We start from the raw sequence: 72,089 nt of genomic DNA on the forward strand, positions 1-72,089 counted from the left end.
GCAGAGAAATAAAGGTTTAATTCAACCACCAATAAAATCCTTACATTTTGTTCCCTCTCCTTCATTGCCGTTTCCACAGATCTAGAAGCCAAGAAGCCTCTTTCTGATACAAACTCAACCTCTCTGGAGTTTTTTTGCCTGTGAAGTTAGACAATTAGACTAATTGAACTGGAAGAAACCTTCCAGCTTAAAATTAATAGACACATCCTTAACAAAATGAATTCCAACAATGTCTGATTAAGAATAATAATATATAATAGAATATCATTTTTGGACTGCCTCTATGTACCAGGCACTACATAGTCTATATAATCTCAATAGCCATTAGCTTCTATTGTGTGATCACTACGTCAAAGCACTTTTTATTCATTATCTCACTTGGCCCTTCAACAGCATTGTGAGGCATGTACTATCATTATCCCCTTTTTTGCGAATGAGGGAACCAAGGCACAGAGAGATTTTAAAACTTGCTGAAGGTCACACAGCTAGTAAGTAATAGAGACAGAATATGAGCCCAGTCGGTCTGACTCCAGTATGCAAAGTCTTAATCACTGCACTCTACTCAGAACAAAACTGTGAAGATGGTATTACTACCACCGTCTTGTAAGTGAATAAACATTCACATCCTGAATTACCTCCCAGGAACTATCATCAAGTCATTAACTGAGACCATGCATAAGTTCTCACCATGGTTGGAGAGTGTAGTGTTCATGTATGAATTTATAGCTAAATGGAAATGTTAGCTAAAAAAATGGAGTTGCCACAAAAAATTAGCCGGGCGCAGTGGCGGGCGCCTGTAGTCCCAGCTACTCGGGAGGCTGAGGCAGGAGAATGGCGTGAACCCGGGAGGCGGAGCTTGCAGTGAGCCGAGATTGCACCACTGCACTCCAGCCTGGGCGACAGAGCGAGACTCCGTCTCAAAAAAAAAAAAAAAAAAAAAAAAATGGAGTTGCCTTAACCAAATATTGTATCAACAGAATGTTTCACACAGATTAAGACCTTATAATGGAAATGGTATAAAAAATGTGTCAGTTATGACATTCAGTGTAAAATGGTCATTAGAATATTATTATATTTCTTACTTCTAGAAATTCTTTTTACCAATCTGCTTACTCTTTAGTAATATTTTATTTCATCTTATAAAAGATATTATTCTGTATTCTGTGGTGGATCTTTCCAAAATCTGAAGGTTTTTTAAAGGTCTTGCTGTGCTATCTGTTGTTTCTGCTGGCTCTTGCTAATGTCTTCTTTGTAAACTTTACTTAATGATTTTTGACTGTAAACAGCTAATTACTCTCAGAATTTTACCTGTGAAAAAATTTTGAGCCCTAGAATTAAGATGAAATTTTCAAATAATGATTTATATTTGTTCTCTCAGTGAATGGAAACATTACCACTACTGGAAATTTTTTTTTTTAATTTCATCAGCTTGAGAGTTTTTAGGCCACTGAGGTGATATCAATTTGATCTGTAAAGCTTCATGAGAAATGGCTTATGGTTATCGATTTTCAAGGAAATTTTTTCCCTTATTAGTTCAGTGCCAAGGTTTGTGACAGTTTGTTTTGAGGTCCCCTGAATGACCTGAGAGGTTGTTTTATTTTTAATGCATCTTGGCACTGAGAGTATAGTCTCACGGAGCCCCAGCTTTCCAGAGGGTCTTCTATTAGATTCCTACTTCTAGTTGGTCGTGAGCTTTGTCTTCCAAATCTTATTAAGCCCCATGAGGCCTCAAAAACTACACTCAGTTTTACCCAGAAAAGTGACCTCATGTCAGTAACTGGACTTTACTACCTCTCTGGGCTCCTATTTTCACCCAATTTTTGGTCTGAGTATTCCTTACTTTCTTGCAAGCTCATGAAAAAATTATAGAAATATTTCTTAAAATTTTATTCTGCATATTTTGTTTTCAGTGGAGGATCAGTTCAGGCATCTTGTCTACCATTTTACCATCTGGAAAAGTTATTGTATGTGATTGAAACACAATTTGCGTATATACATATGATGGATTCAAATTAGTGATACGATTAAGTTCATAGCTTGTTATTAAGATTGAATGAGATTAGCTATATGAAAAGCGCTCTTAACATTGGGTGCTACAAAAACATTAGCCACGCATTTACTCATTCTTCTACTCATTCACAAATGTTTATTAAATGCCTACCATCTGCTCAACACCATCCTAGGTGCAAAGTATACAGCAACGATAGAGAAAAGAAGAGAGGGAAGGATAGGGTGAAGAAAAAGACAGATAGAAAGTAATAGTGTATTTTAATCTTTTAAAGTTTCTGAGGCCCCGCCTGCACAGGGGAAACTAGAGCTATGCATTCTGATTAAACCCCATTGATTTCCCTTGGTCAAACAGGACTTGGGTAGACAGCCTGAGAGCATCTTTGAGGTACAGGATGTTTTATGAATTAGCAAGTCTAAATCCACAGTCAAAGGAACCTCCATAGTAGGGCTGAGGGTGCAGGTGCAGGGTGGGAGATTGTTGCTTTTCATCATAATTCTGAACTCTCTGATTTCTTGCTATGTGTAGATAGTGATTTATGACCATTGGCTAATAAAATCTAATGAGTATGATGCACATTTATAATCAGGAAAGGCCTGGAGCCTGTGTTGGTCACCATCTCCTGAAGATTTCCTAGAACTGGGCATAAACCCTGAAAGCTCCCCACAGATACTTGTGAATGAGTCAGTGGATGAGCAACTTGAGGAATGAATGAAATCAAGTCATGTACAGAACGGCAACATAGGTAATGGTGAAGCCTGAAAATCACATAGTCCACAGGTTGCCTATATGGGAATTACAGAAACACTGTTCCTGTAATAGCAAATATACCTGTGCCAGAGTAGAGACTTGGTGAACTGAGCTTGGGCTGAATTTCAGTTCCCACTAGCCCTCTAAGCTGAACCTCTTTAGGCAGTGAAAAACCTGCTCAACTGTACAAGGCAGCTCTGAGTTAAGAGTGAAGGTTTGAAACCAGATGCATGGGTTCAAATCCTATCTTCTCTTCTTACTAATACTGTGACCTTGGACAAGTAATTAAACATCCAGTTTCCTTGTGAGCAAAGTGAAAATAAATACTTCTCCAATAGACTTGTTATGAAATTCCAATGAGTGAATGCATATAATATGGCACTGAGAACATTGTTTTTAGATAATACTTGGTCAATCAATGTTTGCTATCTTTCGTATTTCTACCTCATTAACTTTGGGTACATTTGCAAAATATATTTCAGTTTGTGCAATGACTTAACTGTAGTATATGCATGGGTTTTGTCTTCCAGTGGATAGAGCATCGAATGTGGAGTCTGAAAACCCCTTTCCCAGTGACACTTCTTTCACACATAAACTCAAAGCTAAGTGACTTGGAGCAGCTCACTCCGCCTCCTTAAGTATCAAGTTTCTTCAGCTCTTAAACTGAAATCATAATGCCTCATAGTCTTGCTCTGCAGTTTAAATGAGATAGTGCATTCAAAAAGTGTTTTCTTTTCATTTTAAAGCCCTATACAATCTGAAGATATTGGAGGTAATTGAAGAGCGTAAAGCATAAATCCATTCCTACTCTTCTCCAGTAGCCATAAACGTGGAAGGCATTCAGTACATATGTCTGAATAAATAAATAAATTAATTAATTAATTAATTTGTCAGTGAATGAGAGTTTAACAGTGTTTTTTCAAAAGGGGATCACCTGCATCAATATTATCTGGAGAACATGTTAAAAAATACCCTTGCGGGAGGGCTAGACCAGAGGTTCTCAATCTTCACTGCACACTGCACTCACTAAGGAGCTTTTAAAAATGGCATGTATCCCAACCCCAGAGACTGGAATGAAATTTGTCTGGGGTGTGGTTCATGCTTTAGGATTTTTAAAGCTCCCTTGGCTGATTCAAATGTGCAGCCAAGGTTGAGAATCGCTGCTCTAGTTTATTGAGCCTGATTGGTAAGGCAGACACTAATATTTGGCAACTCAGAAGTCATTTCCCATTCCTTCTTCCTTACCACTTCCCTCCATGAAGCCTGGAAAGAGAAAGAACTCATTTCCTCAACCTTCACTGAAGGCAGGGTGACTGTGTGCCCAGGTCTGGACTGAGGGTTGGGACCCTCAGTGTGGGAGGTGGAGGCTCCTTCCTGCTTTTACTCTTCTGATCATAGTGCCAATGTGTCTCCTCTCCCTTTACCCACTCCTGCCTTGAACACCACTGTATGGCTGGACCTGCCGCAGACCGTAAGAGAAAGGCCAACCAAGTGGACCTCAGAGATATAATCCTTGACACTGTAGAGGCTCTGAATCAACTTCAGCAGTCACTCACTTCTGACCTTCTTGTTGAGTAAGAAAATCAAACTTCTAATATGTTTAAGCCACTGAAATCCAGCTTTCTGCTGCATGCAACTGAACACAATCCTAACTGACAGGAGAAGATCCTGTCTATTTTCTTTTGCCGCAATCTCCAGAAATGACACCAATATATTAAATACTTCCATGTAAACGTGACTACAAGTTTATTTACAAAGTGAGGAGTTTGCCTGAGAAGGAATTTGAAGAGTAGCTTAGTTGAAGGTGTGGACTCCTGTAATTAAAAACACTCAGAAATTGTCTCAACTGTAGAAATACCCATGACGGAAGAGGGACTTTCATCAAATGATTTCCTGGAAATTTTTCTCTTTTAATTGTTCCTTTACAGAACCGCACAACATTTGGATTAAGGACAAGTACTAGAGAAAAAGTATACTCTCCATTCCCAAGCCACCATCCCTTCCCAAACTTGGGTGGCTACTCAAGGAGCAAAAAAATAGGTATCCCTGGCGGCTCTTTCTGGACTGCTTGAAAGAGCTAGCTAGTCCAGTGGCTCCCCGTGTTCCCAACAGTTTTGTCGTGCCACTAAGTCTCCAGGTGCTATTCACACAGGTGTGTCACTCCTCTAAGCAGCTGATATTAACTCCAAGATGCCCCTAGCACGGCACCTTCAACCATTCTCAGACTCTTGGTGAGGGTCTCTCTACTCCCAAAATCCCTATAAAAAGGGAAAGAAACAAGAGATCAGAGTTCCTCTCCTGGAGCATGACCCATAGAGTGTCCAACTGTGCTCAGTTCCCTGTAGGGCTCTACACAGGATGGGAAAGGAAAGCAACTGTGCTTATTCCATTGTTGACCCTCTGCCTATGAGTTCCATCCTGTGTCTTAGGACATCTGCAGTTCTTTTGTGGGCTCTTCACTCCACAATAAAGCAGATATCTTCGCACACTGATTTGAGGTATCCAAGCCTCTTTCTCCTGCTTCCCGTCCCTTCAGTTGGAGTCTCTATCAGACTAGTCACTCAAACTCTACCGCACAATAATAAATTATCTTGACCTTCCCTTGCTCAAAGTTTAAAGGCACTCTTTTATCTACAAAATTCAAAATTTATGAATTGGCATGGAAGACTTCTCATATTGTAAGCCCTCATAATCCTCCCATGATGATCCCTACGACTCTTGAGTGAAGTCTTCATACCATATTGCTTTACGTCCTGCTTCTCAGACACAATCTGAAAATCTTAATAAGATTCCTGCAGTCAAGATAAAGGGCAGTACTTGGCAAAATTGCTTAACTACCAGAATTACCTGGGCAGTTGTTTAAAATATAATTTCCCGGAATCTGCTTTGAGAAAACTTGATCCTATTGCTCTGGGATAGAGCTGGGGATTTGCCTTTTTGAAAATATAAAATGTCAATTTTAGTGACTCAACAAATTTGAGAAATAATAATGAATAATAAAGAGGAAGAAATGTATTTCTTCTATCTTGATTCTGTTTGAAGCCTACCCCTACCTGTCCTTCAAACTCCAACTCAAACCTCTTGTCTCCAAGGCCTTCAGACAGCTGGATCCATGGGCTTTCACTGACCTTCACAGAGCACCAGGCAGTCTGTCCTATGATCCATGTTGCTATTTAACCTTTCACGTGACTGTGCACCTTATCTCATTCACCCATGGGCCTTAAATAGAGGTGTGCCTCAGAATTACTTGAGAAGTGCTTTCAGAGTAAAGATGTCAGGGAGTCTTTGCTTCTGTTGATTTTATCCAAGGCAGCTATAGTCTGAAAAAAAGCTCTTCAGGTGCTGTGTTTTGGATGTGGCTTGTTTGTCCTCACCAAATCTCATGTCAAAATTTGATCCCCAGAGTGGTGATGTTGAGATGGTGGGATCTAGTGGGGGCCTTTGGGTCATGGGCGTGGATCCCTCTTGAATGAGTTGGGGGGGCTTTCTCACAATAGTGAGTAAGTTCTCATTCTTGTGAGACTGGATGGGTTCTCAGCAAAATAAATTAGTTCCCACAAGAGTGGGTTGTTATAAAGCCAGAACACCCCACGGCTTTTAGTTTCTCTTTCTGAGTACCTGTTTCCCCTTTGACCTTCTCCACCTTATTTTCACATAGCACAGAAGCCCTCACCAGAAGCTGAACAGATGCCAGTGTCATGCTTCTTGTATAGCCTGCAGAACCATGAACTAAATAAACCTCTTTTCTTTATGAATTACCCAGCTGCAGGTATTCTTTTACAGCAACACAAACTAAGACATCTGGTGATTCTAATGAGTGTCCACTGCCTTTTTAATCCCACCTCACACCATACTTGTTTGGGAATTCCTGTACTCATCATATTATGAGGTCCTTGAAGATAAGAACAGTATCTGACACTTGCTTCTAGTATGCACATGGCTTTACATCACCTTGAGTTTTCTGAAATGAGTGTTCTATCAAGATGTGTGGATTGTTTGATTAATTGATTGATTGACTGCAAAGGGTAAGAAATGGCCTCTGCAGTATTCAATAATTAATATTCATTCTGCTTCTATTCCTAGTCCCTATACTCATATATGCCTGTTAGCTACAAATTCTAAAATGTCTCACGAATCCACATGTGAGAATGTAACCACTGATACTCAAAATCAATAAGAGGTGCCATACACATTAGCATAATGGATGACCTCTTGCTTTTCCTAGAGCAGAAAATCAAGGGCACCCTCACCCATCCTAATGTCATATACACTGGAAACCCTGGGGCCAATCCAGGGGCACTGCCAGTATGAACATCCAACCTCCATGGAGGTTTTCAGCTACCTCAAAGGCTGCTCTGATGTTCTTTAAAAATCTTTCCAACAAGGCTGAATTGAAATTGCTTTGACTCTTACATTGAAACAGGTGCCATCTAGCAGGAAACAAAACCAGCAAACAATAGCATGTCACTGAGGTCAATCCTAGCAATTAGGTAAAATAATATGGCAGCCCAGATGGTATACTCTATAATCCTGAAATTGTATAAAGGCTTTTGCATGCTGAAAAATCCCTTTACTCTTGAATTGCCAAGGAATCTGTTGTAGCAGTTCCTTAAAATGTAGTGTGTTGCTAATTAATGGCAACCAGGCATTCACAGTGCATAGTGATTGATTTGTCATATTGGTTTTAGTTACTGATTAGGACTTTGAGGACAAAAAAGTAAGACAGATAAGTTTTGATTACCTGGGAGACACCGGCAAGGGCAATAGGGCTAATTATGCCAGGGAAGGTTCTGGTTGGCTAGGACATGAAAATGCTGAAAACCAGAAAGGGCTAAAAGAAGGAAAGGGAAAGTGCCAAAAAGAAGTGATTTCAGAGCTGAAGGGGACATACACTGACTCTAGGTATCATCGTTCTAAAAAGCACTGGGAACATGGATGTACCATGCTTGGGATTATGAAAGTAATGTTTAGGAAGTTGTATAAATATAATTTCCAGGATCTAAAAGAGACCATCCAATGTAAATCTCCAGAAAGTCACACACACAGACCATCCACTACACACAGACCATCCACTACAGATGGGGGTCACCCAGTGGACATGTCTGCTTCACTCCAAACATCAGCCAGCATTCACTCGTCTGGACCACTGAGACACTCTTAGTGTAATGGGTTCTCTCATAATTAAACTGTTCATTAGTGGACCCATACCAACAGCTCCACCTCTCGTGGGCTGAACTCTCATCGCTGGGGCTGTTTATGCAGGGACAAACTATTTCTTCAGTGTGGAATTTTAAAAACAAGAAATTCTTGAAAGCCCAATGAAATTAAGAAAGCGGGAAAAAGAGAAAGAGAAGAGACAAAACCAGAAACTGGGCAAAAGGAAAGGAAAGACAGTAGGAAGGGAGAGGGAAGAGAGGAAGGAAGGGAGTAGAGAAGGAAGGAAGGGAGGAGGGAAGGAAGGAAGGGTGGAGGGAGGGAGGGAAGGAAGGAAGCAAGGAAGGAGAAGGAGAAGGGGAAGGAGAAGGGAGGGAAGGAGGGAGGGAAGGAAGGAGGGAAGGAAGGAAGGAAGGGGAAGGGAGGGAGGGAAGAAAGGAAGGAAGAAAGGAAGGAAGGAGAAGGGGAAGGGAAGTAGAAAGGAAGGGAAGGAAGGGAAGGAGAGAAGGAAGGAAAGGAGGAGGGAAGGAAGGGAAGAGGCAGGAAGGAAGGAAAGGAGGAGAGGAAGGAAGAGAAGAGGGAAGAAAGGAGAGGAGGAAGGGGAGAAACAAAAGGAAAAAAGAATTCCAATACTTTGGTCATAGTGTTCATATGATCTTGGAAGTCTCCATGGGGGAGGTGTGGCCTGAGTTGAGCAGAAATTGATAGCAAGAGCCAAGAAGCAGAACGACACTGAGGGACACAGTCCTTCTCATGGCCACTCTAAGGCCCTAGCCTTGAATGGCTTCCTCAAATCCAAATCATGTCTCTCCCAGTGTTTATTGGTTTCTTGAGCTGCTGCCAGAGCACTACCTCTGTCTGCAAGGTCTTTAGAGTGGATGTGGTTCAGTCTGCCTGGGGTGCTGAAAATTAACACAATTCTAACAGTAGTCCATGTTTTAACATAAACCAGAATTATCTGTGAATTCTGACTTCCCTGTCAAAGCAGGATCCTGTGTAAAATACTAAATATATGTGGCTATGTCAGATCCCTTCCAAAGAAAGCCAGAGTAAGTGAAGAATGCTGCAAATGTAGAAACATGGAACCTCTAAGGGTCCTTTCTGTGGGGAAAATCTCCTGGGGGATGAGGAAGAACTGAGTCTTTAAAATTACCTTTATTTATGTACATACAAGGAGTTCTAACTGGACTAATCTTTAATTGTATGAATTTCTACAACTCTTGTCCTTAAAATTGTTCCTTCACATTCTACTAGTCATGATCGAGCATATATATTCTAAAGTATGAGGCCTAGAAATTAACAGAAAAATTGAGAAAACGAATTGTGATGCTCATTTTATCTAGAAGCCATCATCCACATGGACACACAATGACGCAGTCCCATGAACAGGCTTTAGGGTCATTAGAGAGTGTCAAAGTCCAGGCTCTATAGTCCACCAGCTGTGTGACAAAGGGAGAGTTCTATAAGATCGCTAAACCTCAGTCCCTCTTCTGTGTGGTGAGAACTACCTTCTAGGGCTGTTCTAGGGATTCAATCATCTAAATGATACTTACTATGATTGCGTGATAGTTAGGTGTAGTGTTTCAACTTGACTGGGCTAAGGGATGCCTAGATAGCTGGTAAAATATTATTTCTAAATATATCTGTGAGGGTGATTGGAAGAAATCAACATTTTAATCAGCAGACAGAGTAAAGAAGATTCCTTTCACCAATATAGGTGGGCATCATCCAATCCAGTGAGGACGTGACTAAACAGGACCTGACTAGTCAGGAGGAAGGGTGAATTTGCTTTCCCTGCTTGAGCTGGGATACCCATCTCCTCCTGCCCTCAGGAATCGGCATTCCTGGTTCTCAGGTTTTTGGGACTCAGCTAAGACTGAATGACACTACCAGCTTTCCTGGTTTTCCAGCTTGCAGACAGCAGATAGTGAGGTTTCTTAGCCTCCATAACTGCATGAGCCAATTCTTATAATAAATCTCTTCTAATATGTATCTCTCTATATCCCATTGATTCTGTTTCTCTGAAGAACACTGACTAATACAGATGGTGACCATGGGGTCTTGCCAGGTGCTGGAAGCCCCTGTGATACACTGAGCCATGAGTCAGACAGCCTAGTTTATGCCCAGCCATGTGGCCTTCATTTTGTCTAGTTCCCCATCTGTGAAATAAAAGTCTTTGACTAGCTGATGCTGTGCTAGCTAACTAGAAACACATTGATTCTTTTGAAAAATAGTTTGTTTTTTTCTTTTTAAGACATTGGGGAAAATAGTGGTAGCTATAGAGAGGTCATGTGAGAGAAGTGACACCTCTTGGAAGCTCAAATAAAGATGATCTTCATGGCCTTCCTCAAGGCAAAATTAGACATGAGTTAGATACTCCTAAACTTTGCTCCCCGAAATAAGCATTTCCAAAATGTTACCCCATGTCCACCTTCTTCTGCTGGGGCCTTGATAAATTTTTCTCTCTTGCATCCCTGCCTCCCCCAGGTTAGCAGCCGCTAAAAATTTTATACACCTCACTTGACCCCTCCATTCCCTCATCCCCATCTCTCAACCCCATCTCAATGAGCCAGGAGCTTCTGCAGAACTGGTTTAGTGAAATTTTTGGGTGGGGAAGTTCATTCCGTCAACACAAAATAGTTCACAGAAACTACTCAAGTCTAGCATTAGGTGGGAGGCAAAAGCTCATAACAAAAGAACGTGATTTGGACCGAATTTCAAGACAGACACAAGCATCATGTTTTTCAATGATGAGAAAGGGATGAAGTCAAAATCCCACTGGGTGGGACAATGTGAGGAGGGAGGAACAGAGCTACTTAGTTCCAAGGCTAAGAGCTCTCAAAAAGCTGATATAAGTGTGTCCTCCTTGAAAGTAAACTCTTTAAACTTGAAGTGTAGATGTTTACCAAGCAAAGATCAGAGCCTGAAGTTAAGGTCTCTCTACAGAAAATTCACAAGGGGGAAATAAGTCAGAGCGACAATTTTTAGAGAGTTCAAAAAAACTGTAATGAAAGTGTCTCTTGATATGTATTCTTGCTGTGTTGTAATCTTCCCAACCATACTCAAAATGACAAATCAAGAACTTTTAACTTGTAACAGAGCTGCAAGTTAATCAGTCCAAAACCCTGCCTCCTTGTAGGCAAAGTTTCCTCCCTTGTTTCCCCCATGAAAAGTTTAGACCCTGAAACATTAAGCTAAAGATGTATGGTCACACCTATAGTTAGCAGTAAACAGCAGAGGGAAGTGAAGTGTATTAGGGTTGATGTCTCATAAGGGCACTTAAGTCCTGATGAGGTCTTGGAATAATTTTTATAATCATCTGAAAGAATTAGTGTCAGTTTAGATCTTCCAGGGACTAGCCTAGATCAGTGCTTCTCAAACTTGAGCATGCATCAGGATCAACTAAAGAATCTGTGAAAACACAGATGGCTGGGCCTCAACCCCAGAGATTCTGACTCAGTAGTTCTGGAGTGGGGCCTGAGAATGCATTCCTAACAAGTCCTGTGATGATGCTGACACTACAGGTCTGGGATTGGCCTAGATAATTTGGCGGGGGGTCTGATTCCCTAGAACATTTCTTGGAGCCTGATTTTTATGACTAGTAGGCAGCCTCTGTCCAGTTTACTCCACTCAACTTCCCACACAGGTCAAGAAAAGTGATTTCAATCTTTGACACAGAATGATGTCCATGGCGTGATGGGGTAAGCAATTCAAACACATGAGTAAAAGCTAGAAAATGATGCATGTGTGTATCTACTTTCAGAACTCCAAAAACTCTACAAATAGGCTTTGCCTCAACTCTGGGTTGAACTCAAGATATGAGGCCTAGAGTAAGTACTATTTATATCTTGGAAATAATACATGGGTTCTGTAAATGCCTGCCTTTTTTCTTCCTTCCTTCCCTCCTTCCTTCCTTCCTTTCTTCTTTACTTTCCTCTTTCCTTCCTTCCTTTTTTCCTTGCTTCTTTCCTTCCTTCCTTTTCTCCTTTCTTTCTCCTTTCCTTTCTTTCCTTCCTTCTTTCCTTCTTCTCTCCTTCATCCTTCTTTCTCTCATCCTTGTTTCCTTTCTTCTTCCCTTCTAAAAATTACTGAGTCAAAAATAAATTTTAAAAAGTAAGTTAAGCTGACAAAGCACAAGTTGGAACTCATCTCAAAGCTATTTATCCTGAAGGCCACCATTCTGGTTTTCCTGAGCTTTTTCCTAATGGGAAAAAATGACAGTCCATCTTGGAGACCTTCACGGCATCCTTTACAAGTGGGAAATTCCCATGGCTCAGTCTCCATCCTACTTCAAGTAGGACTTTAGGGTCTGGCCAGCACAAAGACAAGGACAGCCATGAAAGTCAGAGGTGGGGGAAGTCATCCATCTCACTGTCAATGGCACACATCACTCTGATGTTTCAAGCCCTATATACACACATCATTTTGCGTGATTTATGGCCCTAATTAGATCCCAGTGGCAGTATTCCATCAGCTAACAATGCATATCCTAATCACCTTTTCATCATACAAATGATTTCCTTAACTTTGCAAGCATAACTTAACAGCTTTTATTTTAAAAACTCATGTTAACAGCTTTCCTGTGGTAACCAGTAGGGGTGCTATGATAAGAATCTAATTTGCTGTAAAAATGACTCATTTGTCAAATAAGCATTAAAATAATTGTTCCCCTTTTGACTGTTACCCTGCTGTTTCCAGTCATTTTCCAAAACTAAATTATTTACTCATTTGGAAGTTCAGCTGTGCATATTTTAATTGATATTCCCTCATAGGACTCATATTGTTAATGACAATAATTAACCCGAAAAGGCTGCTAAATAATTATGCTGGAAAGATATGAAGTATTTGCACAGAAAATAAAATCAGTGTTTGAAAAACTATCAAAATGTAAAACTTTCATATTTTATGGCAAAGCATAGTAATAGTTCATAATCAAATTAAAGAGAGAAAGGGAAAATGTAGATTATATGATTCGATGCAGAGTACTTTATGTTTTCAATATAGAAAAGTAGTATAGCTAACAAGATTACTCTGTCACCTCAGTAAGCTCCCAGTATTACTATTGTAGCTGGCAATATAAATTGTTCTTCAGCACTTAGCATGGCTTAGAATTGGAGCAAACTAGCTCTTAATAATAATACCTAACACATATTTGCTGCATCTCCGCTAGATAAATCTCCCCTGTGATGGACTTAACAAGCTCCACCCACACCTAACAGAGACACAAACAGTAGACAGACTGTAACCCTTACCCAAGAAATGCAGCTGTCTCTCAATGTGTTGAGAAGTTCTCAACATAAGTGGCAACTCCTTACTCTCTGGGACCCAATAAGAGTAGAATTCAGAAGAACCATTTGTTTCTGTAAGCTTGCCAAATTAAACAAAGAAGGGAGAACAAAGGGTTTAGACTTCATATGCGGTCTTCTCTTGCCAGTCTACCAAGCTTCTGGTCTCTAGAATCCATCAACGCTAGTATGCCAATGGAGATAGTTGGAGACCATTTACCCAAGTGGACAGTTAGGACTGCTACACTCACAGAGGTCTTGACATGGGGTTCAAGACCTGGTTATGCATGTTACATAAATGCTTTTGAACTAAAACAGGAAGCAACTTTATAAAGCACAGAAATGATAGAACTTCACTTAAGGTCTCCATTAACTATATTGCCATATTGATGCATGCCTCTAATATGGCAAGAGCAGGTAATTGAACATCAAGAAATGCCTCTGTCATTGCGTCAACTCCCTTCATTTTTACCTTACTGGTAGCATAATAATGTTGTAATGAAAGTGATAATTGGCACTTTTTAAATTTACATTGTTCTATTTATTTTTCTCACAGGTGCAAAGACTAATGCTAATAGGAAGCAGAAGAGTAACTTATGAATACATGGGCTCGCCCTACTTCCACAAATATCTCCTGCAAGCACTGAATACATGGGATAAATGGATGAGTAAATATGGTCCTAATTATGCTTGTCATTAAAAAAATGCAACTTGCATAAAGAATAAGATTTGATTTTAATATATATCTAGATTGTTCATTAATTATCTATATTATTTCTTTGTCATCTATTATAAAAACATTAATTTAGTGGCTATTCTATGCTTAATACCAGCAATATAGTGGCCAAGAGGATAGACAGATGCTCTACACTCAAGTTGCTTACGTTCTGGCAGTTAAACCAGTAATTTTTTTCTGGTCAAGATGATACAGAGTGAGAAACTTTGATGCAATCCCTCTCTCCAAATCTTCAGAAATCATCCAAAGACATAACTGAGCTCAGTAGTAAGATAAACATTCTTGGGCCAGAAATGCAAAGTGGTGGGCTTGGCTATAGCAACTGGCCAACAGGGTTCCAGGTCTGGAAGCAAGCATCAGAGCCAGGAACCCAGCTCCATATTAAATGAGAGGTTGAAGCTAGGGACTAGTGTAAGGCTGCCCTGTAGACAAAATGAAACTGAAAGTGGGGGAGGGACACTACCACTACATTGTGCCTAGCATTAGGGATATGGGCCCACGGAGCTAGGCAGAGATATAATCAGCTTCACAAACAAGAAAGGAGCTAAGCCATCCATCCACTGGCTTAGTGCCTGGCTTTGCCACACTCTTAATATTATCTTAAGGAGAAGACCAAAATGCTGTTATTACAAGATCTGATCCTAAATTTAGGGCAGACGGAGGAAAGGGTAAGGCGGAGGCCACAAACCCACTAGACAAGGAGAGGTGATCACTAAGGGAGAGAAGTGTGTATGTGTGAGTGTGTGTGTGTGTGTCTCTGTGTCTGTGGTAGGGAGGGGAGGGGAAGGAGCCCACTCAAAATGAGTCTCTATAACAAAATTCCAAAATATATTAGATAATCTAGTGCTAAGAAAAGTAGCTAAAAATTAGCAATAGGAGTATGAATTCAAGCCAGATAAAATTAATTTTATAGAACAGCATAACAAAGACTTTAAAATAAGTGTATTTAAAGTACTCAATTAAAAACGAAGTAATAGTCTTTATTTAAGAGAAAAAAGGCCGGGCATGGTGGCTCATGACTATAATCCTAGCACTCTGGGAGGCCAAGGCAGGTAGACTGCTTGAGCCCGGGAGTTTGAGACCAGCCTAGGCAACATCTCTACAAAAAATACAAAACTTAGCCGGGCATGGTGGTGTATGCCTGTAGTCCCAGCTGCTTGAGAGGCTGAGGTGGGAGGATCGCCTGAGTCCGGGAGGTTTAGGCTGCAGTAAGCTATAATCATGCTACTGCATTCCAGCCTGGGTGACAGAGCAAGACTCTGTCTCAAAAATGCACACGCACACAAAAATCAGAGACAACAAACTGTGAAACAAGAACAGGCAGAAATAATATAAGATCATGTAAGTCTGCAAAAGAACCAATTAGAAATCTTGGAAATGAAAAATAAAGTCACAGAAATTATAAAAGAAACTTGTAAGGCAAGTTAAAATCTAGACTGGACAAGATCAAGAGTAGAATTCTGGAACTGGAAGATATTATTGAGGAATTCATCCAGAACAAACCCCAGAGAAATCCAGGGAACAATAGGAGAGAACAGCTAAGAAATACAGGTTATAGACTGAGATGCTCTAATGCTGGGATTAGTGAACTATGGCTCACAGGCCAAACTCAGCCCTCTGCCTGTTTTTGTACAGCCTGTGAGCTAAGTGGTTTTTACAGTTTTTAATGGTTGGAAAAAATCAAAAGAATAATATGTTATGACACATGAAAATTATATGAAAGTTCAATTTTGGTATTCATAAATAAAACTTTAGTCTCATAATGAATACCATAAATAAAATGACCACATTGGTCTGCTTTAAACAACCACATTGGTCTGTTTACATATTATTTATCACTACTTTGTTTTTTTGGGGTGGGTTTAAGGAGCAGAGAGGGAGAGTTTAATAGGCAAGAAAGAAGGGAGAAGAAAGAAAGAAGAAGCTCCCCTGTACAGAGACGGGGGCGGGGGCGGGGTGGGGTGTGCAGTTCAAAGCCGAGAGAGTAGATCTATCACTACTTTTAAACTACCATGGTAGGGTTGAACAGTTGCTACAAGAACTAAATGGGCGACACAGCCTATTTATCCAGCCCTTTACAGACATGTTTTTAGATCTCTGCCCTAATATCCCAGTTTCAGAAAGGAGGAAGGAAATGGCACAGAAGCTAAATATGAAGAGACAATCACTGAGAATTTTCCAGAATTAAAGACTTGGTGAGAGAGATTTAATACTCTGCCACTCCTTAACTGTTCCTTATTTTAAGAATATTGATGGGACATCTGTTGGACCATCACTGAGTTTTATAATCTAAGGTTCCTGGCCAATTGTACTATATCACTGAACTGACCCATTAATTAGACAACTCATCAATCCAGTCAACCATCTGTTGTTGGTCCACTGAAATGTTAGTTTAATTCTGCTCAATGGCATCCAGAAACTCAAACCTTATAAATCTCAAAAAGTAGCCAGGCTTCTATTCATCCATCTCATTAAATTTCTGCCCTCTCTTGAGACATTGCCCCATAAGATACCTTGCTCAGTCAATTCCTTCTGCCAGGCATGTCCTTTCCATGGTTCTTTATGCTGCTATCTTCCAAGTTTCAATCTTTCCAGATATAGCTAACACATTATCTTATTCATTCAGTCTTAATCCTGCAAATATTTAATGAGTGTCACACATGGAGTAAGTGCTCTTCTATATGCTAGGGAGACAAAGGAAAGTAAGTAACAGCCCTTGCCTTCAAGGATCTTACTGAATTTGAAAGACAAGCAGGCAATGAAAATACACAATAAGTGCTGAAATCAGAAGAAGAGGAGCAGATGAAGTGCACATAATACTTGGTGGCTTGATGCAGTCAAGAAAGGTTTCTTGAGAAAGTGAGATCTTAGTTGAAACATCAAAGATGAGTAGGAGTTAGCTGCACACGGGTGGTGAGGAAGAGAGGAAAAAATACTAGGCAGAAGGCATATCATATACAATGGCCAGGAGGTAAGAGCATATGAAGAATTTCAAAAGCTGTGCAGTTAGAAAGTAGAGGCTGTGGTATAGGTAGTGAGTTAGTCATAAATGAAGCTGGAAGGGCAAACAGGAGCTAGATCACTAAGAACCATTTTAGATCTGGAGTATTGGGCAGGGAGCAAAGTGGTCATATTTGAATTTTAGAAAGATTTCCGTCAGCAGAGAGGAGGCTGGCTTGGTAGGGGCAAGATAGGCATGGATACAGGCAGATAAGTCGATTTGGTGGCAGGAAGATAGAGAGATACTATCTTGCACCTTCTGTTTTCTCTGGGAAGTCAGATACAATGCCATCTACTAAGAGGAAGGAGATGGTTGGCTAGGTGGAGGATCTTTGTCATAACTGTCATGAAAAATAGGATAAAGAGATACACAGCTGATTAGGAAAATACAAAGAACTGCCAAGCACATTGAGATTGTAGACCTTTAATTTTTAGCAGCCCATTTACTCAGCAGTCTGGCATGGAGATGACAGATAGTGAGAATTCACAGTTGAGAGTTTTACTTAGCCTATGTGATCAAAGAATATTGAACCCAAGGAGTTGAAGAGGCTTGCAACAGAGTGGTTTTAAATGGACCATGAGACTAGGATGATTAGGGAAGAAAGTGAAGATAAGAGAAACTAGAGAGCTGGAGGACTGGAAAATGCTAAGCCACCTGAATAACAAGGACTCTGAGAGCCCCAGAAGGAGAGGAAGACATGGTTAGATTGTAACATGGCAGTGGTTTCATCAGCAAAACAGTAGTGGATGACACCAAGGTCAGAGAAAGCCATGGGATACATAGATAAAACCAAGAAGAGGCTAAAATTAGGAGCTGAAGTGATAAAGGAACTGAGTGGCCAGGGTATTAATGGGTCATCACGTGGATGATGTTTTCACTGTGGATGATGGAAGATCTTGGCTTGGGGATAGAGAAGAAGACTAAGGAAGCCTTCAGTGAAACAGAAAGAATCATGCAGAAGGTGAAATATTACAACAAGGAGAGGCAGAGGGCAGTTTAATTGAATGGCATAATTGTCAGAGAAGAAAAGGCAATTTTGTATATAAAATGATAATGGAAGTGTCATCGCCAAAGTACCTCCCAGACCAGAGTCCTGTCACGTGAGGGTGGTGGAAACTAGCTGCAGAAAGCCATGTGTTCAGGGGAAACCTGGGTTTTTTAGCTGGATTAGAAAGCGGATGCCAGTTTAGGGAAGAGATTGAGAATATAAAAGAAAGAACTTATCCCTAAAGGGGGATTCTAGAAGGCAAAGTGGAAAGGTTTTGGAGAGTGGGAATTCTGGAGAGGATGAGTCAATTCAGTTTCTATCACTTATTCATTCAACAAATAATTGTGAATTCTAGCCCTTGGCGTACATGTATTTGGTGCTAAGGATTTATAAATGGAGAAGATATGGACTCTCTCCCTAAAGCACTCTTCATCCATTAATCATAGGCCATATTGGAGTTCTTTCAGAGTAATCTCCCCATGACATCATGGTGGAAGCAAAGACTATTGGGAGACTTCCAAGAAGAGATCATGGTTCACTGTCAGGTTCCCAAGCAAAGACATGAGATGGTGAAGGTGTTGACTTCACATGAGTATCCTACAATGATTCTATTGCCATCCAAGAAACAAGGCAGCACAACCTACTGCTGACTCCGTACAAATGCAAGAGGAGGGCGAAACCCCATACCAGGTGTCCCCACTTCCATCTCCACCAGATGCTTTCTTTGAGGTGCCAGCATGGAACAGTGAACAAAGAGAACAAACGTGAACTTCACTATCACAGGGATAACTGTGCTCTGTTTATGTGATTTATCTCCTCCACCAGATTAAGAGCACCTCAGAAATAGGTGTCCTGCCTTATTTCTCTGTACCTAACACTGCACTTAGCACAGCATCTGGTACATAGTAGATAGTCAATAAAAATGTGTTGAGCTGAAATGAACTGAACCATACAACTCACATTTGCATGATATTTAACAGTTGACCAAGTAGCTTCACATTAAATATCCCAGGGTTATACAAACTTTGCAAAGTAATCATTTGCATAGCTCTACTTTGTTGAATGCTCTCTACCTGTTAGAATCAGCATAATTATTTTCTTCACTTTACATATGCAAAAAGTGAAGTTCAAAAATTAAGCAACTTGCTGTGGGTTATACAGTTAGCCACCCGTGGAGATGGAACTAGAATCCAGAGAATCCTGGACAGTTTCTGTTACAAAATGCTGTAGCTCAGAGGAAGTTAATTCCTTGGTGGGCAGTGAGTGTGAAAAAGGAGAGAAGTAATGACATTATGTAGTATAATAGTATTGATACAATTATATGATATACAATAGTGTTGATACTATTATACTATAATAGTATAATGATATTACATAGTATAATAGTATTGATAGTACAGTAATAATATACTATTGATAATTATAATCATTTACTGCCCCTCTATTCTCTGCAGGTTTTACCTATACAATCTCTAATATAAAAACCTGTAGAATACCTATTATTATTCCATTTTACACATGAAGAAACTGAGAATCAGAGAGCCTAATTAATTTACCCAAGTTCCCAGAGCAAGAAACAGGTACACTGCAGCTCCAAACCCAAGTCTGAATTCTTTCTCCCATTCTATTCTGCCTCACAAATCATCCCAAATCAGTCCCTGAATGTTCTCTTGCCTAAATCTTCAACCCTAAGTATACTAAAATGTATAGCCAGAAAGAATTTCAGCAGTTTTTTGTTTTGTTTTGTTTTTGTTTTTTTTTTACACCAGTGCTGAGAGTCAACCAGCCACACTTAACTGACTACTATTCATTATTACTTGGGGGGATAAACAAGGAGGTGAACAGAAAAAAGAAAAGATCATTAATTCTTTCTTTCTTTCATTCATCAAACATTTATTGAGTGCTCATGATATGCTGGTCACTGTTCTGGGCATTGAAGATGAAGAATGAAATAAAACAGAAAAAAATCTCATTCCTTATGGAACACCGATTCCAGCCAGTCACTGTCCTCAGTGGTCCTTACTCTTGTTACAGGTACCCTCCCCCTACCACCCCCCATCCTTGACACACACACACACACACACACACACACACACACACACACACACTCATAGAGCCTTTCCCACCTCTGCAAATGGCAATCGTGTTCTCTGGCCCCCAGGTTCTGAAGAGAGACAGGCTGCCCTGTAAACAGAGCATCCGCAAATGATGTCCAGGGACTGGATTTTTATAGGGCCTAGAAAATTGTACCCCTATGGCTATTTGAGAGAACCTGCAGCCATCATTTCCCTTAGTCAGGGGGATGTAGAGATAAGGGAAGAAAGCAGATGGCAGGCAAGCTGCAAAATACCATGGCTAAACCACACGTGCTCAAAAAATGAGCTGCTCTACCAGACCTCAGCTGAAAGCTACCAAGCTGAATCTAAGGGTTATGTTGAGATATTGCCTTGCAACCTCAGCCCTCAGAAATGGTTGTGTTTCCTTTGAATGCTGTCTACCCCTCCTCCCACGTGGGCAGAGCTCCTCATTGCCAAGCCTATTTTTACGGTTCATCTCCAAAACAAGTACAAAATAGTGTGGGTCTCAGATGAGTCCTCCCTCTCACTGGCCACTGGAACACCATCTGCAAGTTGAGTGGGAACAGTAAACACTGCAGGTTAAGTAACTTATTACTAATATTTTCCTTGAGCTCTGAAACTTTTTAAACAAACAACAACAACAATTGTATCATAATAACCTTCCAGAGGTTAACAGCCGGCAGGTGGTCCAGCTCAGCTGAAATGCAAACCAGACAGCTGTTTGATTATAAACTGTTGATTCTTAATGGTGATCTGGGGAAAACTTCTTGCTGAAAAAGGGTCTTCTCTTAAAAATGCCTAATGAAACAACACATAAATGTCAAAATGACAAAAATAAGGAAGTGTGTCATAGACTAAGCATTTTAATGTCCTTTCTGGCTTCCTCCAGAGTGTATGTACTCTAGACCTAGCCACATTTAATGGCACAGATTCTTAAAGAGGCGGTGCGCAGCACGAATTTTTACGACCCAAATAAAACTTGGAGAGTCACTTTCCCTGCCATAGTCAGTGTCCTCAGCAGATGTGTGGGAGGCTCATGTTTCAAACCAGCCACCCGAGCCAGCACTTTACCTGGACCCAGAGGCTATGCAAAGAGCGAACATGTGAGGAGGATGTTAGGAAACGGAGTAGTGTAGCATTATCCTGTCTGTCTCCAAGCCATTAAAACCTGGTGGGGATTCCCCAGGGAACCCTTGGCAAAATTAGAGAAAATTCCAAGGACTGATAAAATGGTTTGAGAATGGAGGATAAAAAGTTTCTAGTCAAAACCTTATATTAACACCACAGGGCCCCACAGACTGATGGCCATGACTGTTTTCTTCCCCTGATGATGAAATGAGACAAAAGAAAATCACTCTTTAAATCCATATTTAATTACTTGTCTATTACATTACAATCAGAAACATTTCAGAAAGTTTGCAAAGAAAAAAAGTCAATCTCATGTACCTCATAGATATGTGCATAAAAATATAAAAACTTTTTTAAAAAGAAAAGAGTCAGACTTTTTTATACTAAAATCTATGGCAAGGGGTGAAATGCAAAAACCTTAGGACAGTAAAGAAAAAAAACTGATATGACAACCATCTTTTAAAAAAAAAACAGAAATAAGGAACAAAAATGAACAGCGTAAAAGGGAGAAGTTCATATCTCCTAGCTTAGTTGCAATAAATTAGTAGAAACTTGAGATCACAGGGAGTGAAAAAAAGATGTTACTTGGTTTTGCTCCATGTTGGATGGGGTTTTCTGACCTGACCAAGGGCAAGAGCAAGGGGTAGCAATGAGCTAGACACCCTGGGATAGGATGGGTAGGAACAGAAGGAAGCACACAGCATGCTTAGCAGGCCCTAAATACCTTCTAATACCATCAAAGGAAAAACAGAACTAGAAGGAGTTAAAGCGCTAAAATGAGATTTTATTCAGAAAAATTATTGCAATGAGTGAAAAGAGACCTCAGCACGGAACTAGGCTCAATTCTCAACACAACAAAGAAAAGTGGGAATTTGTAGCCAAGGAGTGGGTTGGGGGAGGCAGGGGGATATGGATGGAAAATTCCTAAGAGCAAACATGAAGGGAAGGGGGACTCTGGCTAAACAAACCTAACAGGACTCTTGCTGAAGGCAGGCAGGGTGACCAGCCATCACCTGGGAGGCGGTGGAGGGTGAGGAACCTGGTCAGATACGGAGGGGGTCAGAAATCCAGGATGGGGTATTCTGGCTAAACTTAATAGGATTATTGCTAAAATTGGACAATACAGGGATGAATATAGAAGCCTAAAAGTGAAGATCCATTGAAAAAAAGATTCAGAGGAGCCTGATTAAAATTTGTTCAAGGAGAGAAACTTTATCACTAGCTTGTAGAAAGAGGGATATAAGGGTGGTAGTGATACATTCTGATAAAACAGTCTAAATCCTTTTGAGGGCTTTGTAATTTTACCATACCAGAACCAAACTAGGGTTGCTTCTTAATTCCTGAAGCCTCTGAAGGTGAGACAAAATATAATTTAATAAATATTTATTGATGCTTGGCATACAATATATACTCTGCTAGGCAATATGGAGCTACAAAAACCAAGTCAATTCTATCCTGTCGTGTTCACTATTATACTCCAGGACTCTTAGAATGATGACTAGCACATAGTAGGTGCTCAATAAGCATTTTTATGCTAAAGAAAAAATCAAGGACAGTTCTTGACCTCAAAGAGCTTTCAACCCCCAAGAAGGAGAAACACATGAATAATGAACTAGAAGAGAAAACATAAAGGCAAGAAGATTCTTCTCTGTACTTTACTGTCATGTTTGTTATATTTGTATCTGCTATGTAGTTAAGGAGCTTCCAGGAATGCTACATGGGGGAGGGACACTTTGAGCTTGACCTGAAAGTTTGAGAAGGATTTCAACAACGAAGGTTAATTCCAGAGACACAGTAAGTTAAGAAACATAAGTGCAGATAGTAAAAACTGATACTGAATTTACCTAGTCACAACACATTTCTTCATAGATTGCTCCCATTCCCTTTAAAACTCTAAATATTAGTAATTGATACCTCCACATATTTTTCATGTTAAAGAATTTTTGTTTTAAAAGTACAATCTTGTGGTTTTCTCTCTGAAATAGTCATCCCTCAGAATCCCTAGGGGATTGGTCCCAGGACCCTCTTGGATACCAAAATCCATGGGTGCTCAAGTGCCCGATATAAAATCATATAGAATTTGCATATAACCTATGCACATCCTTCCATATACTTTAAATCATCTCTAAAATATTTATGATGCCTAGTATTATATGGCTGTGTCCCCACCCAAATCTCATATTGAACTGTAGCTCCCACAATCCCTACATGTCATGAGAGGGACCCAGTGGGAGGTAACTGAATCACGGGGGTGGGCTTTTCCTGTGCTGTTCTCATGATAGTGAATAAGTCTCTCGAGATCTGATGGTTTTATAAAAGAGCATTTCCCCTACACATGTTCTCTTGCCTGCCACCATGTAAGATGTGCCTTTGCTCCTCCTTCACCTTTTGCCATGATTGTGAAAACTCCCCAGCCATGTGAAACTGAGTCCATTAAACCTCTTTTTCTTTGTAAATTACCCAGTCCTGGGTATCTCTTTATTACCAGCCTGAGAACAGACTAATACATAATACAATGTAAATGCTATGTAAATAATTAATATACTGGATTGTTTAGGGAATAATGACCAAGAAAAGAATTCTGTACATGTTCAATATGGATGCAACCATCCGCCTTTTTCCAAATATTTTCTATTTGCAGTTGGTTGAATCTACAGATGCAGAACCCAAGGATATGGAGGGCTGACTGTAGTTGCTTACCCTACAATTAAGCTAATTCAGATATGATTATTAGCTAGCTGTTATTACTCATAATGTAACCATAACCTCACTTCTTGAGGTTATATCAAGCAATTCCCATCCCACATGTGCAATATAAATGTACAGTTCAGACCTTCAAGCCTCCTTGGTATACAAAGGTGATATTTGCATTTTTGACATTACCTCTCAGTACCTTCCTCAAGAATTCTGATGAGTACCAGGGCTTCATTTTCACTACTCTGCTCCTTTTGTCTCATTTGGCTTTGCCCTTTCTGTTTGACTCTCACTGCCTTCTAGCTCCTACCATCACTTGGCTTAACTCTCATTCCATCACAGCCTTCCTTTTGTTGAGAATCACAACTCTTGAGGCTGGTAAGACTTCAAGAAAAGTTCTTCTGCTGACTCATGTAAGCCTCTTGTATGAGTTTGCTGGGGCTGCTATAACAAAGTACCATAGACTGGGTAGCTTCAGCAACAGAAATATATTTTGTCACAATTCTGGAGGCTAGAAGTCCAAGATCAAGCTGTCAACAGGGTTGGTGTCTTCTGAGACCCCTCTCCTTGACCTGTAACTGGTTTCCCTCTCTCTGTGTCTTCACCTGGGCTTCTCTGTGTGCATCTGTGTTGTAATCTCTTCTTCTTATAAGGATACCAGTCATATTGCATTATCTCTTTAAAGCCCTATAGGGGTTAGGACTTCAGCATATAAATGAGGGAAGGGGGACATAATTCACCTCATAACAGTATCCACATCACTAAAATTCCCTGATCATCCATTTCCGTCTCTCTAGAAAGAGGCAGATTCTTTAGAGAATGACCTAGGTATTTTTCAGTTCTATGAGACCAAGGGTTGAGACACTTGCCTACCTAAGGCCTATTCCCTGGCTACTTCCTATGGGAATCACTAGTTTGTCTCAGGTCTGATGTCGTCATTAAGTAAAACATGAAAGTTCCCACTTGATGCCAACAAGGTAGCTGAGAATTAAAATAGCTAAGGGATTTGACAGAAATCTTTTCAGTTAGTTGAAAAAGAAAGGGCTTTACAATGCAGTGTCTTATATAAAAACAGATAAAAATAAGCTAACATGTCATCCATCAGTTTTTTTAAAAAATGAATTTTAACATTAGTTTTCTAGACATAATTAATACCCAAAATTAACCCTAAACAACATAATTTAAGCAGAAGTGCTGGTCTTGCCAAGTGGATGTTTATCTTTACGGTATTCTTTTGAGATGGTCAGGAAGGCTGTGTTACTCAAATATTTAACTCTTCTACTTCTTGCTGCAAGATGGCTGGAATTTCACCCTTAGAACATAAGTTATTTAAGCTAGTGCTTTGTTTTGTTTAATTGTATTGCTTTTGATAATGGAAATTCTCAAATACAATAGTAGAGAGATTATATAATAAACCACCATGTACTCACCATTCACCTTCAATAATTATCAATATAAAGCCAATATTACTTTATCTTATAATAAGAAACTTTTCATAAAACTATTTGGTTTTCTAAAGCACAGAACATGTAGGAAAATCAGGAAACGTGAATGATTATTTTCCTCTACTTATCAGTTTTTAAAATGATGCTGTTTCCTAGTATTCCCCAAAGGTGACCAATAAGGTATTTTGAGTTTTTTGGGGGGGTGGGGAGTTTTTTGTTGTTTGTTTGTTTTTGTTTGTTCATTTTGTTTCAAGGTATCATTATGAACCATGGGTTTAAACATATATGTTATACTCAAATTCATTATATTCAATTCTTATCTGTGCCAAAATAGTCCTGTATTTTCTAAGTGGAAATTATTTATCTCTTGAGTCCTTTTGAAATAATCCCCATATGACCAAGAGCTTTATTAAAAGATGTTCTCAACTCATTTTGTACATTTATTTCTCCATACATGGAATTACTTACCCCTTTCTGCAAGGAGCTGTAGTCTCTTGATGGGAAATGGTATTAATATTTAGTAAACAGAAACCAGAGACAGAGTACACATTAGTACTGGTGTAGTCATTATATTTAGGTCTTTTTTGAGAATAGAATATAAAATACATCTTTTTTAAAAGAAATAATATTATGAAATCACATGAATTATTTCCATTTAAATTCAAGACTACAGGATTTTTCCTTTATCTCATTGACCTTTCATCTTTATTTCCTTAAACCTCTCTGAAAACCTCAATTCTAAGCAAGCCAAAATAAATACTCATTTGAATTATCCCATACAAACACACAACAACTGCAAGGTAGCAATATCAGCACTATGAGCAATAATTTGATGTGAAACTACTAAATTTGAATACTGCAAAATAGTTTAAGTGTTTTTTTTCTGTAGTTCTTTTTGCTATTAGAGTATACCCCACTGGGGTTATCCAGTCAAATCACTCTGTTATAAAGTTAAGCTAGAGTTTTTGATGAAACAAGACATTTTGACATGACCATTTCAAAACAACTCAAATTGCTGAAGCATTGTTTTTATTACCAAGGTATATTTGCAACAGAAACCACAATCCCCACCCAATCTCTAAACCACACCCCAGATGGGGTGAGGTTCAGAAATGAGGTGTGTTCATTGTATACATTACAAAAATATATTTCTTAGGAGGAACTATCAGGTTCTTTTATTTTTTTTTTTTTCTTTCCAAAGTAAACATTCTTCCAGGAGGAGTAAAAATCCAAACCATTACTGGTAACTTACCCTTTAGTATTAAGGGGCTCTCAAAGAACTAGGGGAAAAAGTTTGAAGTCACTAACTAGCCAAGGGAAGGAGGATCAAAGAAAAATGTCAATGCAAAAAGCAGAACATTAAGATCCTCAGATTGCGACTCAAAAATGTTTCTTTCATTCTACTTTTCCCAAGAGTCATCTCTTATAAAAATTACCAGATAGGGAAGTGGGGGAGATTTCATGGCAGTCAACATCCTTAAACCTCCTCTAAATCACTAAATTGCATTTGAGAGGCACAACATTTTTCCCCATAGGTATATTTATGTTCCTTCCATTTCCCCCTTCTTTTTTGACCTCTCTTTCCCCATTTCCTGAGCCAGGGGTTGGCAAACTACAATAAGTGACCAAGCCCAACTGATACCATTTTTTTCTAAATAAACTTTTACTGGAACACAGCCAGGCCCACTCATTTACGTATTAACTGTGGCAACTTTTCCACTCAAATGGCAAAGCTAAGTAGCTGAGAAAGAGACTGTATGGATCATGAAGCCTAAAATATTTATTATTCAGCTCTTTACAAAAAAAGTTTGCCAACATACTTTTGACCCTAACTAACTTCAGTTTCCCAGGGTATAGCTTGGCCCTTCTGAGCTTGAAAGATTGCTAAGCTTTTATTTAAACTTTCCAATGAGAATAGGCCAACTATCTAAATAGGGCAGACTATAGGTTCTAGAAATTATGCTAAATTCAAGTTCAAGAGCAGTGTCTGCTGGAAGGGATCCAAAGTCATAGGTTCAGCTTACAATTTTTTGAGACTTCTGAAATGAACTCAAAAGTTTCTTTTAGGCAGAATATAACCAGAAATATTTAAATATTTCAGTTAAGGATAGTAATGACTACTATCATTGCACATGTTTTATGTATTAGGTACCATGATACACACTTTACAAGTTATTATTAACTTATTTAATTCTTATATCAACTTTAGGAGATGGGCACTCTCATCATCCATATCTTATCACTGGAAAAATAGACTTAGGAAGAGTAAGAAACTTGCCAAAGTTCATATCAGTAGAAGGCAATGGAGCTGGAACACCTACTCAAGCCTTCTCAAAAAAAGCATATGATTTAAAACCATTAGCCAATGGCGCTCCTAAGCCAGGATGCTGGAGTTTTCCATTGCCCAAGTCCAGAATTTCCTGAGAAAGAACTGACCCTTCTTGTTCAGGGCTCAGACTGCTTAGAGAGAGAACTAACCACATGAGAAGGAGAGGAATCTGTCATCAAAACTATGAGATAACTTCTTTCATTAAAGAGACTTCCAGTTAAATATGGCAGCCCAACCACAGACATGTATCTTTTCTTCTATTTAGGTCCACTAAAATGATGAGAAAGAAATAAAAGGGTATAAGTTCTCATGAACTAAAGAAGCAGGAGATGAGGCATGAGCAGATAAAAAATTTTTAAGACATTCTTAGAAAGAAAAAAAATCAAGAAAAACGAGTAATGACCAATCTAGCTGCTTAGGAAAATTAGCACCAAATGTCCCTACAGGAAGAGATACCAGTGGGAAGAGGGTGATCATCCCCAACAGAATCCCTAAGAGACTCAGGAACTAAAAGTTATGGATATTGCACAAGGCAGGGGTCAGGCTCATGTCTCAATAGGGATTTGGTGGGTGATAGTAGATATCTGCATATAAGGTGGTTGTATCCCTCAATCGCTTCCCTCACACCACACAGTCCCCAGGCAGAAGGCTGTAGTCCTTCTAAAAGGAATAAAATGAGAGGCTCAAGGCATAGCAAAGGAAAAGGATAACACAGGAAGATAAAAACTAGAGGCTTAAGAAAGCTTTGTGGGACTGCCAACTAGCCTCCTTTACTTGTCCTTTCCCCAGAACACCTACAGCAAAGTACATGCCCCACCTTCAGGTCTCTTTGCTGGAGACACTAAATATCCCCAGACTACCATGTGTGACATGTGAGGCATTAACCAATGAGGATGCCACTCTCTGCCCAGTGACCATACAGGGAAGTCCATCACTTGACAGGCCCACAAAGCTTTCACAAAAACCTCATTCTTAAATAGAAACAGAAATTCAATGACCAGACTTGAGGAAGGCCTCCAGAATAAAAGAGATAAGAAGAAACCAACAGAGAAAGGGGGACACAGTTGAAATACAGATGATGTAGAAACAAACAAAAGAAAGCTTCACAAACTATAACAAATAGTCTCAGAAAGATAAGAGAATATTACACCTATAAAACAAAATTGGATGCCACAGAGGAAGCACAATCAGAGAAAAAGAAAGGGTTCATGAAAACTAAATTTATGCTAGATAAACCCTTAAAAACTCAGTAGAAGATTTGGAAAAAAAGGTCATGGAAACTTCCTTAAAAAAATAACAGACAATGGAGAAGTGAGAAATAGGAGAGAAGCAAGGAGATAATAGAGCATCAATCTGATTATTCCAATGTCTAATTTATTAGAAGTTCCTTAAAAATAAAACCAAAAAATGAGGAGATGGAAACTATCAAATATATAATACAAGGAAACTTCTCTAAATTAAAGTTATAAATCTTTTGGCTACCCCACCCCCTACCACCATACCACAATCCCAAGTGAACACAGAATATCCAGGAAGAAAAAACATTTTTTAAAAAACTCATACTAAGGTACATTATTGTGAAAATTCAGACTAAGAGTAAAGTGAAAATTCTAAAAAGATTCTACTGAAAAACTTCAGGTCATGTGCAAAGGTGTAATAATCAGAATGACATAAGACTTCTTAGCAGCAATAAAATTGTGAATGTCAATGAAATGATCTCTTTAAAATTCTCAATGAGAAGTGATTTTTAACACAGAATTCTTTATCCAGCTGTATTAGGCCATTTTTGCATTGCTATAAAGAAATACTGAAGGCTGGGTAATTTATAAAGAAAAGAGGTTTATTTGGCTCATGGTCCTGTGGGATGTACAGAAAGCTTAGTGCTGGCATCTGCTTCTGGTGAGGCCTCAGGAAGCTTATGATCATGACAGAAGGTGAAGAGGGAATAGGCATGTCATATGGCAAGAGTGGGAGCAAAGTGGGATGGGCCCAGGCTTTTAAACAACCAGATCTCACATGAACTGAGTGAGAACTCATCACCAAGGTGATGGTGCTAAACCATTCATGAGGCTCTGCCCCCATGATCCAATCACTTCCAACTATGCCCAACCTGCAACATTAGGAATCACATTTCGACATGAAATTCGGAGGGGACAAACATCCAAACCATATCACCAGCCAAATCAAAAATCAGATGGAGGTATGGAAAGGAAGACTGCTGTGAAGAACTCAGATACGACTTCCCTGGATCTTACAGCTGACTGTACCCTTTGTAGGAACATGCTGGAATGGTACCTCATTATTAAAAAGGAAAAATCAAGAAGGAAAAAGATTTAAGGAGATGCAGAAAGCAGGGGATCCAAACCAAAGGAATGGCAAAGGGAAGTCTTCTTTGTGGCAGCTGTGCAGTTCCTATGCAGGAGGCCACCAATTTTTGTTTTTGTTTTTTAATGGAATTTATTAAATGACAAAATCACACATTTGGGGAAAACAGAAAACTGAGAGATATATAATAGATCTGACAGATCAATTGGGGGGAAAAATTAAGAAAAGATTCAATGATAATCTTAAATGCTTCTCACAAATATTTTTAGCTCCTGCCTTTGAAACACGTGATAGAATTGCTCTTCAATGGTACCTTACAAGTGGTGGAGCCACTTGACCAGTTCTGGCCAACAAATTGTGAGCAAAAGTGATGTATATCACTTCTGGGACACACCATTAAAATTTTGGTTTGTTGCTTTCCAGAGCATTTTCTTTCTGGCACGGAAACTGACTGGGTTCAAGGTGATGGTTGCTCTAAGAGCCTAGGACCCTTAGAAACCACAATAAACAGAATCCCTCCTCCATTCCCTTTTGTCAACCTACAGTAGACATATAACATGAACAAGACATAAACCTCTGCTGTTTTAAGCCACTAAGATGGTAAGGTTGTTTTTAACTAAACAAAACCTAGCCTATCCTGACAGGTACATAGAAATCCATGTGTGAAAATAGGACAATAGTTAAAATCATTAGGACAAATATCTAACGCATGCTGGGCTTAAAACCTAGATGATGGGTTGATGGGTGCAGCAAACCACCATGGCACATGTATACCTATGTAACAAACCTGCACATTCTGCACATGTATCTCAGAACTTAAAGTAAAATTTAAAAAATTATAGTACACTACTGCTTCTACACTGATAATGTTTATATCATTGTAATAATGAAAACTCTGACTACTAATTTAATAAAAAATCTGTATATGACTATAGTGAGAGGTTGGAGGAGGAAGAAGTAAGGATGTGATCAAAGAGAACCAACTCACTATCTGTCATCAAAAAGTGCTTACAGATAACGCCTAAAGTTGACAAATCAAAAAACAGTAAAGATTTCTTATTTTAGCAGTATGGAGATAAATACCAAAAGAATCAGTTTAGAGTATTAAAAGAGATTTTTTTTCTCTGGGTAATGAAACTAGGTAGTCATGAGAATGGAAGCAAGGAGCTGCTCTCTTTATATGTGATCTAGTATCATTGATTTTAATTATATGCATGTATCACTTAAATCAAAATGAATCTCAACAGTGATTCTGAACACTTAGCTTTATTTGACATTTCTATCTTAAGAGTTGAGCACTAAGTTGGGTTTTCTCCCCATTTCATTGAGTTCCTACCATGGAAGGCAGAGTTGTATATATTCTTTCTCACCCTCTCTCTTGAGCCCTCTCCTGAACTGCCTTGAGATTCCCAAGGCTAAGGGGCTGTACATCAGGACTGGCCAAGGCATCCAGGGTCCCCTGGGAGCACAACAGTAGCATCAAGTCTGACTCATCTGAAAGATAAGCCCTTCTCAGAACCACACCTGGAATTGTTGCTGGGGAGAAGGTGGAAGAAGCAACACACTTTTCTGGACGGATCATGATGTCTGGCAACACAGCAAGCGCTGGTGTTCTGAAATTAACTCCTGGTCTAAGAGTTTCATCTTTGTTCATAAATTTACCCACAAATAAATACATGGGTAAACCTCGGTATGGGTATAAGTTTACCCATAAATAAATATATGGATCATTCAAGTCAGGGTTTCAAAAATATCCATCCTTTCAGTGGCCTGCATCTCAAATGGGATAAACTCCTAAGAACCAAAGAGCTCAAAGTAGCATGCAAGGTTGTGACCTTTGCATGCTGCACCCTCCCAAGCTGCACCCTGGGCTAGGCTTTGTTGCCTGAAGGGAAGAGAAGTGAAACTTTGTGGGGTGCTAACCCAGGAGGATGGAAATAGCAAGGCTCAACATGCCACTCAAATAAATGGCTGGAAACACTCTAAGAAATACGTATCATTAGAAAGAGTCTTAGTATTTCTTTAATAATAATTGAAGAAAGAAATAATAGCCTTGTTATGCCCTAGGAACTGCTCTAATTGCTTTATGTGTGACCTCATGTGGTTGGTATTATTATGATCTCCATTTTACAAATAAGAAACTGAGGCACAGAGAAGTTCAGTATTTTACCCAAGGTTACAAATCTAGTAAGTTGCAGAGGTGCAGTTTAAATCCAACTAGCTGGCTGGACCCAGAACCTACAATGAGTCAGTGATAATATTTGAAGTAAGAATCATTTTCCTAAATGCCACTCAAAGTTCTGCACCAGATAAGAGTGGGGGCTGCTTTTCAAAGATGTCATTGCTACTGGCAATTCACAATGCATGGATGTATGTGAAACAATCATTCCCCGACTGCATAGGTCTACTATTTATATGAAGCTATTTAACTTAATTACAAATAATTTAGGCTACAGATGGGAGCAAAGCAACATTAAGGATCTTGATTTTGAAACCGTTCTAAAATAGCTTTTAAAATCTAGGAGGCAAATTGTCTTTCCAAATCGAAATGAATGTGTGATGCAGTGAAGTCTTAAAGTTATTAGCATCTTTTTGCTGAGCTCCATCTATTTCCTTTGTTATTTACACAATGTACAGTCTTTAATTTCAGCTCTGTGATCAAAGAGATGAAACTAGAGAAGCTCACTATTAAAATCAATGACTGTACTTGGCATGAGGAATGGTGGCAACGTGATAGCTGTACCTCACCTACAAGGGGACACCATACTCTCTTAATGGCTTCAGGCTCTAAAGAAACCCTGGCCCAGGCTCTAAAGGAGGAGTGTGAGGTCACACACACACACACACAGGTCAAGAAAGGCACTCCCGCGCCCATCCCATTCCACCGTACCTGCGAGGGCTCCATTGCTGCAGGCAGTGCCAGGAAACATGTTTTTAGGAATTCAAAGTATCACGTTTCATAATTTGATTTAAATCAATTATCCCATCCCTCCCTGGAACAGGCACAAGCTCCAAAAATACAAAATGTAAATGGAACCAGCTGCAGCAAAAGCCTTTTGCCAGGATGGATTTCAGTCAACGTAATCAGCCTCCTTTTCGAAGTACATTATTGTCGAGACCCAGAGATTGTGTGAAACACTTCCAGTGCTCTGGGAGGGACCAGAAAGGTAACCAATTATGGGAGAGAAGAAATAGGAGCTAATCTTCTCTGTCCTGGCTTGCCTTTGCCCCGAACTCTTAAAATAATTAATTCACTTCTCTGGGGGATACTGGGAAACTGAGGTCGTTATTGGCAGTCTTCAAACACTATCCTTAATTTATGGATATTTACTAAACCACATAATCACCCGAAGTTATCCCATTACAGGGCTCAGCAAAGCCCAGGTCTGTAGCCCTGTGTGTGAAGCTCAATTGTGAGAGGTTTTGAGAGTGTTTATTAAAGAGGGCATGAGTGTGCCCAGCCATCATGTGGACCATTTAGGCTCCCAACACACAGCCCAGCGAATGGATCCCATGCATAGGATTTGGCATTCTTCCATTGAAATCCTTCCCTTTAATTGATTTAAAATGATAATTCAATTAAAATAATTATTCTAATCAAACTTCATATCCTTTTGGCAGGTTCTGGCGGGGGGCTCTGCCCTCAGTGTTATTTTAGTATTTGCTTCATTTGTTTTCTCACCAGGCTGACTTTGGCTCTCTGACTCTTTGGAAAATTTGATGTCATTGGGCAATCACTGCACCCTCCTGGAGCTTTCCACTCAAGATGCAGAGAATGAGGGAAACAAAATATCCCAGAGAAATGTTATACTTTGAATTCTGACCAGCAGAGGACAACAAATAACTGAAAATGGAGTACAGTCAGGGTTACTGACACATTCACCTAAATGCAAACCTCCAAGTGGCCGGCCAGCCTGTGTTAAAGCTGTACGGTAAGGATGAATGATAGTCTCACTCTCTGATTCCTATCTTTTAAAAATTTTTTCATTTTTCTTTCAATGGCTGTTGTACTCTTGAAATACATAACCGTTTTATCAGATCTAAGGAAACCTCTGATATGGTTTGGCTCCATGTCCACACCCAAATCTCATGTTGAATTGTAATCCCTACATGTCAGTGGAGGGGCCTGGTGGAAAGTGATCAGATCATGGAGATGCTTTTCCCCCTTGCTGTTCCCATGATACAGTTCTCATGAGAGCTGATGGTCTAAAAGTGTAGCACTTTTCCCCTCACTCTCACTCTCTCTTGCCACCATGTAAGACGTGCCTTGCTTCCCCTTCGACTTCCATTATGGTTGTAAGTTTCCTGAGGCCTCCCCAGACATGCAGAACTGTGAGTCAATTAGACCTCTTTTCTTTATAACTTACCCAGTCTTTGGTAGTTCTGTATGGCAGTGTGAAAACAGACTAATACAATCTCACATAGCATTCTAATTTTAAAAATATTATAACCGTTATCTCATTTCTTTCTTTCTTTCTTTTTTTTTTTTTTTTTTGAGACAGAGATTCACTTAGTTGCCCCGGCTGGAATGCAGTGGAATGATCTTGGCTCACTGCAACCTCCGCCTCCTGGGTTCAAGCAATTCTCCTGCCTCAGCCTCCCAGTAACTGGGCTAATTTTTGTGTTTTTAGCAGAGATGGGGTTTCACCATGTTGGTCAGGTTGGTCTTGAACTCCTGGCCTCAAGTGATCCATCTGCCTTGGCCTCCCTAAGTGCTTGGATTACAGGCATGAGCCACTGTGCCAAGCCTCATTTTTCATACAACTATCTTGGAAGTTACATAAGGCAGATCCTGTCAGACTCATTTTAAAGAAGAAAACAATGTTACACACAGAGAGTAGGTAGCTGTACCAACACTGCAAAGATAATATTAGGAGGGCTCACAGTCTCTTTCCAATTGGTGTACCATATAGCAATGTGAATGAGCGAAAAACAAATTGCTTCTATGTTTTAATTTTTTAGCAGTATTACAATTTGCAAAGACCTTGGGTGAATATGATTTGTAAAATTACCCATTTTTGCTGTGAAAAAGGCTTGTCTGTCCTGAAAAGAAAAGCAAAGAGTTCAAGTGCATTTCTGCCTGAGGGATGCCATCCTCTCAACCTAAATCACTGATGCTTGGGACCTCTCCTACTCCTCAGCCATTCTAATGGGCATGCTCCAAAGATCTCCCATAGAAGAGATAGGCCATTTTCTGGTCCCACTCTGGGATGAATACTGGACCAGGAGTCTGGAGACTGGATTCACCAGCTCTGCCACTGACTTGCTGTATGACTTTGGGAAATTCTTATCTCTTTGGGCTTCCATGTGCCCACTAGACCAGATGATTTATCAAATTATATTCAGATTCTAGGGCCTCAATTTTCAAGATTGCAATATGAATCCTATTTGAAAATTCTCTCTAAGAGAAAAAATTAAGTTTCAATAGTGCAGCAGGCCAGGCTTGATTAGCACCTTCCTGGCAGAAATTTGACCTCTTGCTCCAAGGGAACTAAGTATACTTAAAAAATAATAATAATAATAACCTTGGAGCATCTTTGATGATGCTTTGACAGAGTACAAATTTTATAGATAGCAAAATACAGACCTGGAGAGATGTCATGAGTAGCTTCTCATGCACCTGAAATCAAGGCAGAGTCTGAAAATGAAGAAGAGGAAGGTGTCATGGCCCAGGGAGCCAGAGCAGGAAAACCAGCAAGAAACCCATGCAAGGGTTCAGGCACTTCAGGTCCCGGTCCTCTGGCCACTCGGTTATGGTGCCTCTCTGTTAACCCTGCTCTGAGTGGATTCTACCTCAGGATTCTATTAAAAGCTGTCTGGGTGGATCACGAGGTCAGGAATTCGAGACCAGCCTGGTCAACATGGTGAAACCCCTTCTTTACTAAAGATCAAAAAAAAAATTAGCTGGCTGTGGTGGTGCATGCCTGTAATCCCAGCTACTTGGGAGGCTGGTTCAGGAGAATTGCTTGAACCCAGGAGGCGGAGGTTGCAGTGAGCCAAGATCGCTCCATTCCACTCCAGCATGGGTGACAGGGCAAGACTTTTTCTCAAAAAAAAAAAAAAAAAAAAAAAAGCTGTCTGGGAAAACCTGGGGGAGAAAAAGGGGCTGTAGGAGAAAGTAAGGGCATTAAAACATCATTAGAAAGGAAACTCAGTCAGACAGAGTTTACTCCAAGCCTCATTCTTTCCCAAATTATTTCTATGCAGGATGACCCATTTTAGAGGAGCCAGCTGCCAGAGAGGACCCCTTTGTGCACAAACATACACACATGAACACAAACACACACAAATTTGTCCATCACAATTGTAAGAGTCCAGCAAATTAACAATGATTCATATGTATATGAAAACAATTTTTATGTACATATATATGACTCAGACCAGATTATAAGTTCATGGAAACTAGTGTTTTAAAAAGTGTACTGTTCTTTTATTCTTTTTTCATGACATTTTAAACATCCAGAAAGATGAAAAGGAACATACAAAAAGAAAGGCCCCTTAGGAAAGTAGCTGAAGGGAGCAGAGCTAAATCATTTCCTAAGAACTTTTTTTAATGCAAAAAGTCTATCTGATAAACTGTTTCTACTGTAGGAAAACATTTGACCAGCTGGCCCATTAAATTCATGGATATAAGTATGACCTAGGGTATGTACAGAACATGGAGATTCCTGGGCTGGGGCATGGTATTTGATTCAGTAGTTCCAAGGAGGAGCCCAGGAGTTATGCTTTTTATTTTATTTTATTTTATTTTATTGAGACAGAGTCTGGCTCTGTTGCTCAGGCTGGAGTGCAGCGGCACAATCTTGGCTCACTGCAACCTCCACCTCCCGGGTTCAAGTGATTCTCGTTCCTCAGCCTCCCAGGTAGTTGGGACTACAGGCATATGCCACCAGACCTGGCTACTTTTTTTTTGTATTTTTAGTAGAGATGGGATTTCACCAGGTTGCCCAGGCTGGCCTCGAACTCTTGAGCTCAGGCAATCCTCCTGCCTCAGCCTCAAGTTATGCACTTTAAATAAGAGCCCAAGCTGCTTCTCATGGCATGTGGCCCACAGACCATATCATCAGAACCACTACCCTGGATACTATTTCCTGAAGACTCTAACTTGTTAGATGCAAATAAGTTTATTTGCAACTTCTCTCACTTACCAGAACTTCTCAGATTTATCTCTAATAGAATTACAGAGGAACAAGTACTGGGCTAAGAAACAAGAGCCGAATTATATTTTCATACCTGCCAATAAAAAAATTGGATGGCCTCTTACTTCTATGTTGGGGGTCTTTCTACTAGTTTAGAAGAGTTCCCTTCTCCCTCAATTCCCTAAATGCACCAGTTAGACTTTAAATTTAGGCATTTTCTATGTGGCCCCCTATTTCTATGAGATCCGAGAGAAGCCGCAGAGGAAGAAGGGAATGCTTTCAGAGTGTCACTTACGCTCCAGAGGCTCTGTGCCACACAAATTCTTCCCTCCCTGTCTCTCAATGGATCAGAGCAAATTAAATATCCAAACTCACCCAGACACTCCCAGTTGCTCCCAGCCTTTGGTCCATCCTTTGCCACGTGGTGAGAAGTACAGCTGAGTTGAGCTTTGGGAATATAAAATAAAGTTGCTACTTGTGCTGCGTCAATCAACACCCAATCCCACACCATGATAGAATGTGCAGCCATGTGCCTGCCATATGTAGAATGTTACTCAGCCACCTTGGGGAGGGAGTACAGCCCCTCTAGAGAAATTCTTATAGCCCACACATTTGACTCAGGGATCCAAAGGAGGCGTGGAGATCAATATTGACCATTCAACTATGCATGGGGAAGAAAAAGAAGAAAGAGAACAGAAAACAAAACCACAGAAAGAAGAGACGAGAGAAAGGATGTTTCCTCCCAAAACATATTGGGGAGTGGGGGGTGTATTCTCTAAAAGTTTTGATTTTTAAAAAATGTCCTTAAAGTAATACATTGGCATCACTATTGTTAAAAATATATATGGGTGAAAAGACATAGAAGAAAACAACGTGAAAGCAAGGAGACACCTATGTTGGAAAACCTAGAAGGAGAGAATAGGATTTTCTGTCTTCATAAATCACACCACATGGCAGCCACAACTGCTTAGGAGTCATGAGATGGTGATAAGGGAGAACCTACTTAGGTTAGGATAGTCATGCAGGCTTTCTAGATCAGCCTCAAGGAGTTTATACTCAGTGAAGGAGAAATGTCTTATTAATTATCTAATAAAAATTATATACATGATATGTGCTTGCCCTCCAGAGAATATAGCGAGTGCTCTCTCCCTCCCTCACTTTCTCTCTCTCCCTCCATGTCTCTCTTTCCTCTCTCTCAATTGATTGACCTGAATCAATGTCAGCTGGGAAACCCTAAAGGAGGATGACACCTTCTCCAAACCCTACCTTCCAATGTTGTTTCCCTTCAAATCACATTTGTTCATGTCTACAGAGTATTAAGGCACTTGCTGATTTATCAAAGGCACTCACAGGAATGAAACAATCTTCAGACTGAGACTTTAACAGAAATGACAGATCTGATGGTTCCCTATAGACCTAGCTAAGACATGCAGAGGAACTGGAATATCATTGTCCTAAATTATCTAGAATAAATTGTCCAATTTCCCCACTTGTAGCATATGAACACGTCTCTTTCTCTGGGAATTGTGTGAGAAGCAAAACACACCTTTCCCTGTCTGATCTACTCCTTTGTGGATTTAAGTGGGGAAGAACAAGTAAGGTATCCTTATCAAAAAGAATATTTTTCTTTTCTAGCTGAAAAATCTTAAGTAGCAATCATTCCTTATGTGTGTATAGAATTTTATAATCTTCCAAGTACTCCCAACTCTGTTATTACATTTGATACTCATAGGCAATAAAGCCCATAAATGTGATGTATATTTACAGTCATCTTAGCATCACCAAGCAAATCAACAATATTTCTGGAAACATTAACACCAGTTGCTCATAACCTCAAATGATCTCTCTCTCCATCCACTGTCCCACTCTTTGCTATATTCAAAAGTTCTTTTTCTCTCCTGATCAATTGTGCTTCTTTTAAAACCTTTCTTACTGTTGTTGTCATTGTATTATACACATAGGTGTTTGCAAGTCTGTTGCCTCCAAGGATCTTTAATCATAAGATAATGAGTCTCAACGTTTTTCCCTTTTTCCTTTCTTTTTTCTCCCTCCTTTGTACTGCAAAAACGCTAATCAAATAATGCTCACATATTTCACAACAGATGTTGTTTGTCTTCCCTTCACAACCACCTTCTCTAGGCTGCATCCTTTGGTGCTTGCATTTGCTCTTGTGACTTGTGTGTAGATCATCCCCAAGGCCCTCCTTGCCCCTTGCTGCTCTGCTTCTATTTCTGTTGCCACAAAGATAAGTTGATGGTCTGTTCATAAATAATGCCACATGGCAGCCACAACTGCTCAGGAGCCAAGAGATGGTGATAAGGAAGAACCTACTTAGGTTAGGATAGTCCTGGCTTTCTAGATCAGCCTCAAGGAGTTTATGCTCAGTTATGCTCAGTTTAGCCTCGAGTTTATCTATCAGCTTCTAAATGAAAATTACTCATTTGTACAGAGAATTCTTTCAAAATTTTTCTTCTTACAAACTCAGCCTTTATTTTCTACCCTTGCCCATGAGATTTTAAAGCTGAAAGAGACCTATGAAATCCAATCTAACTTTCTCATTTAGAGACAAGTAAACAGAAATCCTAACCCAGGTCTCACCAGCCCTTTGGACTTTGGAACAGACATTGATTTCTGGCACAGTCAGACCTCTCATCTGATTTTCATATTCATAAATTACTTGACATTGTCCCCTGGTGGCCCATGTGTATTCTGAACTCATTTAAACTCAGTAACTGAACTCCTCCTCTTTCCAAATCCCTTCTTTCACCTCCAAACCTGCTTCTCCTCTTTGGTGAATATAGCACCATCCACCAGATGTCATCCTTGGTTTGGGTGTCATTCGGATTCTTCTCCTCCCTCACAGCCATCTCCAGTTCATCTACTGATCTGTCCCATCTCTGGATTCTCACTGTCACTAGCTAGTTCAGGCCACCAATACCTCTTCCTTGAACACCACACAGCTTCCTAAGGGGTCACCCTGCTTCCCCTCTTGTCCACCTCGAACGGCAACCATATCTCCTTGCAGCAGACAGTTCTCTAAAATAAAAATGTGATCCAGGTGGAGCCAAGATGGCCAAATAGGAACAGTTCCAGTCTACAGCTCCCAGCGTGAGTGATGCAGAAGACAGGTGATTTCTGCATTTCCAACTGAGGTACCAGGTTCATCTCACTGGGGAGTGCCCAACAGTGGGTGCAGAACAGTGGGTGCAGCACACCGTGAGTGAGCCAAAGCAGGGCGAGGCATCGCCTCACTCGGGAAGCACAAGGGGTCAGGGAATTCCCTTTCCTAGTCAAAGAAAGGGGTGACAGACGGCACCTGGAAAATCAGGTCACTCCCACCCTAATACTACGCTCTTCCAACGGGCTTAACAAACATCACACCAGGAGATTATATCCCGCACATGGCTCAGAGGGTCCTATGCCCACGGAGCCTCGCTCATTGCTAGCACAGCAGTCTGAGATCAAACTGCAAGGTGGCAGTGAGGCTGGGGGAGGGGCACCTGCCATTGCTCAGGCTTGAGTAGGTAAACAAAGCACCGGGAAGCTCGAACTGGGTGGAGCCCACCACAGCTCAAGGAGGCCTGCCTGCCTCTGTAGGCTCCACCTCTGGGGGCAGGGCACAGCCAAACAAAAGACAGCAATAACCTCTGCAGACTTAAATGTCCCTGTCTGACAGCTTTGAAGAGAGTAGTGGTTCTCCCAGCACACAGCTTGAGATCTGAGAACGGGCAGACTGCCTCCTCAAGTGGGTCCCTGACCCCCGAATAGCCTAACTGGGAGGCACCCCCCAGTAGGGGTGGACTGACACCACACAAGTTCAGGTACTCCTCTGAGACAAAACTTCCAGAGGAACGATCAGACAACAGCATTTGCGGTTCACCAATATCTGCTGTTCTACAGCCACTGCTGCTGATACCCAGGCAAACAGGATCTGGAGTGGACCTCCAGTAAACTCCAACAGACTTGCAGCTGAGGGTCCTGACTGTTAGAAGGAAAACTAACAAACAGAAAGTACATCCACACCAAAAACCCATCTGTATGTCACCATCATCAAAGACCAAAGGTAAATAAAACCACGAAGATGGGGAAAAAATAGAGCAGAAAAACCGGAAACTCTAAAAATCAGAGCACCTCTCCTCCTCCAAAGGAACGCAGCTCCTCACCAACAACGGAACAAAGCTGGACGGAGAATGACTTTCACGAGTTGAGAGAGGAAGGCTTCAGAAGATCAAACTACTCCGAGTTAAAGGAGGAAGTTCGAAACAATGGCAAAGAAGTTAAAAACTTTGAAAAAAAATTAGGCGAATGGATAACAAGAATAACCAATGCAGAGAAGTCCTTAAAGGACCTGATGGAGCTGAAAACCATGGCACGAGAACTACGTGACGAATGCACAAGCCTCAGTAACTGATGCAATCAACTGGAAGAAAGGATATCAGCGATGGAAGATGAAATGAGTGAAATGAAGTGTGAAGAGAAGTTTACAGAAAAAAGAATAAAAAGAAATGAACAAAGCCTCCAAGAAATATGGGACTATGTGAAAAGGCGAAATCTACGTCTAATTGGTGTACCTGAAAGTGACAGGGAGAATGGAACCAAGTTGGAAAACACTCTGCAGGATATTATCCAGGAGAACTTCCCCAATCTAGCAACGCAGGCCAACATTCACATTCAGGAAATACAGAGAACGCCACAAAGATACTCCTCGAGAAGAGCAACTCCAAGACACATAATCATCAGATTCACCAAAGTTGAAATGAAGGAAAAAATGCTAACGGCAGCCAGAGAGAAAGGTCAGGATACTCACAAAGGGAAGCCCGTCAGACTAACAGCTGATCTCTTGGCAGAAACTCTACAAGCCAGAAGAGAGTGGGGACCAATATTCAACATTCTTAAAGAAAAGAATTTTCAACCCAGAATTACATATCCAGCCAAACTAAGCTTCATAAGTGAAGGAGAAATAAAATACTTTACAGACAAGCAAATGCTGAGAGATTTTTGTCACCACCAGGCCTGCCCTAAAAGAGCTCCTGAAGGAAGCACTAAACATGGAAAGAAACAACCGGTACCAGCCGCTGCAAAAACATACCAAATTGTAAAGACCGTCAAGGCTAGGAAGAAACTGCATCAACTAATGAGCAAAATAACCAGCCAACATCATAATGACAGGATCAAATTCACACATAACAATACTAACCTTAAATGTAAATGGGCTAAATGCTCCAATTAAAAGGCACAGACGGGCAAACTGGATAAAGAGTGAAGACCCATCAGTGTGCTGTATTCAGGAAACCCATCTCACGTGCAGAGACACACATAGGCTCAAAATAAAGGGATGGAGGAGGACCTACCAAGCAAATGGAAAACAAAAAAAGACAGGGGTTGCAATCCTAGTCTCTGATAAAACAGACTTTAAACCAACAAAGATCAAAAGAGACAAAGAAGGCCATTACATAGTGGTAAAGGGATCAATTCAACAAGAAGAACTAACTATCGTGAATATATATGCACCCAATACAGGAGCACCCAGATTCATAAAGCAAGTCCTGAGTGACCTACAAAGAGACTTAGACTCCCACCCAATAATAATGGGAGACATTAACACCCGACTATCAACATTAGACAGATCAATGAGACAGAAAGTTAAAAAGGATATCCAGGAATTGAACTCAGCTCTGCACCAAGCAGACCTAATAGACATCTACAGAACTCTCCACCCCAAATCAACAGAATATACATTCTTTTCAGCACCACACCACACCTATTCCAAAACTGACCACATACTTGGAAGTAAAGCACTCCTCAGCAAACATAAAAGAACAGAAATTATAACAAACTGTCTCTCAGACCACAGTGCAATCAAACTAGAACTCAGGATTAAGAAACTCACTCAAAACTGCTCAACTACATGGAAACTGAACAACCTGCTCCTGAATGACTACTGGGTACATAACGAAATAAAGGCAGAAATAAAGATGTTCTTTGAAACCAACAAGAACAAAGACACAACATACCAGAATCTCTGGGACACATTCAAAGCAGTGTGTAGAGGGAAATTTATAGCACTAAATGCCCACAAGAGAAAGCAGGAAAGATCTAAAATTGACACCCTCACATAACAATTAAAAGAACTAGAGAGGCAAGAGCAAACACATTCAAAAGCCAGCAGAAGGCAAGAAATAACTAAGATCAGAGCAGAACTGAAGGAAATAGAGACACAAAAAACCCTTCAAAAAATTAATGAATCCAGGAGCTGGTTTTTTGAAAAGATCAACAAAATTGATATACCGCTAGCAAGACTAATAAAGAAGAAAAGAGAGAAGAACCAAATAGACGCAATAAAAAATGACAAAGGGGATATCACCACCGATCCCACAGAAATACAAAGTACCATCAGACAATACTACAAACACCTCTACACAAATAAACTAGAAAATCTAGAAGAAATGGATAAATTCCTCAACACATACACTCTCCCAAGACTAAACCAGGAAGAAGTTGAATCTCTGAATAGACCAATAACAGGCTCAGAAATTGAGGCAATAATCAATAGCTTACCAACCAAAAAAAGTCCAGGACCAGATGGATTCACAGCCAAATTCTACCAGAGGTACAAGGAGGAGCTGGTACCATTCCTTCTGAAACCATTCCAATCAATAGAAAAAGAGGGAATCCTCCCTAACTCATTTTATGAGGCCAGCATCATCCTGATACCAAAGCCGCGGAGAGACACAACAAAAAAGAGCATTTTAGACCAATATCCTTGATGAACATTGATGCAAAAATCCTCAATAAAATACTGGCAAACCAAATCCAGCAGCACATCAAAAAGCTTATCCACCATGATCAAGTGGGCTTCATCCCTGGGATGCAAGGCTAGCTCAACATACGCAAATCAATAAATCTAATCCAGCATATAAACAGAACCAAAGACAAAAACCACATGATTATCTCAATAGATGCAGAAAAGGCCTTTGACAAAATTCAACAACCCTTCATGCTAAAAACTCTCAATAAATGAGGTATTGTTGGGATGTATCTCAAAATAATAAGAGCTATCTATGACAAACCCACAGCCAATATCATACTGAATGGACAAAAACTGGAAGCATTCTCTTTGAAAACTGGCACAAGACAGGGATGCCCTCTCTCACCACTCCTATTCAACATAGTGTTGGAAGTTCTGGCTAGGGCAATTAGGCAGGAGAAGGAAAGAAAAGGCATTCAATTAGGAAAAGAGGAAGTCAAATTGTCCCTGTTTGCAGATGACATGATTGTATATCTAGAAAACCCCATCATCTCAGCCCAAAATCTCCTTAAACTGATAAGCAACTTCAGCAAAGTCTCAGGATACAAAATCAATGTGCAAAAATCACAAGCATTCTTACACACCAATAACAGACAAACAGAAAGCCAAATCATTAGTGAACTCCCATTCACAATTGCTTCAAAGAGAATAAAATACCTAGGAATCCAACTTACAAGGGATGTGAAGGACCTCTTCAAGGAAAACTACAAACCACTGCTCAATGAAATAAAAGAGGATACAAACAAATGGAAGAACATTCCATGCTCATGGGTAGGAAGAATCAATATCGTAAAAATGGCCATACTGCCCATGGTAATTTATAGATTCAATGCCATCCCCATCAAGCTACCAATGACTTTCTTCACAGAATTGGAAAAAACTACTTTAAAGTTCATATGGAACCAAAAAAGAGCCCGCATTGCCAAGTCAATCCTAAGCCAAAAGAACAAAGCTAGAGGCATCACGCTACCTGACTTCAAACTATACTACAAGGCTACAGTAACCAAAACAGCATGGTACTGGTACCAAAACAGAGATATAGATCAATGGAACAGAACAGAGCCCTCAGAAATAATGCCACATGTCTACAACTATCTGATCTTTGACAAACCTGACAAAAACAAGCAATGGGGAAAGGATTCCCTGTTTAATACATGGTGCTGGGAAAACTGGCTAGCCATATGTAGAAAGCTGAAACTGGATGCCTTCCTTACACCTTATACAAAAATTAATTCAAGATGGATTAAAGACTTAAACATTAGACCTAAAACCATAAAAACCCTAGAAGAAAACCTAGGCAGTACCATTTAGGACATGGCATGGGCAAGGACTTCATGTCTAAAACACCAAAAGCAATGGCAACAAAAGCCAAAATTGACAAATGGGATCTAATTTAACTAAAGAGCTTCTGCACAGCAAAAGAAACTACCATCAGAGTGAACAGGCAGCCTACAAAATGGGAGAAAATTTTTGCAACCTACTCATCTGACAAAGGGCTAATATCCAGAATCTACAATGAACTCAAACAAATTTACAAGAAAAAAACAAACAACCCCATCAGAAAGTGGACGAAGGACATGAACAGACACTTCTCAAAGGAAGACATTTATGCAGCCAAAAAACACACGAAAAAATGCTCATCATCACTGGCCATCAGAGAAATGCAAATCAAAACCACAATGAGATACCATCTCACACCAGTTAGAATGGTGATCATTAAAAAGTCAGGAAACAACTGGTGCTGGAGAGGATGTGGAGAAATAGGAACACTTTTACACTGTTGGTGGGACGGTAAACTAGTTCAACCATTGTGGAAGTCGGTGTGGTGATTCCTCAGGGATCTAGAACTAGAAATACCATTTGACCCAGCCATCCCATTACTGGGTATATACCCAAAGGATTATAAATCATGCTGCTATAAAGACACATGCACATGTATGTTTATTGCGGCACTATTCGCAATAGTAAAGACTTGGAACCAACCCAAATATCCAACAATGATAGACTGGATTAAGAAAATGTGGCACATATACACCATGGAATACTATGCAGCCATAAAAAATGATGAGTTCATGTCCTTTGTAGGGACATGGATGAAGCTGGAAACCATCACTCTCAGCAAACTATCACAAGGACAAAAAACCAAACACCACGTGTTCTCATTCATAAGTGAGAATTGAACAATGAGACAGGACACAGGAAGGGGAACATCACACACCGGGGCCTGTTGTGGGGTGGGAGGAGGGGGGAGGGGGGAGGGATAGCATTAGGAGATATACCTAATGCTAAATGACGAGTTAATGGGTGCAGCACGCCAATATGGCACATGTATACATATGTAACAAACCTACACGTTGTGCACATGTACCATAAAACTTAAAGTATAATAAAAAAAAATGTGATCCTGCTACTGCCCTGCTTAAAACTATCGACGAGTCCTCCCTGCCATTAAGGAGGAGTCCAGACCCTGAGCAGAACTTCAAGGCTGTCGGGTGTTTGGACCTTCCTGATCTTCAAGCTCATCTTTGGCTGTCCTCACATTTCATTTCAAAGCAGACTTCCTTCAGTCCCTTAGATGAGATAAGCCACGCTCTTTCCTGCCTTGGGTACTTGGCACACAGTATTTCCTTTATCTGCAAGATTTTAGTTCTTCTGTGTTATTTGTGTAACTGGAAAACTCCTACTCATCATTTGGGTATCAAGTTTAGAAACCATTGCCCCAGATCTTAGCACAGCTCAGGCCTTACTTCATATAGTCGTTTGCTCAAATGTCACCTTTCCAGAGAGACCCTCCCTGAACCAGCACACCTTACTCACCATCACTCTCCATCTTGCGGCTCCAATTCTTTTTTCTTCATAGCACATGTCACAGGTTCACAGATTATATACTCAATTGCTTATTATTTTCTCTGCATCCCCTCCAGAACCCACCCAGCACATGATACTTCAAGCACCATCAGAACAGGAACTTTGCCTGTATTTGTCACTGCTAAATCCTTAGTGCCTAGTAATCACTTTAAATATTTATTAAATGAGTAACTATTCCTGGCATTTAGCATAATATTTTGTGTATAGTAGTAGTCCAATAAATATTTGAGATTGAGGGAAGGGAAGAAGAAAAGGAGAAAGGGAGGGAGGAAAATGAAACTTGGGGGTTCATAATGGCTTTCACCTTTTCTTCCTTTAAAAGTTGCAGCATCTTCTTTGCGTATTGTTTTTTTATCATCTTTCTCCTATTAGCCATTAAAAATAACTCCCAAGAAACAGATCAGGCAATCATCAAACCTAACACAGAATACAGGAAAGCAGTGAAGCCTTCAGTTGTGGGAGCACTTCCAGATATCAACTCATTTCTAAAGCTTGGATGCCTGCATCGAATCACTAATGTCTGCCTCTTTGATTGAAATGCCAGAATTAGTCCACAGTCTTGCCCCTTTCCCTGAGTTTCCTAAAAACGATGACAGAAAGGACTCCTGTGACATCCCCTTCTCTTATAACCACATCTCCCAACATACTCCCAGATGTGTGTAGGTGGCGTCATTATTCCTCCTTAACCTTCTCCATCCCTCATCACCTGCACCTCATTGACATAGAAGTCTCTCATTTGCTCTCTGACTTGTACTATTTTTCTCCACATAGTTCATTTTTCTTTTTTTCTTTTTTTTTTTCTTTTTTTGACACAGTCTCACTCTGTTGCCAGGCTGGAGTGCAGTGGCGCAATCTCAGTTCACTGCAATCTCTGCCTCCTGGGTTCAAGCGATTCTCCTGCCTCAGCCTCCTGAGTAGCTGGGATTACAGGCATGCACCACCATGCCCAGCTAATTTTCGTATTTTTAGGAGAGACGGGGTTTTGCCATGTTGGCCAGGATGGTCTCGATCTCCTGACCTCATGATCTGTCCACCTTGGCCTCCCAAAGTGCTGGGATTACAGGCATAAGCCACCATGCCTGGACAGTTCATCTTTATTTTATGAAGATTATCTGCTTCATGTTCTGAGTTTCCTTGGAATCTTCCCCTTAATAATTTGTTTGAGAATCTTGCTCACCGGGCTGAAATTTAAGGGCCTCACCTTCCTTTCTTTTTTGAAGCAAGGAACTGTGCTGGCCCAGCTCCCACGTGCTGATCCGCCTCTCATCCCCTCCACAGTTGGTCCATGAGCACTGGCAGTGATCTGCCTTCTTGCCTTCTCATGTGCAAGAACATAGAAATGCATCTGCTCCAGCCAGCAAATTAGAATTCATCCAGAGCAGGGAGGTCCCCGGATCTGTTCATTCACATTGGGCCACAGTTCCTTCCTACTGATGTTTGTTCTTCCTTCTACAGCCCCAGCCTCATTCCTTTTGGCAGAAAAGATGAATGTAAAATAGGACTGATGGAGTTTGCTCTGTACAATCATTCATCAACAGTACCATAGTGCTGCCAAGCACCCAGCCAAAACTGTTTCTTTCTTCTTTATTCCATGCTTAGTTTTAAATCCTTTTCCCTATACTAAGCATTTTTGAAAGACTTGGTTCACTTTGGGCTTTTCTAGCTTTTTAAAAATTTTTCTCTTCTATTTCTTTTCTTTTAAAAAACCAAAAAAAAAAAAACCCCCCACTGGTCATTTTTCCTTTATACATCCCTGGTTTGAGTTTATTCTTTTAAATTTGTATATATCTTTAAAAATCCAAGTTCATTACAGCTGGACCTATGGAGCCAATCTGATTCTGTGGTTTCTTTCATTTTTTTTTCTTTCTCAGTTAGATCCATCTCTCTAAAATCATCAGAATAGCATCAGGATGGAATCAGAACTGGGGTAACACAGGACATTTTCATTTACTTTTAGTGTACTCATTGCAGCCTGATTCATAGCACATTGTAGAAAACACAGGAAATTGGCTGCTCTGCCTATGGAGTAGTAATTCTTTATTTCTTTACCAAAAAAAGGGAAAAAATAAAATACTAGAAATCAAAAAGAAAAAGACTGAATTCATCTAAAACCTGGCCAACAAGGAATAATCACCATTTATATTTTAGAGTATACACTTTTAGGGTTTTTTTCCCCCCTCCCATGCATTAGCAAAAAATGAGATTGCTTTTGTATGCAATTTTGCTGCTTCCTAGGTTCACCTACATTCTACTATGCATATTTTTCTGTGACACTAAATATTGGTCTACATCATTTTTAAAGGCTATCTAGTATTTTATAATATAGATAAGCTATTATTGATTCAACAAATGCCTATTGTGAGACTTAGGTTGGCTCTAACATTTAGTATTGGAAACAATAATTGTATAATGAACATTATTGTACAAAAATCTTCGTGTGTATCAGCAATTGCTTCTTTGGGATTCATTCCTAGAAGTGACCTCCTTGGTCAAAGGATCTGAATGAAGTTAGGGGATATAGATCATAAAATCACCTTCCATGTGGGCTTTACATTCTCCATAAATGTATCTGTTTCTATTCTCTGGAGATGAGCATGTGCACTTCTCACCTCCAGGACGACAGTAGGTATGACAATTTTTTAAAAAATTTTATCCAATTTGCTAGGTCATAAATGATATTATTTGCTGCTTTCAATTGCATATATTTGATTAATAGTAGGTAATAATATTTTCTATATATTTATTGACTTTATCCTGCTTTTGTGAATTATCTGTTTATGTCCTTTACACATTTTTGTCTTTTTCTTAAATCACAGGAGTTCTCTATACCTCAAGAATAGTAGTAGAACTATCCTTATAAATATTTTATTCCTAGTTTTTCACTTGCTTTTAAATTTTTATCACTTTTAATAAAAAATAGTCTTTAGCAATTTTAATTAATTATCTTTTTCTTATATACTATCTGCCTTTGGTATCATGCCTTAAACATCTTCCCCACCAAAAGATGATTGTTAACAAATCACTCATATTTTCTTCTAGTATTTTCACCTATTTAAACATTGAATTCATATGGGACATAATTTGGTAAATAATATGAAGTAGAAAATCTAATTTTTGCTCCAAACTGCTAATCATTTATTTCAAAAACATTTATTAAATAATCCTTTCTTTCCGTAGTGATTTTAAGTACCATATTTATCTTACACAAAGTAATATTTATACTAAGTTCTATTATAGCTTATTTTATTGTTAACTTGAAAAGAGTTGGTACTTTTGCTATTGTCTTCTTCTTCTCCTCCTTTTTTTTTTTTTTTTTTTTTGAGACGGAGTTTCACTCTTGTTGCCCAGGCTGGAGTGCAGTGGCGCGATTTCAGCTCACTGCAACTTCCGCCTCCCGGTTTCAAGCCATTCTCCCGCCTCAGCTTCCCAAGTAGCTGGGATTACAGGCATGCACCACCACGCCCAGCTGATTTTGTATTTTTAGTAGAGATGGGGTTTCTCCATGTTGGTCAGGCTAGTCTCCAACTCCTAACCTCAGGTGATCTGCCCACCTTGGCCTCCCAAAGTGCTGGGATTACTGGCGTGAGCCACCGCGCCCAGCCTATTGTCTTCTTATTCAGAAACAAGGTAAATATTTTCATTCGTCAGGATATTGTTTCTCAATAAAGGTTTTTTTGTTTTTCTCACATGAGTCTTTAGGGTACTATGAACACATTTTATGTTTCCAGTTGCTATTGTTAATGGGATTATCATTCATCATATTTTTACTGGCGTATTGCTAGTATATAGGAACTGCAAAGGACACTGTGATGTGCTGCTCAGGCTCTCACTCTGGGCTTAGGCAAGCATTTCGCCAACTACTGGGTGTTGATGGATGACAGATTTAAATTGACTTCCTCTCTGGGACTCCCTTTAGCAGAAAAGAGCTGCTGTGCTCAAGGGCTCACTTTTCCCCGAGATAGCCCATATCCAGTGACTAGTAGGTTGTGGGTATCGAGATCCAAATCCCTTGCTTCATGGCAGGAAAATGCTGAAGATCCATCCCAGCTCCAGGTCTCCCCATGAGAGTGGTTATGAGGTTCTTGTGGCAGTTGCATCACAGTTCAATATTTCCCTCTTCTCCCCTAGAGGTATTGATCCTGAGAGTACTCATCAATAAATATCCTGCACAGAAGCCTTCATTTCAGAGCCTATTTTCCTAGGAAGCAAACCTAAAACAATTGTTGCCAGGAGTGATCTGAGGAGGAAGAAAACCGAACTAAAATGCAATTTTGAAACTGGATCACCTACTAACCCGCTGGCAATGAGGACCCCATTCCTAGTGATAGCTGACTCGCTGAAAACTACAGGCATGCTGTAGCAGTGCAATTGTTAAAGCTTTTTATCAGCGATATCCTGCGATAGAACACCCTTGGAAGAAAATGCACTGGCAGATGCAGTAGCTTAAGCTTTCGAGAGGTTCTGGAGAAGTACTAATTATAAAGACAATGGAATCCAATGGCTTGCTGAGTGGCACTGATGCAGTGGAGAGAGACAAGAAAAGGCTAAGGGTAATTAATCACTAATTGAAGGCTACGTGTGAAAATCAGAGGACCTCCTTGGCAGCATGTAAAGAGGCTATGATCCCTTGATCTCCTGGGGGAGGAGAAGGTTAAGGATCAAGCCCCAGACTTAATTATAAGAGTAGCAAAGCTCCAGAGAAAGTTGGATTCTCTTCCCTGGTAAGTCTCCTATGCCAGGGTTAGGGCCCTCATTGAGGAGTGGAACCCTGAGACTTGAGCTGGGTCATTTGGGTCAATGCACTTGAAAATCTTTACACTCCAGATTCCCCTGAACCCCTTGGGTCTATAGTCCCCAGTTTCTTAAAGATGATTCAGAGACTCCTGTGCTGCAGAGCAACACACAGCCTCCCTCAAGTTCAATCCCCACCCAAACCCCTGATGGGGTTTGTAACTTGACCTAGCATCAAGTCACAACACAGTCTGGCCAATGATATGCTGGGCAGGCAAAGGAAGGAGAGGGACTCTATTCCCATGATGCTGTGAAAACCTAGCCAACTTATACTGAGAGAAGCCGAAAGAGTGTGTATGGGACTGGGTCCTGGGGATCCTGGAGCAAGAGTGGGTGTGGAATATAAAGTTGAGGGAGGGAGAGTTTATCAACATGAGAACACTCTCTCATAATATAGGATTTAATATCCTGGCCCAGGAAATGTTGCTTACATGTGGTTAGGATTGCTCTGAAGATGAGAGAAAGAAAGAGCCCACACTTAGTTAAGTAGAAATGCCAAAGCTGCCATAGCAGATGGTAGGATGAGGAGCTTAGAAGCTTGGGAAGTTGGCATGCTAGAGTGGATATGGTATGTAGAGCAAGAAAGCTCATCTGGTGGCAATGTTCTGCAGGAGGGCCCAGAGGACACCCCACTTAGCAAAGCAATAAGGCAATAAGAAATGGGCCAGAGAGAGGGGCTGTCCTCTGTAAACTAGAGCTTAGGGAAGGAGATGCTATTGCAGAACTGGGCTCACTGGTAAGAAAGGAGATGATGATCACCCTGGTGGTGGCCCTTACTTGTCAGAAGCAAGGAAGGCACTGTCTTAGTTTGTTCATACTGCTATTAAAAAAATACTATAGAATAGGTGACTTAAACAACAAACATTTATTTCTCACAGTTATGGAGGCTAGACAGTCTAAGATCAAGGTGCTGCTGTCAGCACCTTCCATGTCTTGTAAGGGCCTGCCTTCTGGTTCATAGCTAGCTGTCTTCTCTCTGTATCCTCACAGGTTGGAAAGAGGTGAGAGATCTCTCCAGGGTCTCTTTGATAAGGGCACTAATCCCATTCATGAGGTCCCCACCCTCATTTTCTAATAACCTCCTAAATGCCACACCTCCTAATACATCATATTAGGGATTGGGGTTCAACATATGAATTATGAGGGGACACAAATATTCAGTCCATTGCAGGCACAGTGACTGTGATACGTTACAAAGCCCAAGTGGCAGCCAGGAGTATCTGATTCATGAAAAGCTAGGTAGATGGTTAACACAATAAGGCACTGTAGGGGCAAAATAGGTGGACAGCCAATAAGCACATTGCTCAGTCTAAACCAAAGAAATCGTGGATAGATGATAAGGAGGCTAAGGACAGACACTGTAATAAGAAGGCATTATCCTTTGTCTAGTTTCTGAACCTGAGCTAGTTTTTAAATTCAGAACCATTGACTGAAGGAAAAGCTGGATACTTAGAAGAAAAGACCCTGCAATACCAAGGCAAGTTTGCATGGTAATAATTTCACTAATTCTTCTCCAAAGAGATCTATGACCACTATTCTGGCAATCATACACTGGAAAAAGTAGAATAAATCAACTTTTCAAGAACTGTTGAACACAGGAGGTGAACTGCTATCTGGGTACACAAGTGTCCTCATGGCTACCTGTTATAGTGGGAGCTTATAAGGGACAAGTAATCAATGGAGTCCTGGGCCCAACCTTGCTCACAACAGGTTCACTGGGTTCACAGAGCTACCCAGTGGAATTTCCTTGAATCCAAAATATGTAATTGGAGTATACATACTTGTTTGGCAAAATCCTTCCATGAGCTTCTTAGCTTTTGAAGTAAGAGCTATTGAAGTCGGGAAGGCCAAGGTGAAAGTCTCTAAAACTGTGCCTTCCAAGTCAAAAATTGTAAATAAAATACACTTTCATGTTCTGGGGAAAATGGAAGAGATTGGTCCCACCTCCAGATGCTTTATTGTGAACTAGGTTACAAGGGTGGTGGCCCCATTATATTCCTATTTAACTCACCAGTCCTATTTCCTTAAAAATAAAAACAGATCCTAGAGGATAACAGTGGATAATATCAAACTTAGCTCTAATTGCAGCTTCTGTGTCAGGTGTAGTACCTTTTCTAGAGAGTAGACCAACACAGCCTCAAGTACATGGCCATTGAGCTGGTGAATGCGGCGTTTTACATCCTTATCAGGAACAAGGATCAGAAACAGTTCTCTTTCATTATGGAACAGGCAACAGAATGCATTTACATGATTGCTCCTGGGCTATGCTAACTCTCATGGCACTTGTAGCAGTGGTCCTGCATCTACAATTTAAAGGGATTGGAATCTACTGGACATTGTAGATATTGATGACACCACATTTATTGGACAAGAGGAATAACAAGTAACAAGTATGTGGAAGCCTTGATCATATATATCTCCAGAGGAGGGAGGGGGCAGAAATAAACCCTATAAAGATTCAGGGACATGCCATATCAGTAAAGGTTTTAGACGTCCAAGGATGTTGGGATATCCCTTTCAAAGTAAAGGACACATTATTGCATCTCACACCTCCAATCAATAAGAAGGAAGCACAATGCTGACAGGCCAGTTTCTGGAAGCAGCATATTCCATATTTGGAGATACCACCCTAACCTCCTACTGGGTGCCATGATAGCTACCAGGTTTAGGTGGGGCCTAGAGCACAAAAGGGCTCTACAAATAGGACCAAGATGTGCTGAAAGTAAGCCTGCCACTTGGCCCATATTACCTGGAAGACTCTGCGTTATAGAGGTACTGCTATGAGAGAAGATGCCCTCTGGACTTGAGGAGAACCACAATGCAGACCCCAAGGGTACTGAAGCAAAGTCATGCCACCAGTAGTGGAGAAGTGGCATCTTTTGAAAAACAGTTCCTGTATGGGTACTGGCTCCTCATATAGATACAGCATCTGACCATGGGACATCTAATGACCACTTGACTGTAACTGCTTACCACGAATTAGGTGTTGTCAAACCTATCAAGTAATAAGGTCACGCAGGCCCAGCAGCAACTCATCAAACAACCAGGGCCAGAGGCACAAACAAGCAGTACAAGCAGGTGCCCCAGACCCCATTTCATTCAGTACTCTTATGCCAATGCCTTGCCCTCAGCTCACATCTGTGGTGTGGGGAGGGTCTTCATGATTCCCTCATGTGACCAGAAGAAAAAAAAGACAAAAGGCTGGGTTTGGATCATAGATGTGTCTTCTCAATGTGTAGATGCAGGATGAAAGGGACCACTGCTACACAAAAGCCCCACTCAGAGGTGGCCTAGAAAGGCAATGGTATGAAAAATCCTCCCAAGAGACAGAGCTTCAGAAGATACTCTTGATAATGCACTTTGCGTGGAATAAGAAGTGGCCTAAAGTGAGGACATATACGGACCCAAGGGCAATGGTGAGTGGCTTGTCCGGTGTGTCAGGAATCTGAAGAAGAGAGATCAGAAGAGTGTGCACAAGGAGAGATGGAGAGGAGGCATGAAGATGAGTCTATGTAAGTAAGTGTAAAATGTGAAGATCTTTACATCTCATGTTAAATAACCCACCAGAGAGTGTCTACCATAAAAGACGAACTGAACAGCCAGGCAGGCAGTATGATTTGTCCAGTTGATGTTAGCCAGGCCCTGCATCAGCCACCTCAGTGCTGGTGCAATGGTGCAGGAACAGAGACAGGGATAGGGCTGTGCATGGGCCTGACAGCATACACTCCTAGTCACAAAGACTCACCTAGCTTCTGCAACCATTAAATGTCAAGCCTACCAGCAATAGAGATAAATGCTGAGCTTCTGAAACAGCACCATTCCTCAAGAAGACTAACCAATGATTACACTGCACCCCTTCCATCCTAGAAAAGCCAGTGATTCATCTTGATTGGAATTGAAACACACTCTGGATATAGGTTTCCCTTTCCTGTCTGCAGACCTCAGCCAGCACCACTACCCAAGAAAAGAATATTTGATCCACTGACCCAGATTCCACAAGTATAACATTGGACCAAGGTACCCACTTTACAGCAAAGGAAGTACCACAGTGGCTTCATGGTCATTAGATTCACCAGGCCTGTTACATACTGCATCGCCAGAAGTTGTTGGCCTGACAGAGCAGCAGAGTGGCCTTTTGAATGTGCAATGGAGGGGCCAGTGTGGAGATGATACTCTGAGGAAGGCAGCCTCTCCAGAATGTAATAAGTGCTCTAAATTGATGAACATTGCACAGTGCTGAATCTCCACAGATAAAATATGTGGGTTTTTTTAAATGACCAGAAATAGGAGTCACATCATTTATCATCATCGCAGTGACTCACTTATGGAAATTTGTGATTTCTTTCCCTAGAACCCTATGCTCTGTAGGTTTAGAGGCAGTAGACCTCAGAGGAGGAAAGCTTCCATCAGGTGACACAGCAAGATCCCATTAAACTATAAACTATGACTTCCATCTGTTTACTTCAGGATCCTTGTGCCAAGGCACCAGTAGGCAATGCATGGAGTCACTAGGGTAGCTGAGCCAATTGTCATGAATAAGTAGGCCTGCTGGTATGCACTGGGCCAGAGAAGAATGTTTAGAAACCAGGTGATGCACTGGACTATCTCTTGGTACAACCTTGTACGATTTTGACAGTAAATGAACAAGCACACAGTTCTTGCCTGAGAAGCACATGACAGCCTGGGGCTCTGATCACCCAAGCGTGTGGGTCTCAGTCATCCTACCAGGTAAGCTACCTGTACTACAAGAGTTGCTAGACCAGGCTAAGAGGAAGGTAGAGTGGATGAAAGATGAGAAAGACAGGGAATATCAGTTGTAATCTGGAGACCAACGGCAGAAGCAAGGCCTGTCATTCATTCCACTTACCTACTTCTTCTAAGTCTCTTGTTTCTTTTTCATTAAATTATTCTTTTATATTTATTGATTTATTTTTCTTTTTTATGCTTTTTAATATTACACTGTTTTTTTGTTGTTGTTGTTGTTGTTTTTGAGATAGAGTCTTGCTCTGCCGCCCAGGCTGGAGTGCAGTGGTGTAATCTCGGCTCACTACAACCTCAGCCTTCTGAGTTCAAGTGATTCTCATGCCTCAGCCTCCCAGGTAGCTAGGATTACAGGCATGTGCCACCATGCCCAGCTAATACTTTGTGTGTGTTTAGTAGAGATGGGATTTCACCATGTTGACCAGGCTGGTCTCAAACTCCTAGCCTCAAGTGATCTGCCCTCCTCGGCCTCCCAAAGTACTGAGATTACAGGCATGAGCGACCATGCCCGGCCCATTTTTATTTCTTGAACTAAATGCTTAGCTTGATTATTTTAGTCTTTCTTCTCCTTATCAAAACACTTATGATTATAAATTTTTCTTTTATTATAACTTTAGCCACATTCCATCAGTTTTTGTGTGTGGTGTTCCCATTTCATATATCTCTAAATAGTCTAGAGTTTTAATTTTTGATCTGAACTAAGATTTAAGGGTGCTTAATTTCATTTTTTACAATGTAATTAAAAATTTCTCTTGAACAAGGCTTGATTGTTTTTTATAGACTTTATTTCCCAAATGTTTATATAGATTCAGTAATCTGGTATCCTTGCTTTCCATAACCAAACCACTTGGCTTACTGGCACATTACTAAGGATAAATGATTTCTTAGCTTCCAGTTTTACCTTTTACCTTTTGGATTACCTTCATTCCAGTTATGACCTACTTTTCCACCTTAAATTAAAAAAAAAAACCCAAAACTTCCTAGCAGGTAGAGAAGCCACCCTTCAAATTGCTACAGCCCAACTTCCCATTCATATTGCCAAGTTCAAACCTCAAAGCAAGCTGCTTTACTGGAACTGGTACCACAAGTAAATCCTCCTAAACAAAGTCATAGTGTTTTCTGTACTTACTCTTTCATTTACAAATAGAATGAACAGAGCCTCTGACCCTAACCTGCTCTGTTAAAGCCCACCACATTCTTCCAGCAGTCCTTTTCTCCTGACAGAACCTCCACACCAAATTCAATTTGTCTGTGGCTCTGAACTTCATATTGAACTCCCTGCCTGCAGAATATGGTATACTATAAATAGCATCCATTCACTGAATTCATAATTACAGTTCCCACACTGTATTGTTTTTCCCTGAGTAGCTACTTTTTGCCTCAAGAGAGAGACCAAAGATTCAGGTCCAGTATGTGCCCCAAAGGTTTATTCCTGTTGCTTCTTCCCTGCTCGGGAGCTGCATGTTGCTTTTCTTTTCCTGAAAACTCAGAAAAACAAGCAATGCCTCCGTGTTTTTGCTTCCTTCCTCTGCCCATGCTCCCTATGTCCTTCCCATTTTGCACCATGCCACAATTTTAGAACATTTTATCTTCAAAGACCCAGTATGAATGACCACTAGGACTCCCTCTTTGCCACAACAAAAGACAGATGACAAAATCTTAGGGATACAGCTACATTCCTGCAGTAGTGCTTTTTAATTCTCTGATTAGGAGGACAAGTTGAACCCATCCCAGTCCCCATGAGCCCAAGCTGGATGCCTGGAAGGGACATGCAGAGCCCAGCTGAGAGCCACATTAAAATACCAAGACCAGAGCACAGAAGCCGAGCCAACAGCCAAATGAACTGGGCTGAATGGAAGCAAGTTGGGCAAGACTGGCCACTGATTACATTGGGTACCTCCTGCTTCCCTTTGCTGATTAGTGAGAGTATGGTATGTGTGTATGGTGGGTTGACTTACAGAGATCTTATTGATGCAAACATATGCATCCTCTTGTTAATTTCCTGTTTGTGCCAGATTCTGCATGCCTTATACTCACGCACTGCATTCCCCAGCTGCTTCCATTTCCTGAGGTCTTCCATTTTTACTACTGAGATATTTTATTCTTTTCCACCCATGTACTTGGAGGTTCTGTTGGCCAGCTTTGTCTCAACATGTACTGTGCCTTCATAGGCAAAGCTCATCTTATCCTTACAAAAATCAGGTAAAACATGCAGGGCAGGTGTTTTGTCCATCTCACAGATAACAAAACAGAAGCATTAAGAGGTTAAGTGACTTGTCCTAAACAGATTAGTAGCAGGGCACTCTCTGAGTTAGAATTTGGATCTCCTAACTTCTGCTGCAATTATAGTCACCTTAGAATTACGCTGATGTGTAGGATTGTATTCATCCACAGCGAGCAGCTTCAGTGCTATCTAGCCTTCTGCTCCTACGCAGTAATATGGCCCAAGCATAAACTCACCACCTTCTCAAATCAGACATGCATATTCTGTAGTCAGACATCCTCAAGTCACCAGTATACTCCCTTATCATGCTCAGATGACTGTTCTTAGTTTCACAATATTTTACCTTCAACCAGCAATATAACCCAGTCCTGCAACCTGGAACTGCTGTCATTCCTCAGTAGATTTTCTTGTCTAAATATTAAATGTGCAAAGTTCTCTAAATCTTACAGATGAGAGTTACCCAAGTCCCTAGGAACAGCAGCCTTTCTCTCTTCTCTATGTTCAATCACATGGGCTGCTAATTTTCTCTAATATTAACTAGATAATTTCCATGGTGCTGTGTAATTGGCAGCAATTCCATTTAGGAAGGAAAGAAATTGTTTCCAAAGTCAAAGCTATAGAGAGAAAGAGAAAAAAAACAAGTAAGTCTTTGTGTTTAATTTCTCTTCTGTTTGAGCAACATTTTATGACTATGCCTATACACAGCTCATACACTTTGGCAGGACTACCCTGTAAATGAAATGTGCTATGACTTTCTGCATACAGTAAGAATCTGTAAAGTGCATACTTCCTAATATGTCAGACCATGTAGGTTCCTTCTGCCACAGCACAACTTCTGGCCTCAGTAATGCATGGATAACTTCTGAATAACACACTCATGGCTATTGTTTATACCTGCTGACAAACATTCACTTTCTGCCAGTTCTGGAGGACTCCCAGCTTTAGAAGGTTCTTGGGAGAATCCACTCCAGGCCAGTCCACCTGATCGATTGATCCTAAAGTCACCTGCTAAGGTTCTATGAGAAGCGAACAACACAACAAAACTTTTATTCAAAAAGTGTTCAGAACTAATGTGCCCATTCTTTAGAAACTTATCAGCAATAGAGAAAATCGGGCTTTAGAAATGTGAAAATTACGTGTTACAGGAATCAAGGTGAAAATAACCTTTCTGCTTGTACCCACAACCACATACACTCATAATCACATAGTCACACAGAGGCTCCAGTCTTTCTCCAACACAGCCCATTCTATACATCTATATCACAGCTATTTATCTGTGATATTTCTCAAAGTCATGTTCTTCATATTGCCCTGTAAGTTATCAGAAATCCCATCGCCTAGACAGTTGAAGTGGGAAATTCCCAGCAAAAGGGCTGCCATGCTCTCCTCCCATGTCTTCCTATTTGACCATTGAACTCTTACCTGCTGAACCCAACATTAGTCTAACACTCCCAAAATATGGTACTACATACAAATGCTACCATTAGATCTTAGTTGCCAAGGGAGTAGAAATGTGCTTGCCATCTCTAGTTGAAATTAAATGCTTACACTTTGTTCATATTCAAGGCTTAGTCCTTGACTTACCACTAATATGTTCATTCATTCATTCATTCATTCAACATTCATTGAGCTTCTATTATATACTGAGCACTATGCTTGATACTGAAAATACAGAGGTAAACAGAAGCCACTGTCAACATGTCTAGTCTATCTAGCGCCATGAGCAGGAACCAAATAGAAACTTTTAAGAAGCCTTCCCGGCCGAGCCCCATGTCTCTTGGACCACTACTACAGTATGAAGCATTAGAACTTGTCTTTTGCTTTCAAGTATAGTATTTCTCATTTCATGTATCATGCTATCTACTTGTGACCTAGGTTTATCATGTTTCTCCAAATACATTACAAGCAGCAGCCATACTTTCTATTTTTTACTTCTTTATTCCCTTGGACAGAAAGATATACAGAGTAGGAACCTAAATTATTGATAAAATGATGTAAATACATCATCTATGAACAAGTTAGAAAATCCTGACACATGTAGTCTCAAATCAACAGCTTATCTAATTAACTGCCCTCGTTTGACATCTTTAACACTTGAAAATCATAGTGTTAAAAGACTCAGATGAAAACAGGCAACCATTATTCACTTCTAAATCAGGTCTCATAAGCATCAGATTGCTGACCCTTAATGAATATTATCCAGTTGATAAATTAAGTACATGATATTTAATGTCTATTATTATTATGAGATAAAATTAGAACTTTTTTTCATTCATTAGGATCAAGCTTGCAGTTCTCTGAAGAACAATCATGAGTTAGTTAGCTTAAGTAAATTTTTTTTCCAAAATAAAATGTCCCTACTATATCCCAGACATTATACTAAATGCCAAGTATACGATAAAGAGACATAGTAGGTCACAATTTAGTTGGAGAGGTAGAAATATAAACAAATTCTGCTTTGCAGTGCTAAAAGTAGAAATATTACAAGGTACAGTAATGATTAAAAAAAGAGAAAAATCAACTCTAAGAAGATGATGAACAGGATCTTGAGGAGTTAAAAGGTCAACAGAGGGGGAAATATTACAACATGTTTGAAAAACTGCAAGTAGTTGTATATAATTGGAGAGCAGAAGGTAAATGGGTAGTGGCTAAAGATGAATTGAGAAAGTTCACTTTTTGAAAGGTCTTTTGTGGCCAGGTAAAAAGTCGGACTTTGGCCCCATAGCTAAGGAAGCCGTCAAAGGGTTTAATGAGAAAAGTGGCATGAACTCCCCAAGGGCAGATAGGGATCAAGTCTGCTTAATTCACCACTGTGTTATTTTGTGCCTTCTGCACAGCAGGTGCTCAACAGTATGAATTGAACAAATGAATTAATCTGTTGGTGTTTTGGGATGATCACTCTAAGCATAAGTAAGCATAAGAGGAAAAGAGGAACAAATTGAAGCCAAGGAACCCAGTAGGAGACCATATCAGGTGAAGGTGGGAAGGGAGAGATGGGTTTGATTTGAGAGTGGGGATATAGGCAGGTAACAAGATTTAGGAGGGAGAAGTTGATGAATATAGGTTTGGGCATTTTTATTGGAAATTCTTTAATGACAATCAAGTAGATAGGTCCATTAGACATTTTGATAGAAAAGCAGAAAAGGACGGGCTCAATCTATAAATATGGGTGTCATCAGATAAATTATGTGGGCTGAAAAGGCTGCCAAGACCAGACCCAGAAGCACACCAGACTATGAAGGCTGAGGACAGGGCAAGAAGAATGCTGAGGAAGGCCAGAGAAGTGGATGAAGAATTGAAAAAGCATTGAATCAAGATACCTAAAGGAGCAGAGATTTCACTGTTGAGAAGATACAAGACATAAACCTTTTCATTTCAACAAACAAATTCTCTGGATTCAATAATCCAAAATATCTGTTATAGGTGTACCTTCAAGGAATAAAAAATTTTACAAGAGACTGTCCTGACCTTGCAGGACCTTAAGTCTTGGGGAGATGTACATGTTAATAGACATGATACACAGGCATCTTATTTCTCATCAACAGTGAGTAATGACTGTGGGTTGATTACATACAAAGTATTTGAGTTAATGATAGAAATGAACAAAACACTGGCAAAGAATTGGCATTAGTGTTGTGTCCTTTTAGCCTTTAAATTATATGTGGTTCGATCCCCTTAGTGGGAAGTAAAGTCAGAGGGGGCATTGCGTCCTTGAAAGCATACATGGTGGTTTATATTTCCGGAATGTGGCCAGGACCAAATGGAACATTTACCAAAGGCAGCTGAAAGCAATATAACTGGAAGGACAGTCTGAACTGTGGTCAAAGAAGGGAGGAAAGGGCCCAAACTGGAGCAGCAGCACCACACAATTAGGCCAAAAAGATGAAGTAAGGCCATCCAGGACAGCTTTGAATGCAGCCCAACACAAATTTGTAAATTTTCTTAAAATATTATGAGATTTTTTGTGTAAGTTTTTTCTTTTAGCTCATTAGCTATCATTAGTGTTAGTGTATTTATGTGTGGCCCAAGACAATTCTTCTTCCAATGTGGTTAAGGGAAGCCAAAAGATTGGACACCCCTGACCTAAAGAATTCGCAGGCTTGGATCAACAGCCTGAAACACATCAGCTTCTGCAGTTCCAGGAATGGCAAGGTCTCAGTGAAAGGAGACATCTCTATGTTTGACAGGCAACTGACTCCTCCCACTGAGTGGCAGCATCCCATTTTCCCCCTTTGGAGTCTCACATTGGCCTGGGATTGCTACTGATTGTGGCCAGGGGTGGCCTATTTGCCTTTGTCTCCTAGGCTGCAATCACTGTCAAAGACTAGGTATCGATGATGTATTTGTAAATGTCTAATAGGATATTGAGTGATAGGCATTGCTGAATATAATTATATAGGTAAATGAATGAAATACGCCAACACATACCATGGCAGCTGAAAATGAGGGTCACTTGGAAATGTATCTTATTAAAAGGGAGAGTATGGAAAACTCTGCATGGTTTTTCCCTTCTATTCTTTTCATTTACCTTTAATTTTTTTTCCCTTGCAGGTTAAAGCTGACTCCACATCCTAAGGGACCAACATAAGCCATCACGTTAAATGATGTCCCTGATAGCTCTGTGGATCAATAGTTATATAGGACTATTCCTCATCCGAGCTCTATCAGGGACCAAATTATACACCGTACATGAAAAGCACCTCCTGGATTTAGTGCCCTTGTACCCCCAGCCATAGCAGGTGGCTTACTGCCCTGCTTTTATTTCCTTTAAGCTTTAAATAAGCCTTTGCTACTGATTTTTTAACATTTCCAAAGTGGCAGAGCAGCAATTAGCCAAATTCTCCTCCCTTCCACAAAACTCCAATGATTTCCTTGACTTCCACAGAAACTCTTTAATGTCCTGTTTTTCTCACTAGATATAAGAAAGTTTCTAGTTAAAAGACACACATTGGCAAAGAGATTGCAATATCATGAAGAAGTAGACAAAAACTGGGCCATTTACAGTGCTTTTGATGCCCCTCAGATAATCCACTAGAATCTGGACCATCCATATTTATGGGAAGTGGCTAGCGAATGGAAAATTCTAGTTCTACTTTTGATACCCAGGTGCTGGGTAAATCACCTCATCTCTCTGTGTCTTCATTCTTCTCTCTCTTAAACAGGAATTACTCCATGTCCATACATTAGCTAATAGAGAGAATATTAACCTAAATCAAATAGAGTACACATGAAGATATTTCATATGCTTGGGAGTGAAGGCAACCTTTAAATTCTGGATTCTATTATTATTTCATATTTCTATACTTCAGATTGAGCTGGTCTCATGAATCACTTTATAACAAAGTGGACATGAACTATATTGAACTGTTTTTTAGCGTCCTATCTCCCAATTGTCTCAGATGTCTGGAATTATAGCCCTTTAAATTAACGCATGAAGCATGGCTTTAAAGAACAGAGGCTGACTCTTATCTGTGGTTAAGAGACGACATGGCATGACTTTCTCATCTGTGTCCAAGGCCAGAAGGCACATGGAGGACAGCGTGGTGGCCAGAGAGATGAGTTATCTTACTTCTGTGATCTTCAAATTTGTCTCAGTTTGATCCATCATTCTTTTCTTATCTTCTTGTATATGTTCTTGGGACACTTCTGCATATTGAATAGCAATAATATCTACTGCTTTAATCATTTAAAAAATAAATAAACCAAAGACCTTCTGTTCTGTTGATCCCAACATGTAAACATGGTTTCAACATATTGTTTCCCCATGCCTTATGCTATTGTAAATATTGTTTTATGGTCTAGTTCCCTGTTATCCACTTACCATCCCAGTTAAAAATCTGTCTTATACAGCTTTAGCTATACACTTTAACAATAAGAAAAAGTGATGCACTTCTCAATTTCAAGCATAGTTCTCATTAGCTAGTGTACTCCTGTATCCAAGTATATCAACCCAATGTTTTCCACACTATCCTATTCTGAGTTCCCATAATTGCATTACGGCCTGTCATTTTTAGCTCATCTTAACCAATATTTATTTAGCTAACTGAAAACATTTGAGCACCTTCTCTAAACCTGACTCAGCTATAAAATTGTGGAAAAATGGTCAGTGCTTCTTTTGTACTTCCAGGTCCAGAACATAGTTTTGTGGTGATGTATACAGGTCAATGCCTAAATGCTTGAATTTAATAAGCATTCAATTTGGCAATCTGTGTAGAAAACAAATTGCAGACTTTCATTTACTCTCCTGCCTGTAGGACAGAGGATCCTTGCCATTTTTATTCACAGAGAATCATACCCTTTCCCCAGGAATCTCTGGAATTGCTTGGGGATGTCAAGGCCTGTGTTGCGCCTTTTGGCCTCTCCTGTACTGATAGTGACAGGAGGTAGACAAATCCGAGGCAGACAGGAGCAAGTCCCTGGTGAAACCTGACCTTCAAGCCTAAGACAGTTCAAAGCCTGAAAACTAAGCTACAAGTCAAATCCATGGACCAGATTGAGAACCTCTTTTCTGGTTTGGCACAGTTTCCTCTGATTGGTCCCCACCCTTCACCTATTTTACATATACCTACCCTTCCCTAATTGGTTTTTACACTGTCATGCCCACCTTTGAGTTTTGTTTTAACCTTTTTTCCATACTCACAAACCAATCAGCACACACTCCCCATTCTAAGCCCATAAAAGCCCTAGACCCAGCCACATGGAAAGAGAAGTCACCCAACATCAAGTAGGAGACCAGCCTCATGTCCCCTCTCCCCTGAGAACTGTTCTTCCTCAATAAAATTATTCTCTGCCCTCCTCACCCTTTAATTGTCAGTGTATCCTCCTCCTTCTTGGACACAGGACAAGAGCTTGGGACCTACCAAAATGTGGGTATAGAGAAGACTGTAACACCATGGCCCTCTGCCACAGGGCAGAGCTGTTAACACGCCACCGTCCATTGGGTTGTGGATGACGGGACTAAAAGAGCTAATTAGCAGGCTGTAACACTCTCTCTGGGGCTTCAGGGTCATGGGCACTCCTGCCTGGGCACCACCACAGTCCCCTCTTCTGGACACCAGAGTCTACCATAAGAGTGGCTTGCAACACGCATGGTCTGGCCACAAGCACTGCACAGAGCCTGCCCTTATGTCAGCACTTGGAGCAGCCAGCCAGACTCCACACTCCCTCACTTACACAACCCCTCTTGCTGGGGGCTAAGCACGCAGTCACAGCAGCCGCGGGATCCATGCTGGAATGCAGGTCAGGTACAGCCCACTGGGCCTAGTGGGCAGGGCATCTCCTGTGGCAAACCCAGGCCTGAGCAAGGCCTGGACAAGGGTGTCACCAGCTGGGGGTCTCCAGCTGATAAGTGACCAAGAAAAATCCTGTGTCAGTAATACCCAGTGAGAACTGGCACACAGAAACACATTCCCACATTTTGTTCCTTGCATATGTCAAATATATCCCCTCTCTCTCTCCCTCTCTGTATGGTTATGAAATTAAGTGAAGTAATAGAATAATAACTAGCATGTAGACTTTTTTAGAATTTAAGGTGCCTTTCATATAATGAGCTTTGAAATTTTGCCTGTTATTAATAATAAAAATAAATAAATGTTTTATTCAATTTTTATTTTATTTTTGGGTGCCTCGCTCTTCTGAAACACTGGTATTTCAAATGTTGATGAGTTCCTCATTTTCCCTCTGAGCTCAAAAGATTTGAATTTCCTGACCACAATCTAGCCATCAGACTGGAGTATCATTTAGATCTTATCGTTTGGATTGACTTGTATTTATTGATACCCCAATTCAACTGTACATCACCTGTAAGTTTCTTATTTCATTTAATAGCTATAGCACTGTGCTTCTGAGCTGGCAGAGAACTCAGAGTTGCCCATGCACACCAAATGGCTTATAAAGTTAAATTTGTCCTGATGTCTGCTCTTAAAGCCAAAGTCAGTGGTATTTAGTTTTCTCCTTTATGGATTCAGTCTACAAGCAGAATTATAATAGACCATGCAAGTCTCTCTGAAATAGTCACTAGTTTAGGACGATAGCCTTTAATTTGAAGGTACCTCCCCCAGCTGAAAGCTGTAATAATGGTTCATTCCATTTGGCAACAAAACAAAGAACTGGAGGATTTAAAACTGACAGATCCTCTAAGAAGTGTGAGTGACATCACATTTGCATTCTATCACATGACTGGGTGACACATCTCATCACCTATTCTGACTTTGGGGCCTTATTAATAGCTAATTTGCACACAAGCAATGGGCATGATGACCCAAATCAATCATAAGTATGATGGAAAATTCTCCCCAGGAAAATGACAAAATCCATCAGCACCCAGGTTGTGCAGGTATGACAAGCTATGAAGGGCCAGACCTGGATGTGCCATGTCCTAATTTCTGAAGATTAATCCAGCTGGTCTGGCAAACTGAGGTATATGCCCTTCCTCACTGTTCTACAAACATCCTCCTCCCCCAGCAACAGCCTGCTTATTGAAGGGAATGACTGTCTCAAATGAAGAATTCCAAACTGGGGCAGGGGGTGGGGGGCGGGCAGGGTTCTAATAGTTTAAAAATAATCATGGAAAGGCCATGGTGGCAAAGTGACTTCCAAAAGAAATGCATATTGTGCCCCTTAGACCATGTGTGGCATGTAGACATGGACTGACTGGTTTGTAGACATCAACTTCAATCCTGCATTAGCGTGTAGAGAGATAACTATCAGAGTAATAGTCCTGGTCTCACGAGCCTTCCTCACAAATGGTTCACATCAATTGAAGGTGAAAGCTATTGGTCTACATTTCGTAGTTAGGAGAGAATTAATTCTTAGGAACCCTAAGAATTTGATCTCTTTTCTTCTCCTCTTTTTTGGACCAGAATAATGCCACAATCCTAGATGAGTGCATCTGCTTTTAAAATGCCATTCCCATAGTCAAGACTGTAAAGGAGGGAGCAGAGCACATCAGCAAGCCCATTTGGTTGCATTTTTAATGGTTAAAGCCAGCCATTTGATTTCTACATGACTGGCTCCAATGTTGATCTTTCAGTTGGCTCTGAATTCAGGCAAGGAGGAGAGAGGTGTTATCTATCAGGCTCTTCAAACCAAACATCTTCATTAGGTAGCCATGTGACTTCAGGCAACCTTAACTGATATAACAGACAAATCCCAAAATTTCATTGGCTTAGAACCTTAAAGTCATGTAATAGTTCAATTTAGCATTCCTGGTTGGGTGGCTGGCCTCAAAGGAGTGAATCAAGGGCCCAGGCTCCTTCTGTGTTCAGGTTCTATTATATTCAGCATGTGCTTTCAAACCATCATGAAAGTCAATGTCATTCTAACAAGCCAAAAGGAGAAGGGAGCTGGGAAGATGCATGTAGGAGGATTTTATAGGCCAGGCCTGGAAGTAGTGCATACTACTACTTCTCACATTTCTCTGGCTAGAACACAGTTACGTGACCACAAAAGGGAAATGTATTTGACTGTATGCTCAGTAGGAGGAGGAAATGGGTTTGATGAGCATCTAGCAGTCTCTGCCATGGTGGCAGCTAGGAAAACAAAAAGCCAGTTGATTAGGTTTCAGATAATTGCCAGCACACTTACATTAGGAAGGAGATACCTCAAGAATGGTAGGTATAAGAATCCTCCAAATAATCTTCTCTATATGGCAAAAAAAAAAAAAACTGTTATTAGACAACTCATCAAATGGTAGAGAGATCTGCTAAAAGCAAACCTTGGGATTCGCGTCATCTACCACACTACAAATTTCTCTATTCAGCCAGACTTTGAATTTTAGCTGCAAAAAAAAAGCCCTTTTACATACATTGCCTGATTTTAATCTGATTCAAACCTTATAATAACCCAAAGATGTTGGTACCATTGGCATCTCCCATGCTAAAGATGACAAACAGTAGATTTTGTGGGGGAAAAAAAAAGTATTTTAGGAACATCACATTGAAGGGCCTATATTTGAATCCTGTTATTCCTGACTCCTACATTTAAGCTCCGAAAAAAGCATCATGTATAATTAGCAATGATCTAGATTTAGATGAGACAGGAGTACACTAATTTAATAGTAGGTTTCTGGGTGATATATATTGATGTTGTTGAATGGAGACAATCTTTCAAGAATAATGTTATAGTTCAGTTCATCCACATGTACTCCCAGACCCTGTCACTTTTGGATAACCACAGTCACAGTTCTAAATGGTTTTGATTGGCTTTGCTGTTTTTGACCTATTTGGGGATCTGCTTGTTACCTCCTTGTCCAAATTCTAACATCTTTTCTATTTATTACTCATGACCTAATTTTTCTGACAATGTGAGGAAATCTCAGCCCCAAATGTCTGCCAATGATTTGTGGATGGAAGGTAAGCATATTAGCAGGCTATATTTAATGCAATTTGAAATTTCATTGTCTTTCAGTAAAAGGCAGCTGTTTCCAGATGTCATGAATCAACCTTTATGTCTGAGTGACATGGTGTTCGCAGGGAACATCTTGCATTACTGTCATGTATTATTGGGAGCTCTTGGACTATATTATTTGCAAGTCAGAACCTGCAGCTTTCTAGCGAAGTGTTATTTAGATTGCTTCAGTAAACTCCTGTTAAGATGACAATAGGTTGACTATTCCATGGCTCATCTGCCCAGTTGATTCTCTCACAACCACGATGCTGTAGCCACTAGATATTAGGAACTTGACAAACATTTGCCAACAATTCAATCACACATCATATTTGAGTTACACTCTTGGTGAGAGCTAAATGGTGTTATTGTCAAGCCAAGTACATTTTAGTTGGTTTTCCTGGAATTACTTATCTTAATTTTGCAAATCCTGAATTTCCTTCTATTTCTGTAATGTTTTGAGTACTGACTTAATTTTTGTGTGCATTTGTCAATTATTCCCATCAACTTATCTTCACTTAAGTCACTCAATGTAAGATATGAATTAGCTGAGCAATTTTACTGTTTAGTCTGTAAGATCTGTGGTTATTTTTATACCACATAAGCCTTTCTAGGCTTTTGGTGGCTTTCCCAATTTTCCATCCCTTTGTTTTACTGTATTTTACCCTATTCACCCATTTACTCCTATAATGCAAGTTAATGTAAGTCACTTTTCCTACTGCTCTAATAACCTAATAGTAAATGTTTTATGCATATTATTTTATACCTGCCATGTCATTTGTCTATGGAGGTAATGCATATTATTATAATAGCTTGATTACTATAGAGTAGGAAATTTGGGAAGCATGATGTCTTTAAGCAGGTCAGAGTATGAAAAATATTCAAGGCCACAATGAGTATAATTCTTGCAAACAAGTGTTAGGTGCCATGATTTTCAGAAACAATCAGTTTAGTTACATTTTTGTACCTTTCCTTCTTCTTTTTTTTTTTTTTTTAAGACAGAGTCTTGCTCTGTCGCCCAGGCTGGACTGCAGTGGCGTGATCGTGGCTCACTGCAACCTCCACCTCACAGGTTCAAGTGATTCTCCTGCCTCAGCCTCCCGAGTAGCTAGGACTACAGGCACTTGCCACCACCACTGGCTAATTTTTTGTATTTTTAGTAGAGACGGGGTTTTGCCATGTTAGCCAGGATGGTCTCAATCTCCTGACCTCATGATCTGCCTGCCTCGGCCTCCCAAAGTGCTGGGATTACAGGCATGAGCCACTGTACCCAGCCTCCTTCATTTTTTCAAGCTGTACAATGCCCTCTACCCTTCTCCACTTTCCCATTCATTGTTCCAGATTTGAGCTCTCACATCTGATAGTATATCCATTTCTGATTCAATAACTAGGCTTCTCTTTACCATGATCACCTTCAGATTCACCACATTTTACTCACTTAGCCTGGCTGTCAGCTCAAGATACATGGTAATAAAATGTGGCTACCTTGCAGGTCTGCATATGGTCACTTCAATTCCCAATAGAGAGGTATGCAAATAACTGTGCATCTATTGGGTCTCCTTTAATACTCTGTCAGCAATCCCACTCAAGTAGATGACTGACACTGTCCACCAGAACACTTGGGACAGTCACAGTTCACTGGGCTTCAGTGCTTCTTAAATCTCTGGTTCCAGACCATCAGGCCAATTCGGTCACTTGCAACTCTTTCCAGCATCTAAGGCCATTTCTGAGTGAAAGGTTTATCCATCTCCCTCTAGACTCACCTCTAATACTCCTTTTCCCTGGCAATGTGGCTACTGGCCCCATGAGGAGCTCCTAAGACTTTATGGGGTCTCCGAGCTCTGTGAAGTGACTGTGGCACAGCTTGCCTCTCATGCACAAGGACACTGAGCTGGGTTTTAAGAGGCTTCTAATTAGTATAATTACTTTATTTTGATTGCTGAGGTTAACAACATGGGCAATGCCCAAGTATATTATCATCATCAATTGATGAGTTGAAATTTTAAAAATCTGATTATATGACATGTGTTCAGCCATATCACCCTCTGCGCTGCTGTTGGGGAATTACTAATGCCCTTAAAATGCTTAAATAATTTTGCCCATGATGCTATGCCAGGTGTGAGCAAACCTAAGGAAATGAATTCCCTGAATGCTTTGCTGTGTGGGTGTGTTTGTTTTTGCATGGGTGCCTATTTTTAAATGCTATCCAAGACAGCAGGAAGCTCATCATTCAGTTGATCGGGAGCATGTCAGCAGAGTTCACAATATCTTTGTGAGAAAGACATTAGAGTTAATTCTTGACACCTAAAATGTAAAATAGTGGTTGAGTATTTCTTATCCAGTATTCCTTATTCCTTCTGCTTGGGACCAGAAGTGTACTGAATTTTGGATTTTGGGGGATTTGGGAATTTTTGTATATACATAATGAGATACCTTGGGGATGCACCTACATCTAAACATGAAATTTATTTAGGTTTCATATACCTTATACACATAGCCTAAAGGTACTTTTATGTACTATTTTTAGTAATTTTGTGCAAGAAACAAAGTTTTGACTGTGACTCATCACATGAGGTCAGATGTGGAATTTTATACTATTGGCATCATGTCAGTGCTCAAACATTTTCAGATTTCAGATTTTTGAACTAGGGATATCCAACCTGTACTACTTGGAGAGGTACAATCAATCAAATCCTAGCCTAAGGTAGTTATAAAAGTTTGCTGGATTTCTTACACCTACTCCAGATAAGCATGGGAAGGTCAGGAGTGGGAGCTACAGATGAACAGGTCTCATAACCCTCTGATCTTCAAAAATTAAGACCTTTCTTCAGAGAGGCCCAGTAGCCCAGAATTCTGGTTTTAGCTAGCCACACCACCCCACAAGTGGTCCAGAAATCTATACACACAGAGGACAATGGCGAGAACATTCATACTTTGCTAGTAGCTGATGCTTTGGCCCCAAACCATAAGGTAGATCTCTAACCCTAGATAGCTCTGCTGCCTGTCAGAACTCCCCTTTGCTAGACTGGGAAGGTTGAAGTGCTTGTTTTCCCTTGAACATTACTTTAGCTTTCACTTAGCTTTTTAAAGGAAGTGGGAAGAGGACTACCTCTTTCATCATGGAAAAAAGGTACTTCTTACCTCTGGCCTCCTAAAAGGCAAAGCTTATAAAGAAAGAGTAGGCAATACAT

This window comes from Gorilla gorilla, chromosome 12 (genome assembly GCF_029281585.2).
Source record: "Gorilla gorilla gorilla isolate KB3781 chromosome 12, NHGRI_mGorGor1-v2.1_pri, whole genome shotgun sequence".
Lineage (NCBI taxonomy): Eukaryota > Metazoa > Chordata > Mammalia > Primates > Hominidae > Gorilla > Gorilla gorilla.